The 72,089-nt window shown below is 40.8% G+C and overlaps 4 protein-coding genes and 1 long non-coding RNA gene across 5 annotated transcripts in view; 1 reads left to right on the top strand and 4 right to left on the bottom strand.

Moving 5' to 3' along the window:
• Nucleotides 1-14,968, top strand: part of LOC139444416 (uncharacterized) — a 20,536-nt gene extending 5,568 nt beyond the window's left edge. Inside the window, exons 4-15 of the mRNA XM_071225388.1 lie at nucleotides 2,090-2,206; nucleotides 2,977-3,060; nucleotides 4,160-5,156; nucleotides 5,708-5,821; nucleotides 6,353-6,510; nucleotides 8,064-8,160; nucleotides 9,308-9,388; nucleotides 10,907-11,026; nucleotides 11,906-11,970; nucleotides 12,711-12,801; nucleotides 13,104-13,162; nucleotides 13,821-14,968. Coding sequence (XP_071081489.1) covers nucleotides 2,090-2,206; nucleotides 2,977-3,060; nucleotides 4,160-5,156; nucleotides 5,708-5,821; nucleotides 6,353-6,510; nucleotides 8,064-8,160; nucleotides 9,308-9,388; nucleotides 10,907-11,026; nucleotides 11,906-11,970; nucleotides 12,711-12,801; nucleotides 13,104-13,162; nucleotides 13,821-13,895 — 2,058 coding nt within the window. The 3' untranslated portion in view covers nucleotides 13,896-14,968. The remainder of the gene's footprint in view (nucleotides 1-2,089; nucleotides 2,207-2,976; nucleotides 3,061-4,159; nucleotides 5,157-5,707; nucleotides 5,822-6,352; nucleotides 6,511-8,063; nucleotides 8,161-9,307; nucleotides 9,389-10,906; nucleotides 11,027-11,905; nucleotides 11,971-12,710; nucleotides 12,802-13,103; nucleotides 13,163-13,820) is intronic.
• A 12,384-nt stretch (nucleotides 14,969-27,352) lies between these two features.
• LOC139442452 (uncharacterized) lies at nucleotides 27,353-40,536 on the bottom strand. Its single transcript, XM_071223262.1, has 14 exons — nucleotides 40,270-40,536; nucleotides 39,790-39,867; nucleotides 38,468-38,698; nucleotides 35,874-35,927; nucleotides 35,275-35,508; nucleotides 33,739-33,792; nucleotides 33,099-33,332; nucleotides 32,663-32,716; nucleotides 31,975-32,199; nucleotides 30,688-30,741; nucleotides 30,198-30,434; nucleotides 28,650-28,769; nucleotides 28,430-28,519; nucleotides 27,353-27,445 (listed from the first exon to the last, which is right to left on the bottom strand). Exons 1-13 carry the CDS (start codon nucleotides 40,435-40,437, stop codon nucleotides 28,430-28,432), a joined length of 1,833 nt encoding a protein of 610 aa, XP_071079363.1. The 5' UTR covers nucleotides 40,438-40,536; the 3' UTR covers nucleotides 27,353-27,445.
• Nucleotides 40,537-46,033: 5,497 nt separating this feature from the next.
• On the bottom strand, nucleotides 46,034-53,115 carry LOC139442058 (uncharacterized). Its single transcript, XM_071222842.1, has 12 exons — nucleotides 52,817-53,115; nucleotides 51,185-51,238; nucleotides 50,378-50,608; nucleotides 49,937-49,990; nucleotides 49,410-49,640; nucleotides 49,064-49,117; nucleotides 48,603-48,836; nucleotides 48,343-48,396; nucleotides 47,892-48,125; nucleotides 46,807-46,926; nucleotides 46,587-46,676; nucleotides 46,034-46,160 (listed from the first exon to the last, which is right to left on the bottom strand). Exons 1-11 carry the CDS (start codon nucleotides 53,000-53,002, stop codon nucleotides 46,587-46,589), a joined length of 1,542 nt encoding a protein of 513 aa, XP_071078943.1. The 5' UTR covers nucleotides 53,003-53,115; the 3' UTR covers nucleotides 46,034-46,160.
• Nucleotides 53,116-57,889: 4,774 nt separating this feature from the next.
• Nucleotides 57,890-60,682, bottom strand: LOC139442060 (uncharacterized). The gene is made up of 3 exons (XR_011651689.1): nucleotides 60,553-60,682; nucleotides 60,334-60,423; nucleotides 57,890-57,970 (listed from the first exon to the last, which is right to left on the bottom strand). It is a non-coding gene; the product is annotated as an uncharacterized lncRNA (long non-coding RNA).
• Nucleotides 60,683-66,796: 6,114 nt separating this feature from the next.
• On the bottom strand, nucleotides 66,797-71,048 carry LOC139442059 (cystatin-POGU1-like). The gene is made up of 5 exons (XM_071222843.1): nucleotides 70,720-71,048; nucleotides 68,944-68,997; nucleotides 68,190-68,420; nucleotides 68,040-68,093; nucleotides 66,797-67,008 (listed from the first exon to the last, which is right to left on the bottom strand). The coding sequence occupies exons 1-5, from the start codon at nucleotides 70,903-70,905 to the stop codon at nucleotides 66,904-66,906; spliced, it is 630 nt and encodes a 209-aa protein (XP_071078944.1). The 5' UTR covers nucleotides 70,906-71,048; the 3' UTR covers nucleotides 66,797-66,903.
• Between the last annotated feature and the right edge of the window lie 1,041 nt (nucleotides 71,049-72,089).

The raw sequence follows: 72,089 nt of genomic DNA, 5'->3' as shown, positions 1-72,089 counted from the left end.
GGTGATTTGTCTACAAAGTCTACTGTCAATATTGACACAGTACAGAGTTTGATACTACATGTGGCATGGTATTTTAACTTCTTAAGTGGCCAAACAGGTGATTTGTCTACAAAGTTTACTGTCAATATTGACACAGTACAGAGTTTGATACTACATGTGGCATGGTATTTTAACTTTAAGTGGCCAAACAGGTGATTTATCTACAAAGTTTACTGTCAATATTGACACAGTACACAGTTTGATACTACATGTGGCATGGTATTTTAACTTCTTAAGTGGCCAAACAGGTGATTTGTCTACAAAGTCTACTGTCAATATTGACACAGTACAGAGTTTGATACTACATGTGGCATGGTATTTTAACTTCTTAAGTGGCCAAACAGGTGATTTGTCTACCAGGTCTACTGTCAATATTGACACAGTACAGAGTTTGATACTACATGTGGCATGGTATTTTAACTTCTTAAGTGGCCAAACAGGTGATTTGTCTACAAAGTCTGCTGTCAATATTGACACAGTACAGAGTTTGATACTACATGTGGCATGGTATTTTAACTTCTTAAAGGGCAAGTTCACACGGAAATGAACCATTTTTTCTTGTACTTTTTCCACATTAAAAGTGTTAACATAGAAGTGTCATAGACAAAAATATAAAAACATCATATTTAATTAACATATTTTTTGCACTAAAACGATTCATATTTTTCACATTTACCAAGTGTTCTATTTCCATAACAAAAACACCATGGCTTATGCCCCTTGCAATATGACGTCATTGGTGCCAATTGATAAACATTATGACGTCATCATGCTTTGTTAGAGCCGTTTCACGTGGTGTAGGTACAGTTTTGTGATTCTAGCATCTCAGATGCCAGCCAGAATTGTGTTATGCTGAGACACCACTGCGCCGGAGTGTGTCGTAGACCATGTTGTTTTACCGCAAACTGGTCCTTGATATCTTTTGCGTTGAGAATAGACAGTTGAATTGGCACCAATTACGTCATAATCTAAGGGGGATAACTCAGGCCTATTTCGCTCGTAAAACGAAGGCCTCATAATGGCATATCACTTTCACACTATTGTGAGCTTCCTACTTTCACTGTGAAGAAAAATGAGTGTATATTTTCAAACACAAATACTAACTAATTCTAAAATTGCATTTTGTTTAGAAAAAGAAAGAAAGTGATTTTTGCGTGTACACTTCCCCTTTAAGTGGCCAAACAGGTGATTTGTCTACAAAGTCTACTGTCAGTATTGACACAGTACAGAGTTTGATACTACATGTGGCATGGTATTTTAACTTCTTAAGTGGCCAAACAGGTGATTTGTCTACCAGGTCTACTGTCAATATTGACACAGTACAGAGTTTGATACTACATGTGGCATGGTATTTTTACTTCTTAAGTGGCCAAACAGGTGATTTGTCTACAAAGTCTACTGTCAATATTGACACAGTACACAGTTTGATACTACATGTGGCATGGTATTTTTACTTCTTAAGTGGCCAAACAGGTGATTTGTCTACCAGGTCTACTGTCAATATTGACACAGTACAGAGTTTGATACTACATGTGGCATAGTATTCATCATCAGGCTTCATACCTCAACCTTGTTGGTTGTGTAAACATCAATCTATCATCATTCAATCTTGTGAAAGCATCAATTATTCACTTGTATGTAGCCTTCCAACATCACATTTCTGTACATCACTTGCTTGATAGCGGTGCTAGTATCTACATTGCATTCATTGTAATAAAGAAGTTGTATATCAATAGAACCATCTCCCTTGTTCATGGTATTTTGTTCACATTGTGATTAACTAGTCATATGAAAAGTCAGATCTTCTTTAACTTCCTTGGGTAGTATATTTGTCCTGACGGTTTCAAAATGGTCATGTAGTCATATTGCTGAAAATGGGGCATCACATCACCTGTAAGGTTGCTTCTTCCAAAGACGGATGTAGTTCATTATGACAATTTCTTGTCTCTTTAGTTGACCAAAGGATTAATGATCCAAATATAGTCCTCACCAGGATGTTGTCAGTAGTACAATGAACATTGTTATGTATACCCAAACTGTTTGTTTTCAGGTAGTTGCCGGAACCTTGTACACCTTCTCTGTGAGTATGGTGGACACAATGTGCGGAAACAGTCCGGCCAACAAGGGCAAGGGACTGGAGGACTGTGCTGTGGCTGACAAGCCTGTGGTAGGATATACTCATTGCTCAACAGAACAGTAATACACTGAAACAAAATGAAAACGCTCAATCACCTTTAACTCGAAATCAGAAAAGATGTTTTTTTTTGCTCCAGCCCATCTTCACGCACATCAAATGAGATTTGAACCTGTATGACGACATTATCATGTTTGATTGTCTTATGCCAAATATTTACAAATAAATCGCATATGTGTTTTCAAAGTGTTTTAGTATACAGTCAAGTCCCGTTAATCCGACATTGTTGGTTGCATATGAATATGTCGGATACACGAGTATGTCAGATAAACGAAATTGGGTAGTATAAACGTTCGTGGTCGAAAATTGGTCGAAACTACACGATAGATAACAAAAAGGAAAAGGAAATATTAATAATGTTGTGTTACATTTGTCAGCGGAATATGTTTTCTAATCATGCAACCAATAAAGTTTAACACAAAACTACTGTTACGGACTGTATGACTGATTCAAAATTGACTGATTTTTAAAGCATAGTCTGGAATGGAAGTCATTAATTTGAAACTAGTGCTGCAATGCTTAAGAAAGCATATGAGTATTCAATGCTTGCCACAGGGCCTGGTTGCTGCTATTTTGTAACATAGTAGTCAGCAGTCGCCTGTATAATGGTCCTTCTTTACCAGGAGTTTAGAAAATTAGTGATCCTGTTACCCTTCTTTCAGCTGTTTGAAATTATGTCATGAAAAGGAATGAAAACATTAACAAATTATGTATGGTTTCACACAATGTTTTTTAACATTCAGAAAACTGTGTGCAGCTACAAGGTATTGTACCAAGCCTGGAAGACACCCAATTTCACTTTGGAGTCGGAGAAATGTGGCCAACAGGCAAGTAAAGGAAGTGGCATTGAAGTTTAGATGACCTCCACGTGGGAGCCATTCACTATGTTTACAACCAGTATTAACGTCACTGTGTTTACAACCAGTATTAACGTCGCTGTGTTTACAACCAGTATAAAAATCACTGTGTTTACAACCAGTATTAACGTCACTGTGTTTACAACCAGTATTAACGGCGCTGTGTTTTTACAACCAGTATTAACGTCGCTGTGTTTACAACCAGTATTAGAGTCGCTGTGTTTACAACCAGTATTAGAGTCACTGTGTTTGCAACCAGTATTAACGTCGCTGTGTTTACAACCAGTATTAACGTCGCTGTGTTTACAACCAGTATTAACGTCGCTGTGTTTACGACCAGTATTAACGTCGCTGTGTTAACAACCAGTATTACCATCGCTATGTTTACAACCAGTATTAACGTCACTGTGTTTACAACCAGTATTAACGTCACTGTGTTTACAACTAGTATTAACGTCACTGTGTTTACAACCAGTATTAATGTCACTGTATTTACAACTAGTATTAACGTCACTGTGTTTACAACCAGTATTAATGTCACTGTGTTTACAACCAGTATTAACGTCACTGTGTTTACAACTAGTATTAACGTCGCTCTGTTTACAACTGGTATTAACGTCGCTGTGTTTACAACCAGTATGTGGCAAGCTGTTGTTCATAGTTTACTTTAAGTCTTCTTGTTTTTTTGTCACCTAGAACAGTCTCTCCCCCACAAAAAATAGAAAAAGCAAAATTTTAGAACAGAATGCCTAGAAGTTGTTGAGTTCATGAATTCGCCAAATCCTGCTTTCCTGTCAGTAGTTCAGCAGGATGTAGATGAGATGCTGACCATCCTGACGAGGTGCAGCCTGCCCTCTGGGTCATTATGTAATGTTACGGAGACCAGTCAGAGATGTCGAATGGGAGACTGATTCAGGCTCTTTCATGTTGTTTTGATGCCCTTTTCTTATGAGATTTTGATATCGTTGAGTAATTAATTGACATTTATTTGTTCTCGGGAAGTAGACCTCTTGTCCCTTGTTCAGTGTAACCATTTGGCCACAGTCCCAATGTAGATTTCTATCAACAGAATGATCAACCAGCTCCTCCTGTTTCCAACCAAATTCCAAAGGTTGAAGAGCTCCTGAAACCAATGTTGGCCGGTGTCAAGGTGGGCGACTCTCTACCAGAACTCAAGGATGACCTGGCCAGTAAGCTGAAGGACCTCCTTGGTAAGCACAAGACGCCACGGCTAGAGGAACTTCTTGGACCTGACAAGACACTCCCACTGTTTGGTCTCCCCAACCAGCAGAACAAGGCACAGCTGTTGACCAATAAGATTGAGCCTTTGCTGAAGCGTCAGAAGAAGGATTTTATACCTGATAACCTTCACCCTCTACTGGAACATATTGGGACTGGACTGCTGGGAGCATTTAAACATGTAATTGGAGGAGACAACCACGACTTTCAGAAACACGGGGAGACAAAGCCTCTGATTGGAGGAGGAGACCACGACTTTCAGAAACATGGGGAGACAAAGCCTCTGATTGGAGGAGACGACCATGACTTTCAGAAACATGGGGAGACAAAGCCTCTGATTGGAGGAGACGACCATGACTTTCAGAAACATGGGGAGACAAAGCCTCTGATTGGAGGAGGAGACCACGACTTTCAGAAACATGGGAAGACAAAGCCTCTGATTGGAGGAGACGACCACGACTTTCAGAAACATGGGGAGACAAAGCCTCTGATTGGAGGAGACGACCATGACTTTCAGAAACATGGGGAGACAAAGCCTCTGATTGGAGGAGGAGACCACGACTTTCAGAAACACGGGGAGACAAAGCCTCTGATTGGAGGAGGAGACCACGACTTTCAGAAACATGGGGAGACAAAGCCTCTGATTGGAGGAGGCGACCATGACTTTCAGAAACATGGGGAGACAAAGCCTCTGATTGGAGGAGATGACCACGACTTTCAGAAACATGGACGTGGCAACCTAGGTGGAGATGGTCATGACCTCTGTCATGGAGGACACTTCAAGGACTTCATGATCAAACATGGAAAGTTTTACAAAACTGATGAAGGTAGGGATCAATCTCCTTGGTGAAATATTATAGAATAGTGCATTAGAAGGACGAAATAGTTTCAGGACAGGGATCATGCTCAACCACTGTTTTGTCTGGCTAAAACTTGGTTATTTACAGTGATATAGCTGGAATATTGCTGCACCTGGTGATAACAGAGAAGTAAACTGGCAATTGCGCAGAGCTCTCCTATTTTTCATTCAGTTCTACCATGACTTCCCTGAAAGATGACTATGCTTGTCGTAGGAGGCGACTAATCAGATCGGATGGTCAGACTTGCTGACTTGCCTGATGAATGTCATCGTATCCCAATTGTGTGGATTGATGCTCATGATATCAGTCACTGGATTGTCTGGTTCAGACTTGATTATTTACAGACTGTCGTCATATAGCTGGAATATTGCTGAGTGCGGCGTTTAACAACAAACTAACAAACTATGACTTCTTCTGATGGTAAATAACTCTGGGTATTTGTAGCACTCTGCACCTTATTATTTCCTTTGTCTTCAATTATAAGTTAACTTATTTGATTTTTTTAATTCATATTTCAGAGGAGGCCAAGAGATTTGCCATCTTCTGTGAGAACATGAAAACTGCTCGTCAACTGAACAAGACTGAACAAGGAACAGCAGTATATGGCGCTACCAAATTTGCAGATCTAACACGTGAGAATCAAATCCATCCAAATTCATCGTCCAAAATAGTGTGCCCTGTTGGGACTAAATAAAGGTCCAAAGTACCCAAAGAGCTGACTGGAGAGATTGGGTGTCAGAACCGGTGACTTGACTGATTGTGTTTCCCTCTGTCCAAATAGCTTGGGGGCAGTCTGGTAGCTTGGGGGGCAGTCGGGTAGCCTAGTGGTTGAAGCGTTCGCTCGTCACGCCGAAGACCCGGGTTCGATTACCGACATGGGTACAATGTGTGAAGCCCATTTCTGGTGTCCGCCCCCGTCATATTGCTGGAATATTGTTAAAAGCAGTGTAAAACCATACTCACTCACTCACTCACCAAATATTTTGGATCATTGCTCGTGCTTTCATGTACTGGTTTGTTGTGTCCAGATTTGATATTTTTATTGATGTAGCTGGAATATTGCTGACTACAGCGTCCAACCATATGCACTCAAAGATAGTATTTATTTGTATTAGTTTGCATTATTTATTTTGTATTTTGCATAATTTGTATAATGTTTGCAGAGAAGGAATTCAAACAGAAATACCTCAGCAAGACAACTTGGGACAAGATACCCAACCATGGTGCCTCCACAATGTACAGAGCCAAAATCCCTCATGGAACTACCCCAAAAGCCTTTGACTGGAGAGATCATGGTGCGGTTACACCAGTAAAGAACCAGGTAATGTATTCCTCAACTCTGGTAGGATTTGGTTTGGTTTGTTGTTTAACGCCGCACTCAGCAATATTCCAGCTATATTACGGCGGTCTGTAAATAATCAAGTCTGGAACAGACAATCCAGTGATTGATATCAGGAGCATCGATCCACGCAATTGGGACCGATGACATGTATCATCAGTTAGGCGTAAAATGGAGAGATCAGATCGGACATACCTACAGTAAGTCTTTCAGGATGAAAAACTCCTATGTTTATCAGAAGTGTGTCCGATAAGACAATACCCACCCCCTTCATGCTCCTGTTGTCATTTGCTAAGAGAACTATGCTGAAGGCATTAAATAACGGAACAATTCATATCAAACAAATCACCAGGGAGACGAGTTTCCAGTCAGCAGGTAGGGCATACTTCGGTTTAGCTGTGTAACAGAAATGTAATAAATCTCAGCATGTCCTAGAGAAGACATTAACAGCACTGCTGAACTATCAAATTTGGAATTTAGGCACAAAACACTCACTCACTCACTCCATTTTCAATTGAAACAAGATGATATTGATGATGGCACAGAAGGTAGATGGAGAATAAATGATTATGATTTCTTAAATTGGGAACTTTTCAGACAAGTGAAGGATATTATTTCATCAGAATCTTGTTCTTATTGACAGCCTTGTGTCTCATGTTGGAATAGTTTGATGTTTCACATGTTGGAAATAGATTGATGTTTCACATGTTGGAATAGTTTGATGTTTCACATGTTGGAAATAGATTGATGTTTCACATGTTGGAAATATGTCAATGTTTCACATGTTGGAAATAGATTGATGTTTCACGTGTTGGAAATAAATTGATTTTTCACATGTTGGAAATATGTCAATGTTTCACATGTTGGAAATCGATTGATGTTTCACATGTTGGAAATAGTTTGATGTTTCACATGATGGAAATAGATTAATGTTTCACATTTATGAAATATTTCAATGTTACACCTGTTGGAAATAGTTGTGATATGCCACATGTTGGAAATAGATTAATGTTCCACATGTTTGAAAAAGTTGCAATGTTTCACATGTTGGAAATATGTCTGTTCACATGTTGGAAATAGTTTGATGTTTCACATGTTGAAAATAGTTGCACTGTTTCACAAGTTGAAAAGCATCGGGAAGATCCGGGGTAGAATAGGTCTTCAGCAACCCATGCTTGCTGCAAAAGGCGACTATGCTTGTTGTAAAAGGCGACTAACGGAATCGGGTGGTCAGGCTCGCAGGCTTGGTTGATGCATGTCATCAATCCCAATTATGTGGATCGATGCTTATGACTGCCATCATATAGCTGGAATATTGCTGATTGCGGCATTAAACAACAAAGCAACCAACCACATGTTGAAAATAGTTTGATGTTTCACATGTTGGAAATAGTTGCGATGTTTCACATGTTGTGTTTGATGTTTCACATGTTGTGTTTGATGTTTCACATGTTGTGTTTGATGTTTCACATGTTGTGTTTGATGTTTCACATGTTGTATTTGATGTTTCACATGTTGTCTTGTCTTGTCTTCAGGGACAGTGTGGTTCCTGCTGGGCTTTCTCCACCACTGGTAACATTGAGGGACAATGGCAGATCAAGAATAAACGTCTCATCTCCCTCTCAGAACAAGGTAACAGCCGAGCTTCACACCATTTGTACCCCTGTGGGAAGTCCGAGGCAGAATAGTTCCCTGTACACCCTACTTGTCACAAAGGACAATCACTGAGGATTGGGTGGTAACAATGGGTGTCCTGGCAGATTGTATACCATCATACCCTAATTGTGTGGGTTTTGCTCATGCTGTCAACAACAACTCTCTGCCATCAGTGAGAATTACTGAACCTATGCTACTCAACTTTTGATAGGGATACTCAGAGTGTCCATGCAGGCACTGAATGTGACTGATCGCTGGGAGAGCCTGCAATACAAATAACATTCAATATTGCCTTGACACTGACTCATGTTCAGAATCATTACAGATAATAAGTAAATAATACAGCATTCCCTGAAGCTGCTGTTTAAGGTTTGTAACAGTATGAAATATCTGTCAAAAGTTGAGGAGTATCCTTTCATTTGACTGTTATGTACACACCCCCAAAAGAGTGAGTGAGTGAATTTGGTTTTACGCCGCTTTTAGCAATATTCCAGCAATATCACGGCGGGGGACACCATAAATGGGCTTCACACATTGTACCCATGTCGGGATTCGAACCCGGGTCTTCGGTGTGACAAGCAAACGCTTCAACCACTAGGCTACCCGACCGCCCCACCACCAAAAGAAACGCAAACCATAGAAACATATAGAGAAGTATGTACGTTAAGAATAGATGTTTCCAATGTGTACCACTTAATGACAAAACTCTCAAACAGTCAACTGTTACAACATAGTTGCTATATTTTTATAACGATATGCTGCACATGATTTCCAAACTTTACACGCTAATCCTACACGAGAAAAATGATGCATCTTGAGACATGGATCTATGACGTCACATGTGATGCATGCATGAGCGTCGGTTCACACAACACCCACTATATTTGTTTGTGCATTGAACCAATCAAATATCTCTTAAATATGAGTAAGTCTTCATATATTAACTTTTCTTTTGGCGGTGAGTATATAGATTGGAAAATATCATAGGATTGCAGTTGGAGGTGCTTGATCTCGGACAAGGACAACAGTTCTAGCTGAACCTGCTTCATTGGCGATTCTTTAATTCTTAATGTCAGGTAGAGGTAGTCCATTGCTGTCAACCTGATTGTCTCTTTGTTTACAGAGCTGGTGGACTGTGACAAGCTGGACGAGGGATGTAATGGTGGACTGCCTTCTAATGCCTACATGTCCATCATGAAACTGGGTAGGAAACATGTTGTGGAAGTGATTATAGTTAAAATTCTTGTTTTTGTTAGGCTAAAAAAATAATAGTTTTAGTTCTCAGGCACCGCCCGCATCATTATAGAGTTTGCTGCACGTTTGTTTTCATTTTCATTTTTTAAAAAAATAAAAAAATCCTTAAATATTCCAAATCCAATAGTAGTCAAATACTATATTCCAGTATTTTGCTCATCAAGGAATACATTTTGATGGGAGGCCCTTTCCCAGGTTGATTGTACAAAATTGTTTATTTGGTTACACAACTGTTTATTTGGTTACATACTAGTTTGAACAACAACAAAAAAGACACCGCCCGCCCACACTATATTTTCAAAAACCATCACCTGAGAACCTATTCTTTTATTTTTTTAAGCCTTACTCAGATGTCCTATGAAGAGAAAAGAACGACAATTTGGAATATGTTCAATGCTTTCATTAGCATTAAAATAGAATTTTATATATTTCTTAATATAATATTGTATAAGTTAAAAGTAGTTGCATCATTGCTATTCTTTGTTTTTTCTATGCATAGCTGTAAGTAATATTTTCCTAAGGAGATGGTGGTTTACCATTAGTTTAACCATGGTAACTTGAGTGTCGTGAGTTTCGTGTGTGGTTTATTAAATGTCTTTCTAACAAATGTTGAGACACAGCTTCATCATGTCCACAGTCACAAGACACTAGTTTTATCCTGCTAACCACCTGCTGCACTGTCTGCAGGTTACTTTGTAGTCAAATAACAAGAGTAGGCACATCGACACAGACGCATTGTACCCGTGAAGATCTGGGTTAGAATAGGTCTTCAGCAACCCATCCTTTCCCTAAAACAAGACTATGTCCACACGTTTCCTACCTTCTCTCCCATCCATGAAAATTTGGGTACAGAATTGGTCTTCAGCAACCCATGCTTGCCATAAGATCGGGTAGTCGGGCTCACTGACTTGGTTGATGCATGTCATTGTATCCCAATTGCATAGATCAATGCTCATATAGCTGACATATAGCTGGAATATTGCTGAGTGTGGCGTTAAACAACAAACAAAGACGCAGAACCCCCAAAAGAAAGTGTTATCCCAAATATAATATTTGTAAAATTTGACCACCTTCTAAATGGCATTGTGTATTCATATGTTATGTTATGTTATGTTATGTTATGTTATGTTATGTTATGTTATGTTATGTTATCTTCAGTATGTGTGTTTGATGTTTTTGGGTCATATGATCTCTAGGAATCTCACCTACATGGGAAAAAACATGCAGTTGATACCAACTGTCATAGCTGATGCGTGGAAAACAATCAGAAGAAATTACAACCTGGTGCTATTCACACTGTAACCTTATATTGACACCACACACAGTTATCTCCCATGAATGTGCAAAGCGAAAATAACTATTGTCCTTAAGTATCTTGTCACTTGTGAGAGCAGTATTGGAAAGGACCAAATTGTCTTGAATCTGATACACACATGCGCATAATACACTTTGTATGATTCATATCTAGGTGGCTTGGAGACGGAAGGTGATTACAAATATGACGGGGAGGATGAGAAATGTGCCTTCAACAAATCGGAGGTTGTAGTCAAGATCAATGGTGCTGTCAACATCTCCAGCAATGAAGATGGTAAGTCAATGCTACTACCATAGATAGGCAGATTCAAAGACAGTTCCATTTATGTTCTCTTTGATGTTTTGAATATTTTGCTGTATGTATTGGGAATCTATTTCAGCAAATATATATTGCTTAACGCTGCATCATCTTTTCCACTAGTTGGAAATTCATTGGCCTCCCAATGACCTCCTTATCAGTGGCCATGTCACTTGATCATCAACTGATATCAATGTCCCCTCATACCATGCTTGGCAAGAGAGCAGGCCAAATGAGGAATTGATCGTGAAATTAACTGACAGTAAAAGTAATGCATTGACATTTTGCACATTTTTTTAAAGATTTATTTTGAAAGGGGCATTTGTTAAAACAGGAGCCTCAGCTGTTACTTTCATCAGTCTGCATATCAATATCTAGCTGTATTCCTGGCATGTCTGGTGTGTCTTGCTGTATTCCTGGTATGTCTGGTGAGTCTTGCTGTATTCCTGGCATGTCTGGTGTGTCTTGCTGTATTCCTGGTATGTCTGGTGAGTCTTGCTGTATTCCTGGCATGTCTGGTGTGTCTTGCTGTATTCCTGGTAAGTCTTGCTGTATTCCTGGCATGTCTGGTGAGTCTTGCTGTATTCCTGGTATGTCTGGTGAGTCTTGCTGTATTCCTGGCATATCTGGTGAGTCTTGCTGTATTCCTGGCATGTCTTGTGTGTCTTGCTGTATTCCTGGCATATCTGGTGAGTCTTGCTGTATTCCTGGCATGTCTGGTGAGTCTTGCTGTATTCCTGGCATGTCTTGTGTGTCTTGTTGTATTCCTTGCATATCTGGAATATGGTTTTGTGTATTATCCTGTTGATATATTGTGGAATTTGTCCTGGACATACACACGTTATTTTGTTACAGACATGGCATCCTGGCTGGCCCAGAATGGACCCATCTCCATTGGAATCAATGCAAATGCTATGCAGGTAAAAACAAGAATGTTGAAACCTAGCTGGAAGAAATTAGCAATTTGAGTGTCTCCAATTTTCATACAAAAAATGAAGTTAGATATAGATAGCATTAGTTCATTTTACAACTATATTTTCCACTTTAATGTCAGCGTCATGTACGGGCGTGTCTGAAGCTAACCAAACATAGGAGTAACTGCATGAGGTTATTCTGGAACAAACCACTTCCTATGAATGCGGTTTGTTTACTTGAACAACTATGGAGAACACAATGCCTGCTGTGCATGACCACCTCTGTTGTCAAGTGGATAGAGCATCTGCTCAGAGAGATCAAGGTCGGTTTGATCAGTGGCTGCGTCATACCAAAGATGTACGAAATCTGCAACACAGGAAGCGTTCGTTAAATCTCATACATCATCATCATCATCATCATCATCACCATCATCACCATCATCATCATCACCAAAGATGTTAAAAGATGGTATTTGTTGTTACCCTACATGACGCTCAGCATTAAGGATATACAACAATGGTCGGTTTGGAGCACAAACAGTTAGTCGGTCAGTCACGTACACGCATGCACACGTACATGCACACCCGCACACACAGACACACATGTACATGCACATGCACAAACACATGCACACACAAACAAACACACACACACACACACACACACACACACACACACACACACAGAGTCGACAACTCTCTGTGATAATGACAACTCCTGTAGTGCACGCTAACATATGTTTCAGTTCTACTTTGGAGGAATCTCTCATCCCTGGAGCATCTTCTGCAACCCCAAGTCCCTTGACCATGGTGTCCTTATTGTGGGCTATGGCGTCGGTCAGTAGTCATGTCAATATGGACTATGAACTTGTCGTTATCTAAGAATCAAAGTACCAGTTCCATCATTTCAGATCCTCTTGAATCTGAATACAAGGTGTAAAATGATCAATACATTAAGTTTTGGTGATTGTGATCTTTTGAGATGTTAGAATCTAACCATGCTAATTGCTAATAGCAATGTCAAAAAGACCTTTATTTGTTGTATAATAAGTTTTCTTGGATGAACTAGAATCTGTGAAATTCTGTGTATGGAAGGCTTTGAGACGTGAGCTGATTGTACCGTGTTGTTTGTGTTCCAGAGGGCAGTGAGCCATACTGGATCGTGAAGAACAGCTGGGGCCCTGACTGGGGAGAGAAGGTATTTGTTTGTTTGTTTGTTGTTTTACGCCGTACTCAGCAATATTCCAGCTATATGACGGCGGTCTGTAAATGATCGAGTCTGGACCAGACAATCGAGTGATTGACATCATGAGCATCAATCCACGCAGTTGGGATAAGATGACATGCATCACCCAAGTCAGCAAGCCTGACCACCCTAACTTATGGCAAGCATGGGTTGCTGAAGGGTGGGAGAGAAGGTAGGAAACTTGTGGACAGTTTAGTAGCAGGCCATACTGAACAGTAGGACTCCACGGTATTACCAGTATACTGCAATGTGCTTTTTCATTTTTGGGGGGGGTTCCGGTATATTTGGTAGAAAATCTATTACAAGTTTCAATAACTTAACATCTTCACAGATATTCATTCACAAGTGATGTTTCCCTTTGAAATTACGACAAAAAGGCGAAAAAATGGGAGTGGTTATTCTCTCACGTCGGCGACTGACCATGCTGACTTGGACATTTTAGTCTGTAGAAAATAGGATCTGCATGTACTATCTATGTCAATCGCTGTGACTCCCAATATATCGCAATACATTTCACTACGTTACATTTCACATCACCTTAGGTGAGCTACAGAGCCTCTAGGTTGCTATGATTGTATTGCAGCAAACTGATACTGTTTGTTTGTTCCAGGGCTACTACCGCGTGTACCGAGGTGGCGGCGTGTGCGGACTCAACACCATGTGCACATCTGCTGTAGTCAACTGAAGATGCCTCACCGCTAGCTGCAGATCTGCGATATTCGCACCACAACACACAGAATGAATAGGAAGACATGTTGGAAATAATGTCATTCTGAAAATATGATTCTCACTTTATAAAAAGGGCACATATATAGATCTGAATGTCAAAAGCAGATCTGAACTTCGAAAGCAATTATTTAACCATATTCTGTGTGTTGAGGTGTGAAACTTGTATATATTCTATTGAACTTTTTATAGTATACATGAACCTCGCAAGAGGATGTGATATGTGGTAATGGTGGGAGGTAAATCATACTTTTTGGGTCCTTCAGAAGCGTATACAGGTAAATGAACAAATATGGAATCTGTCCAAATTAAGGCTCCTTTCACCCTATTTAGAATTTGATCTTGCAACATATGTGCAATAGCTATGGTTTCAAAAATAACTTTTTATGATTGATAGTATTTGATTTGATTTTTGGAGATCATTGAGTAATATTTGAGTATGGATATGATCTTTACAGTGAAATGCAGGAATATATATTGCCCATATAATCATTGAGAATGTACATGTTTCAATATTATGTAAATTTGCACTGGTTTATATTTTAATCCCACCTTTACAAGAGTTTGAAGCAACATTTTGGTACTGAAAGAAATTTGCACTGCATCCTTTTTTCCCTTTGCACATTTTTCCTGTCAATCTCAGTCCTTTACAAATATCATATTTAATCAAGAATCTATAATGGTATATATTAGATAAAAGAGTTTAAATCCACATTTGCATGTATTTCAATTCTTGGAGACCCAAATATCCACACTGAATTGTATTTTTGTTATTTAAATCCAGAACAGGTATTTTGATACAGACTTTTAGTTTTGCTTATTGACTGAAACTGTTGTGAAGCTTAGCTATTTATCACTGATATTATTGCTGTGACAAGGGGTGGGACGAGTAGGAGGTTGTTCATGTATTATTTTAACCATTGAAAACATGTTCAGTTATCTTAATTTCATTTATCACAGGTTACAATGGTTGGACTCCTATCTTAACATTAAAATATTGAAACATGCAGATGATGACTTTTGGAAAGGATTTATTTTGGTCATGATCTCCAAGATGAAAACTATCTGTGAAGTATTGAAGTCTCGAAGAGAATTAGTTGTCATGATGAAAACTGATGATAGGATGGACCAAATAAGTCACAAAACTTTTTTGAGACAAATTTATTCAATTAATTTGGTTAGAATTTATTTATCTGTAATGCTGTAAATTGTAAGAGATTGTTCCACTGAGTAAGGTAATCAGGATTGGTCCTTTATTGAAATAAAGCATTCCTTCTTTTTGTGTGTCTTTCAGTTGTTTTTGCACCCTCATGTCCTTAATGTGACAGTAGCATGTCATGTCTCTACCTTGCAATGTATCCCAAGATCATTTACTGCCTCTGTGGTCTAGTGGACTGAGTGTCTGACTGGTCAGTGGTTCCATCCAAAGACATTAAAAGATGGTACTTGTTCTTACCCTAACTGGCGTTCAGCATTAAAGGGTTGAAACAAGGACTGGTCCGTTTGGAGTCAGTATATGGGGTGTCCATGTTAAACTGCAGCATAGTATCTCAGTACAAGCAGCCACACACAGACACACACATGCATGCACATCACAATAATCTTGAACATGACATTAAAGCACATTTCTCCTCACCCTATTGCCAAGATCATTGTGAGGGCAGATTAAATACAAAAGAAGAAAAGAGAAAAGCTTGAGCATGGAAATAGACTTGGTATCTATGTGTCACCAGTACAATCTCACAAACCACACCAAATATTCATACATGGATCACGTAGAGTCATAAGGGTTATGAAATATTGAAAGAGAAATACATGGAGAGAATAAGAAAGTACATAATCCGTTAAGTTCATAAGCCATCAGTTCCTGTTCAGGCAGATAATCACACTGACATTTTATAAATTTTCAACTTTCGTCATCACAGTCATGTGTCCAGATCTTAACAAGTCAAAACTATTGCTCACATCTGAACACGTTTGGTTGCTGTTTCACATTGTAGAATTTACTCACGTCACGTCAGAGCAGTCTACAGCAGATCGCAGGTATAGAAGAAAGGACGCTTCAGTAGGTAGGTAGTTTAGAAAACGTATTGTTGGAGATGGAGTTGGAAACACCGGTCCTGTTAAGGGTGTAACCCTAAACCCAATGGCGTTACACCATATTTACACACGAAACAAGGTTTTGCCTCCGATTCGAAGATGGCAGAAAAGCTCCATTTCCTACTATGAACAAGTCCTGTGATTCATCCTATGGGTGCCTCTGTGGTCTAGTGGTAGAACGTCTGCCCGGAGAGCGGAAGGTTGGGGGTTCCATTCCCTGCGGTGTCATACCAAAAGACGATAAAAGATGGTACTTCTTGTTCCATGCCTGACGCTCAGCATTAAGGCTCTAGTCAGGAATCAGTATACTGTGTGTGAGTGGGGTATTCATGTTAAATTGTGGCATGGTATCTCTGTGGACTAGTGCAATAAAATCGGCATATGTCCGAATAAATACGAGCAGCCACACACACACACACACCACCCAAAAGGACGCTGTTTCCATCTGTCAGGACCAAGCTCGCTGCCACGAATTTGGCCATTTCAAAGCTTCACAAATTTGAGTTGAGTCAGTCAAGAAATTAGCGCCCTCCAGACGAGGAGATACGCAACAGCAAAAGACCACCAGGTCTCGACGTTGGTGGATGTTATACCCAGGTACGGTCACTTCCCTCCAGGATCAAACCTATAGAGGCAGGCTACTTTACAAAACTGGATAAAATCTACCTGAGAACTAGACTAAGATGCAAACTCAACTGTCAGAACGACATTGGTTGCTACTGAATCAAAATAGTGGTGGAAACTATATGAAAGGATAACTGAAAATCAGTGATAGCTTGAGGTGTTCGCGAAAGGGTAACTTCAATCCCTTGACACTCTCTAGATAAACTTGATGTGGGAAACCGTTATAGACCTGACTTGTTGCTGGTAGGTTTGTAATGATTGATAAAGCTTGATGGTTCGATGTCAACAAGTCTGTGACAAGACAAAATATCAACTGTTAACATTGAGTGATAGAGTGCACTTTCGACAGGATACACATACCATATCTTACTTCTTCCTACAAATGTTGAATGTAGAATTTGGTGCAGGTTTGTCATCGGATAATGCAAGGGCACCTTTGCTGTAAGATAGTACAGGAATTTATCAAGTGATCATAATGCATTTACGATGTTTTGCCATACATTGCAATCGTGTTTGTAACTATTACAATTCTGTTGTCATAGTATGAGCGGGGGATGCAAATTCCCACAAAAGATGTAAAGTACACTCTTATAAGTTTGCATGTATTAAATACAATACTTTCCATGTTTAAGCCTGCATTTCAACCAAATACGGTACCAGTCCAACCGATCACGCCGTTTGTGGATGTCATGCGTGGGCTCACTTTCATCTCTCAAAGATGTAACTAACAGAGGGAGGCTACAGTAAAGTCTGTTACAAAATTGAACGAACTCAAACCATAATCTCGAATTGGAAACCCTGCCACCACCTCCCCAGTTCGGTTGTTGGACCTACATTGGTGACTACAACGTCACGATGTCATGCCAGGATTCCCTCTCATACTTCCCACTCCAGAACATCACCTATACACAGATGCTCCTGGCAAAGGTTGCCGCGCTCACATGGACTTTGTCACAGTCCAAGGGGAATGGTGGTACCTGGACAACAAAATGCGAATTCATTGTCTACATTTCACGTATACACAGGATGGGAACTACTGTTTCACCAAAGCACCAAGGGGAAACTAGGTCAAAACATTTCTTGACGGAAGATTTCAGGTTTGTTTGCCTTGGAAGACTCGTTTAGCTTCGGAATGGAAGCATGTCACACACTGGACAAACTAAACATACCAGCAGACTGTCTCTCCCAGATGAGCCATGAATGAGTCATGTGTTAACCACTTTCAACCAGAGACCAAACAACAGTCGAGGCAGCGGAGACATCTAACATCTATTCCATCAGCTGGCAAGGGTGATGGCCTCGGTTGGATTATCTCCCGCAGGCCATAAATGATCAATATTATACTAATCTTCTTAGCCAACTGCATGGCTCCCAGAAAAACAAGTCCTTGTGGAATGGTCCCTCCACCCCAAGGTATTCAAATGAATCAACACGACGTGGGGCAATCCACATCTCGACTTCTTGTATTAACAGCTAAGTACCAGACCTACTAGTCCTACATGTGGACAAGTCTTTGTTTCACTGGAAGAAACTGGAATTTATCAAGTGTACTTCCAGCCTCGCTGGAAGAACCGTACGAGACTATAACATGTGCTACACTACAACTAGTTTAAAAAAGACTACTAGATATGGCCATGGCTAGGGGCCAGGGTGACAGTCACCACCAGAATTTATTTGGACCGCTCGGGCATAGACAATACACTATTGACTCTGAGCAGAAATGTAGTTTGTACAATATGAGCTCTGAAATATTACATCACTACCCTTTAAAAACAAAATGTGACTCCTGCCTGATCAGAAGAGCTCAGATTCATCATCACTCGTGTGAAATTACGTCGTTCTGAAGAAAACCTACCCGACAGTGGCTTTGAACTTATTGACTATACCCCCACATACAGCAGATATTTCCCTGTCAGATATCTACTTATTCCAAAACTTCTATAAAGAATTGACAGTTGAGCATTATGCAACTGATAATGACGTCATTTCTGCTCTGAAGGACTTTTTACACGACCAAAAGAAGCCTTCTACACCAGTCGGATCCTGGAACAAGATCATCATTCGAAAAAGTGACGGGACGGCGGATGGAATTATGTTGAAGAATAATTAGCAACCAACTCCATCAATGCGGTTCAACATAGTTTGGAAAAGAATGTTTCTTTTCAGCCACACGTTGTAAACATGCCGTTGATAAAAAGACATCATGATGCTGTCGCATTTGAATGAAAATATGCAAATCGAATGAGTAGAATAATATTTCCTACAGAGGACATCACAGTTAATCCTGATGGGTCTATTGTGTGAGGACGACTGTCGGGTAATATTGATGGCTCCGTAGGCTTAGAACAATAGCTGGGGTCATCTTCAAAGCTCTCTTGTCACTGATGACGACACCCAGGTCATCATGCTGGCTCTGTTGTCTAAGGACAATAACTCCGGTCATCTTGATAGCTTTGTTGTGTCTGACCACAACATACACAGGTCATCATGACTGTTGTGTCTGGATGCACGTCACTGTTTAAGTGCAATACTTTTCATCGGTATGTTAAAACCCCTTTTCACCTGACCTCACTTTATGTGGCTGAAACATAATTTCACAAAATGTCTAACCTGTTGTAAAAGTGGCCATATGTATTACAATGTTAAAGGACATTTCCACGCATTCCTCTCCTAGTTTCATAGTTTCAGGTAAATAATGATACCAACATATGTGTTCTGAAACCGTGACCATCAATCTGAAACAGTACATGAATGATCAACTCACCAATGGTATGTTCAGTCCATGTTCCATGGCAGTTCTAATGAAAATATGATATCTGTGAGATATTCAGGGTGAAATGGTATCTTTGTTTTGATCTGTTTAATTGTCTTTGGTTGTCTCGCGGGCCCAAACATCTCCGAATCTATCTCACTGGGTTCCCCCATTGAAAATAATAGCTCAAGTTCCGAACCAATTATAAATATGGCTTGCCATTACTCAGAAGTTTCTGTATGTAACATGATAGAAGTCTGTGGACATCTACTGAAGTATCCGTCGACTCTACTTCTGATGATCGAGGAAAGCACACAGTAGTCGTCTTGATGGTTCTGTAGAGACTTGAGAAGTTACTTTTGATGATCGAGGACAGCATATACCTGTCATATTGATGGTTCTGTAGAGACTGAAGACGTTACTTCTGATGATCGAGGACAGCATCCATTGGGATCTTAACATGGCTTCTCGATTACCTTACTTCTGATCGACAACATCCCAATGTCATCTTACTTATGCCCTGCTTTGTATTCTGGTCCACCTTTTAAACAATAGTAATCAAACATAACAATTCTAATAGGTTGTTCATATGTGCACCTAGAAATAATAACAATCACCCCCTGACAAAAATAAAGAACAGTGATCTACCCGTTTATAAAAAATTCTCGAGTATAGTCATGACAATATCTAACTGTGTTGCCCAGGTCACAAAGACATACAAACGTGAAGCATGATACCATCGAGTTTCAGGAAAAGAAATTTGATATTGATGCAAGTAAGAATATATAAAGTGGCATTTATCCGTATGTTTAGTAAGCACATCTAACAATGGCAAGCAGGAGGCGGTCAGGGATATGCTGTTGGCAAGTTATTGGCATGCATGATCAACTTGGCTATGACCCTACTGTCATCAGCAGACTCGTAAGAAAACACCGACAGACACGTGAAGAAAAGGACCGTCCTCGGGCCGTGCCATCGCGAAAGAGAAATGTACAGGAAGACCGGGCTCCAATACGTCTTGTGAGTCGACAACCCTTTGCTACGAGTAAAGCTCTGAGAGAACAATGGCTTCCCACAGCCATCTTTCCACTGGAACTGTCCGAAAATGGCTAAAATCATTTGGGTTGAAGTCACGAAGGGTCATCAGACATTTCTCAGAGGTTTTGACTGGTCTGGTGTATGGCTTTCCGTCATTGGAATCTGAGGACGTGTTCTGATAAAAGCATATTCTTGCTGCACGTCAGAGATCGGCGAATGCGGGTTTGATGACACAGAGACACTGCGTAAACTCCTAGAATCATTGTACCAACATTCCCGTAAGGTGGATGCTCTGTGTGGGGAGCAATGTCTCATGACCGTAACTCAACATGGTAACAGTACGTGGCAATTTCAACGGCAATCGTTACATCCAGGATATCACCAATCCTGTTGTTGTGCCACATTTCAACAATCATGCACTTGACACTCGACCAGTATTTATGGACGACAACGCTAGACCCCATCGTTCTCGTGCTGTGACTGCGTTTATGCAAGGACATGCAATTGACACTTTGCTTTGGCTGTTATGAGTCCAGATTTGGATCCATTGGAACATGTTTGGGACATTCTTGGACATCGACTTAGGCAATGGATCCACGGTACAGAATGTGGCAGCTTTAGAGGCTGCATTACATCGGGAGTGTCAGCAGTTACCTCTTGATCGTTTCACAACACTCACTGTAGGAATGAGGAGATGGGTAGAATCTGTCATCTCACACACATACACTTTGGAATCCACCTGAAATTAAAATACAACATAGAAAATAATGTCTTAAAAATCTAACCTCAAATCCTTATCGGTAATGCAAGGATTAAAATTGCAGAATGTCTTTAGAATCTGCTACTGGAAAGGTGGATAATGATAACAGTGGACCATGTGAATGCATTCTGGCACAAAATATGTTCATCTCACGACTGCACCGCGCCTCCGACTAGGAGTGCTTATCTATGTCAGTTTTAAAACATTTAAAACAATCTTACCTACCTAGGAACGTGGTCCACACGAGTCGGAGTCCAGCTGATATTTAGGATCACTCGACGCCTGGTACCACACCGACACCGTGCACGTCATACGCTGCAGCAAAGAAACAGCAAAGACTTACATCACGAAGTGATATAACAGAACCCCTTTGAACAAACCATACTGAATTATTTCCCCCGAGAACATCGCCCATATTTACCTGTATGTAAGTGGAAGTGGAAGACACAAGGTGGAGGTCAAATGTGTACTTATTTTAATACCAGTCACAACATGTAGATCTTCAACAATGAAGTACCAGGATGTTACTTTAAATAAATAGTGTCGTTACACACATAGAGGCTAAGATATGCAGGGGGTGGGGATATTTTAAAAGAATGATTTATTCTTGTTTGAACATAAATAAACTAATGAAACCTCGGGTTTTACCCAAGAAAATTTAATCTTGGATGTCATGAACATAAATGTGTTGTGATTTTTTTTTAAATTGATCTCCTGTTCCTTTCACAGAAATAAATTCTGCATGTTTTTGAAACAATGACCGAAGCATGTTGCTTCACAGGTGAAGTGATTCACATGTTGCTGGAGGTGAAGCAATACACATGTTACTTCAGGTGTAGTGGTACACATGTTGCTGCAGGTAAAGTAATACACATGTTACTGCAGGTGTAGTGGTACACATGTTACTGCAGGTGTAGTGGTACACATGTTACTGCAGGTGTAGTGGTACACATGTTGCTGCAAGTGAAGCAATACACATGTTACTGCAGGTGTAGTGGTACACATGTTGCTGTAGGTGTAGTGGTACACATGTTACTGCAGGTGTAGTGGTACACATGTTACTGCAGGTGTAGTGGTACACATGTTACTGCAGGTGAAGTGGTTCACATGTTGCTGCAGGTGAAGTAATACACATGTTACTGCAGGTGTAGTGGTACACATGTTACTGCAGGTGTAGTGGTACACATGTTACTGCAGGTGTAGTGGTACACATGTTGCTGCAGGTGAAGCAATATACATGTTACTTCAGGTGTAGTGGTACACATGTTGCTGTAGGTGTAGTGGTACAAATGTTGCTGCAGGTGTAGTGGTACAAACGATGCTGCAGGTGTATTGGTACACATGTTACTGCAGGTGAAGTAGTTCACATGTTACTGCAGGTGAAGCAATACACATGTTACTGCAGGTGTAGTGGTACACATGTTACTGCAGGTGTAGCGGTACTCATGTTACTGCAGGTGTAGTGGTACACATGTTACTGCAGGTGAAGTGGTTCACATGTTACTGCAGGTGTAGTGGTATACATGTTACTGCAGATGTAGTGGTACACATGTTGCTGCAGGTGAAGCAATACACATGTTACTGCAGGTGTAGTGGTACACATGTTGCTGTAGGTGTAGTGGTACACATGTTACTGCAGGTGAAGTGGTACACATGTTGCTGCAGGTGCTGTGGTACACATGTTGCTGTAGGTGTAGTGGTACAAATGTTAGTGCAGGTGTAGTGGTACAAATGATGCTGCAGGTGTAGTGGTACACATGTTACTGCAGGTGAAGCAATACACATGTTACTGCAGGTGTAGTGGTACACATGTTGCTGTAGGTGTAGTGGTACACATGTTGCTGCAGGTGTAGTGGTACACATGTTGCTTCACAGGTGTAGTGGTACACATGTTACTGCAGGTGTAGTGGTACACATGTTGCTTCACAGGTGTAGTGGTACACATGTTGCTGCAGGTGTAGTGGTACACTTGTTGCTGCAGGTGTAGTGGTACACATGTTGCTTCACAGGTGTAGTGGTACACATGTTGCTTCACAGGTGTAGTGGTACACATGTTACTGCAGGTGTAGTGGTACACATGTTGCTGCAGGTGAAGCAGTACACATGTTACTGCAGGTGTAGTGGTACACATGTTGCTGCAGGTGAAGCAGGACACATGTTGCTGCAGGTGTAGTGGTACACATGTTACTGCAGGTGTAGTGGTACACATGTTGCTGCATGTGAAGCAGTACACATGTTACTGCAGGTGTAGTGGTACACATGTTACTGCAGGTGAAGCAGTACACATGTTGCTGCAGGTGTAGCGGTACACATGTTGCTGCAGGTGAAGCAGTACACATGTTGCTTCACATTAACATTGTTGCAATGTGTTTTTCTTTACAAAAAAATCTGGCTCATAGTTTTGAATAAACAATATATGTTTTTTAGCCGTAGCTTAAACAATATCCAGACTCGATACAAAAAATCCAGCATTCCACACCTTCCACCAAAGCGATACAGTTACCGCCAAACACATTGATTTGCATGGAAACCTCAAGGTTATGGCTTAACTGCCATGCATGTTCCAGCTAACGACTTTTCTCTAGACATCCATTACCTTCAGTGGAGAAATGTGATTATAGTGCTGATCACTACGCCAAGCATGTGGCTGATACATATGGGTTGGACTTGACCTCAACTCGATGATTTGAGAACTGCTACGTTGTATGATTTAGAGTTGTTGAAGCCTACACAGTCAGTTGATTCAGGAAACTGGAGTGATTTGCTGACTGCTTATCTCAGTTAAAGAGATAAACTGTCTACTTTGTAATTAAAGGTTCTGAGGAGAGTGTGAATTGTGGTTCCAAGTGAGTGACTTGACACTTAAAGTTCTTAACATTGCTCATGGCTCATGAAACCAATCAACGTATTGTACGGACAAAACAGTGTTTTCGTGCAAGATTCTTTCAGCCAAATAGAACGTAGAACATATGTACGTCATGTATATTGAATCAACCGTTATAAGAGGATACTCCTTTACTGCCTACTGAACCATCACGAAGAACGTGGTCAAAGGTTGCCATTGATATTGTTGGTCCTGTAGGAACAAATTTCTTGTTCACGATGGACTATGTTTCATCTTATCCATGTGCGGTGTTGATCCTAGACATTACCTCCACTGTGATAGAAGGACTGGTGAGGTTATTGTCGGAGCACTGGTTCCCTGATGGTATTGTAACTGACAATGGTAGGCAGTTTGTCAGTGAACAGTTTACAAAGTATCTCCAAATGGCTCATGTCATACATGTTCGTTCATCACCCCATTTTCCAAAAAAAGATTGATCGTTTTCATAGACTTCTGAAGAAATCATTTCGTACATCTGTTTGTGGTGGTAGACACTGGAAGAGATTTCTTCCCATAATACCTCAGATGTATCATGCTACTACTTATCGTGCAAGTGGTGAGACTCCAGCTATATTGTTTCTCCAGGGATATCAAGACCAAATTGCTTGTGCTACATTCCGTTGAGTCTGATCTTTTGTTGGCCAAGAAGTTGAAATATGCAGAGAAATGAAAGCATATGCAGAGAAGAAGCAAGCTGTGACACAACTTACTGTTGATGAAGGTGACTTTTTGTATAAGACCAAGATTACATAGCTTAAATTGCTACATACAGTTGATACTGACCTAGTTCCAAAAGAACTCATGCCTAATAGAGCTTCGCCTACACATGTGACAATGCTTGTGACAGATAATGGATCTTCTGATTCTGTTGCTGGTAGATCAAGAATTGATGAGAGACTTGATTGAGATTGTGTCATTGTTGGACCCGGTGTAAAGTCTGAAAGTATGAAAGTATACCCCCCGTCCCGACCCCGGCGTAGATTCTGTGAATGTATTACACCCATCTGACTATATTTAGAAGTATTAGAATGTAAATGGACAAATAATTAGATGATTTTAATGATGTGATATTTTCCATAGACTCTATTCTTGATACTGTGATACATACCTCCCCAAACACCAAAGGTACTTACAGACACAAGTGCATACTTATAATTGGTTTCAAAATGATTTTATATGCAATAAAAAGTAGTTAGGTCTATTCACAAAGCATATTACAGATGGGTATATATTGCAGCAGTGTGTGTGGTGGTGGGGGGCAGCTTACACCGGGAGTCCAGTGGGTAGTTGGGTAGTGTTCCAGACGCTAATGTGCCTGTAGATGTTCCACCACAATCCCAGAGATTGCCTGATAAGCCAGTTCATTTCAAACGTTATGTGTTGACATGAACGTTCACTGTTGCGAATCTAGAACATGTTCAACATGCAGCATGTGCTGAAGTGACGTTTTGACTTTTGGAACAAATTCATACCATGTCTTGACAGTGTTCATAAACGATAAACTATGCGTCTTGATGTTAGTAAATAGGTCCACATAATTTCTTCCGTATCACCTTTGGAAAAGACTACATTCGTTAGCCTTTGATGCTAAGTTTGTGGGTCTGAATCCAACAGGAGACAAAATATTTTTTAGAAATTGTTATATAATCACGGTAAATGATAAGTAACACAAGTTGTTCCGTCATTGCCAAGTGGTGGTAAATTCAGTTCCTTAAGCTATAGTTTTTCAAGTGACATACCTTTTTGTTAAACCAAAATGCAACACAAGGTTGTTATGCCAGAAGGCTGACTCATCTGGATGTACAGGCATTTCCACTGACTCATTTCTTGTGGAAAGAAAACAGAGGGTGGCGTGATCCTTAACAGTTGTGTAGGATACCTGTGTATCCATTATTATCAGCTAAACTCTCTATTTCATTTAAGCATGAAATGTGTTTATGTTTGCATTATCTGCAAATAACCTGTGTCTTTATTGTTTGTGAAAGGCAAGAAGCTCAAATCTGTTCACAATGGAGAATGTTATAGTTCTTGGTGGGACACGGGGCGGGATCGTATGACTTGTGTATTAAGGAAAGATGGGGAAGCCTAGTGCTTGAAATGTTCAGTTCCAAACAATGTACAATGTGAGACGCTTATTCACGTTGTCCCCAGCTTTGATATTACTATGCCACCCATACAAACACATGCAAAGGCAAGTCAACTGATCATCTGAAAAAACACGGGAACATATGGTACAAGTGAAAATGGGAAACTGCATTGGGCATTATTTTGGTCACTGATGTGTCAAATTTAGAAATATCCTCAATGTGTCTACCAGAGGTGATCAAAGTAGGACACAATTTATTGTACCATGTGAAGAATCATTGCATGGAGATGGGTTAAAAAGAAAAATGTCTCCAACTTTACGAAACAGTTTTTGCTGATGTCAGTATATAAATCTTCCCAAGGACCTCAAAATGAACCATGTTACAGCGGTCCCGCGTGGGCCAGTTTTATTGTCTTGGCCGAGACAGATTCTCTTTTGTCTTTTTTAGTAAATGTTACTAAGTTAGTGATATGTCTCGGGGTCAAAATGACATGGTTCAAGTAAATAAAAGCGACAAAAATATTTTCATAAAGATAAGATTTTTTTAACTAACACCAGAGTCCTTTGTACAATACCGACTATATCATGAGCATGTGTTTATGAATCATCATCAAATAGTGATGATACCAGGTGTTCGCGAAAGGTGTGCTGGCATAACAGACTTGGTGTTACCATAGCAGCAAATATTCTAAAAATAGCTTAGCATGTAAAACGTCCAACACACTTTTGATAGGAATATATAGAAAACAAGGCCTTTGTGGCTGTAGACACAAGGCAAGACTTTATCCAAATCAGCTTGGGCTTAGGAATAAGTATAATGTCAACATATCTGCAAAAGGTCCAAACTTATTTTAGTTTTATCAAGATTTACCTTGATACAAGTTAAGATGTAAAATCATACTAAGGTGTCAATTCTCCTTTGCAAGCCAATGTGCCTGTTGGCAAAGGATGCAACCCCATCAGCAATAAATCATTCTGACTAGCATTTATACAAATTGGTCACAATAATTGTAAGAGACCGAACAATGTACCAACGAATTCTGCACCAATACGGTCAATGAACATTGCTTCTGTTGCAAATGACATTCTGACTGTCTATTCTTAGCATATGTAATACTCAAGGAAAGGTAAACACAGCTAATACAATCAAATATTATCCGAAACAACTATAGAAATAGCAACATTGTATTATGACAAGAATACAGCAGGATCGTTTGAAGAGACAGCGAGCATAGTTATATCTCTGTGGAAAGGTTTCAACCCATCTGAAATGGAATTCAAACAGAGAATCAATAACGTGTCAACGTCAAATCAAGCTGTCTTTTTTAAATTGGCTTTAAAGTATACTGATAATTATATAAGTGGACCTTATGAATGCATTTCTGATACAAATATATTCACCTGACATATGTTTCGCTAGTCCGAGCAGAACTATTTGTGTTTCAGAACATGAAGTAAAAGTGTCAAAACCCTTTCAATATCCATAATATATATGAATTGTCAATGCAAAGGAATAACCACCCTACATTTTCTGCCGAAACAGATTCCACTTGGCGTAAAGGGCAAATAGCTGTTGAAATTGTATGAATGGACCACTGACAATCAGTGAAGACACACGGTGTTTGCTCAAAAGGGTGACCATGTCCTGCCCTACCCGCCATTCATACAATTTGCATAAAGGGCAAATAGCTGTGGAAGTAAGTATCTATTGCCTATACTCCTGCCATGCGACGTCAGCCTATAAACAAACCGGACAATCAAGTGATCGATGAACTAGACAATCCAGTGACACGAGAGTACCATTACTGATTTTGTAGAAACGGTATGTTAAGTTGTATGTTGAATTACGTCTACTGTAAATCTCTGCCAAAAGCGGTGTCGATTGTATGTGAAAGAGTATCGCTATCAAATGACCTGGAGCAAGGCACACTGTTAGAGAACAACGGCGAGCTACAAAGAATACTTGGTAAAGTCAGAATTACGAGTCGGTTATTCTTTATATTACATGTAGTCTTTTTCTTAGAAAAATTTAAAAACATGTGGGATTCCTGATCTGAACGACAATGAAACATGGATGATGTCATCTTCAACCATATGTATTCATATGACATCATGTTGAGATGGACTCATGTGAAACCCAATGAAGATAAGCCAATCAGAATGAAGCACACATTATGATGCCCAGGGGGTATTACTCAAATTATGTACACCTATGTCCGTATCCCTATGGGTAAAATAATATAGCATACCTAGGACAGCTGACCACACGAGTCGGATACCAGCTGATATTTAGGATCACTCCACGCCTGGTACCACACCGACACCGTGCACGTCATACGCTGCAGCAAAGAAACAAAGACTCACCAACCTAAATAACAAAGACTTAATAAAACAAAACAAGCCATCACGAGAAATCTTATTTTCCCCGACACCTTGTTTCTGAAGCACATGGCCCTTATCTCTGTTTACCTGGGGCATGCTGTTGCTGGCGGGACAGTCGGTGATTCCTTTGCCGGTGTTGTCGCCGTTGTTCATGCAAATGGATGTCACAAGGTGAAGGTCAAACGAGTACTTGATGCCAGCCACAACCTGTAGACAGTCAAATTGATCCTCAACAACAGAATAACACGACCTTACGTCAAATACCACCCCTAGAGGATTCGATACTGGTAAGGGGCGGGACGTTAAGGGGTGGTGGCTGGGGGAGAGGGGTGGGGGGTGGGGTGGGGATTGGGGGGGGGGAGCCGGGTTCAGGGGGGAGTGTCAGAATGTTGAGATATTTGTTTGGTTCTGAAAAGAGAGCTAAGATTTGTTAAGGTGCACTTCAAATTCAACCTATGAAAAGAATGTTTAAGTTTTCTCACTGTTCACTAAACCATGATAACTATACAAATGTAAGTGCATTTGAAACAGAACCATGAAAATAGCATTATATAAAATAGTAAATAAATGACCATTATTTACAACACCACGTGTAGCAAAACCCAGACAATTTGACATGTTTGTACTCTCATCTACTGGAGGAGGAATGTACTTGTCAATTTCTGAAAGGATGTGGATGATGGACAATAAGTAGCATAACCTTTAAAGAAAAAAAGAAAGGTTACCAAACTGAATGTCGGCTTAAATTACACCCGATGGTATTTTTGAATGACATTGCCTCCCCTTTGGCCCACAAAATGCGACTATGGCATTTCTGCAAACCATTTCAGAGGCAATAAAGAAATGAATTGGCGTTACATACCAATATGTAGATGACATAATACTTTCGTAAACGTTTCTGGAACATTTGAGTCACCTGAAGGCAGTGTTCCAAAAGATAAATGAAGCAGGACTCACTCTTAAACCAAGCAAATGTAAATTTGCGACAAAACATGTACCTTCTCTGGGCATATCTTCAGCAAAGATGGCCTTCAAAGCCTTCAAAATTAGATTCAGTCACACAGTTATGTGTCATTTCTTAGATTTGTCCTCGTATTATCACAATTTTAGCAAACCTTTCTGGCATCGCCGCCCCTCTGTACAACCTTCTGTAAAAAGATGTGTCTTTTGAATGGTCCAACAATTGCCAACAGGAATTCGAAAAGCTAAAACAAGCCCTTACAACAGCCCCCATCCTTGCATAGCCCAACCGTAACTTGGAATGCTGTTGTTAATTCATGTCTTTTGACCATACAAGTATCTGCCTGTTCTGTTTTTAGGAACAATGCTGATTAGTAACGTTTCTTTTGCTCGTCACCCCCACCCCTAGAAATCAAATGGTCTGCCCCGAAATGGGAAATAAAGGCTACAAAGGGTTATATCATTAGTGCAATCCTAAGGCATTCTTTGTATGCCAACATGAACACATACGAATGGCCCGTTTACAGTTCTTTTTATTGTTCACATCTAGAGTGTTCGGTAGTAAGCGTAGGGTATAAAACGTTGCATCATTGGTTCAATCTTCAGGGATTCCTTGTATTCCTTTTGATGAAAGAACTGACTGAGGATGATCACGTTTAATGTTATGGGGTATACCTGTTGTGTGATGTTGTCGACTTTCTCCGCCACCATCCGGAACATGTTGTTCATCTTTGCATTCAAAGCGTCTTCTGCAAACGACACAGCTTGCTGCACTGGAGCCGTAAGATTGGCGCGCTCCACACCTCCCAGAAAAAGACCTCTTTTGTTTACTGCTTTGCATGAGTGTTGTGTCACATGACCCATAGAATTCATCGATACTTGCCGCCAAAGAGTGATATCACACACCTGGGTCTGTTACGACATACATACAAGATGCAGCAGTCTATACAGAGTAAACATCAACAATATTTAAATGAAAGAAATTTATATATTTTACATGAAATAGATTTAATTCACTAATTGATTAATAACAGTTTCATGTCTGTGAAGCGTTGCTTCATCAAGATACTGAGGTGTAGAGAATGTGCTTCACTGTCTGACAAAACAATCTGATTACGATGTGCCTAAGGTAGTAGGGGTAACTGATAGGTGAAACTACACTTACGCTGCTTCCCTGGCGGACCCGGATCTTAAAGAAGTAGTTCGTCCCGGCAACAACCTTTAATTCCAGAGATTCAGTGTGAGCGTTGAAAACGACAATTCCACATTCTTTAGCAAATAAATTACCGACCAAAAGTAAGGGAATGATCCTGAAGGTGTAATGACGAGACATGTCTGTAAAATAATATTTAGGAAGTGAAGATCAATATCTGTTGTGTCCACCGTGTTGGGCGATACAAGCACGATGCCTTGATGGCATACTGTTGAATAACTTGCATATGATTACCCTTGGTATTGCCCACCATTCCGCCTGAAAAGCTAACTGAAGCTGAGCCACGTTAGCTGGGTCTCTGGCGTACACACTCCACCCGAGAACATCCCACGGATGCTCAATTGGGGACATGTCATAGGACTTAGCGGGGTCCAGTCCAATGTACGAATACATGTACCTTCTCATCAGAGATAATCGGTGATGACCTGGGCACGATGTGGTCTGGCATTGTCATCTTGGCCAGTCAAACGTTCATTCACAATAACCGAATCCGTTTGCCTGCCATGTGTGATACCATCCCACACCATGATACTACTGCCCCTATGCCAATCGTGGTCAAGAATCACTGACATATTGCTCGCCGCTACATCATCAACAACATTGATCTTTGAATCGTAGCAAAACCTTGATTCATCCGTAAACATGACGTAAGCTCACATTAGCGTACTGCCCGTCCCTGGTGTTGCCTAGTCTACTGCAATCTTTGCTGCCTATGATAAGCTGGTAGGGTTAACACCCTTCACAGGACACCTTGCTTCCAGCCGACTGCATATAGCTGGTTTTTAACGATATATGTTGAAATTTGCCCTCCTCTTTTGTACGACATTATGTACTGATAACAGGAGCAGATTCTTATCTATTGCGTAGTGCTGTTGATGTAATGAGATGATCTCGTCTAGGTGTCGTTTGACGATACTTGTCCCACATGCGAGTAATTACACTTTTTGATCTGCCAAACATTGAGGCAACTGGGATACTGATGTCATTCCTCTATCGTACCCACAATTCGCCATTTTGTCTGTTCATTGTCTGTGATTGTGAGTTCCCACTTTGGCTTCAATGTGCACATGCAAGACGTGCTGTTTATGCATGATGTGAAATGTCATTGTCATTAGATGCTACCAACCAAACCAACCAGCCAGCCAGCCAACCAACCAACAAACCAGCCAACCAACTAAGCAATAGAGAGCTATATCTAATATTCCATGGTGCTTTTTGCTACGACAGAATGAGACGTACCTGGGTTTTAGCAGAAATAAGTTCAACATATGTTCTATGTGTGGAGTCAAGCGCGTTCGCTGTTTCGACGGCATAATGTGCCAAATACTGAACGAATCGGTCGTGGATGTCCGCGTCAGTAGCAGCTCCTAGTTGACGTTTGGTTTGTCCGGAACAGTGGTGATCTGTAACCTGCTTCGTGTTGGTCCAGGATTGGTACCAAACCCTCACTTCACACAGCTGGGTCTGAGGGTGTACAGCACAAACACTAACTTAGTGAGGAAGTGAGTATGGTTTAATGAGGGTTTAAAAATATCACAACAGGGGGTACTCATTCGAACTATAGTCTTAAGCATTCGGAGTAAACTCTTGAAACAACAGTCCCAACAGCCCCAACGGCTTAAAGACCGTGTACCGTACTTGAACTGTACTATGCGAATCAATATTCACGTCAAAGGCGTTTAAGTATATGACTGGTCAAAGCAAGTTGATATATGGCACAGGAACGAAGAATTGTGCCTTCAAGATAAACTTTGTTGACAACATATCTTTGTATCTTTGTTTAGTTTGAGGAAGAACTTAAGAGCAATAAAAAAACTCGTTTATAAAGCGTTATGGGTTATCTTATTATGAGAAATGAAATGCTCTTTTCACATTTTCAATCTCATAGTGTACATGTTACAACCCCTGAAAACAAATCTTAGCTCACCTTATCTCCATTCTGAAGACTCAGGGTAAGAATGTAGTTAATACCGGCGACGATCTGAAAAAAAGACATTTTTAAAACACGAAGACTTGGGTTGCATATGAATCAAAACGGACAACGTTAGTCTAGAACATGAAGTCTAATATCCCCCCCCCCTCTTTCCCTTCTCCCCACAGTGGATAAAAGGGTATAATATGATGATTGTAGGTCTACAGAGCCAGGCTTTAAACTTTTAGAGGCATAGAACATTTCATACCATCACTGAGAAAATAATTGACTGCAGAAGACAACGCCATTAGGTACAATGGTGAAATGGACTGTCGTTACAAATATGCTATGTTCATTTAGATAAAGGTATTTGGACACTTGATATCCATTAACTGTTCTTCTGCAATTATGCATTATAAACAATAAAACACATTAACAGAAACATCCGTACTTGTTTTCCGGCATTTACGACTTTGACTAGAGAGTTCTGTTCTCCTTGAAGTCCGTTGATCTCCGTGACAGCGAAGTTGGCCACTTCCTGAATCTCTGCACTGTTGACGTCCACAGCAGTCACGCCCCCGAGAAGACCCACTGCACGCTTTGTCACCTGGGCACAGCTGTGCTGTGTCATCTCCACTTTGTTGAGCCAGGGCTGAGACCAGACCTCTACGTCACAGATCTGGGTCTGAGATCAGACAGTTGGTTTAATGATCAGGTAACAGGTATAGAATAGAGGTTTAGTTGTACAGGTGCAGCATTACAGGTGTACCTCTGAGAATGTTTCTAACTTCTGTCCAGATCTTCACGTTATAGATCAGGATCTGGAGGCAGACAGGGCTTAATGATAAAGCAACATGGCATCATGGTATGAATGAAGCAGTACTGTACACATGTTGCTCAAGGTGAAAAAATATGTGCTTCAGGTGTAACTGTACAGATGTTGCTTCACAAGTGTAACTGTACACATGTAGCATTATACATACAGAGGTACACAGTTAGTGCTACAGAGGCATGTTTGTTGAATTGCCTTACAATATAAACTATATCACCCTGAAGACATCTTTCAAAACAAATTATAAACCAGGACTCACCTTGTCACCTTCCTTGATACGTATGGCCAGGATGTAGTTCATTCCAGAAACAACCTGAAATGTTTGAAGAACTCTGTGAAGAGAGACACACACGCAACCTCATTGCGAACCATGTATACGTTCACTGCGTGTCGTGTGTGTTTCATAGTTTCAGTGACTAATGAAACAAGTACTGACAAGACATTTCTGACAAATGAGATCAGATAGACAAACAACCCTCTGACAATCAAAAAGCACTACCATTGTTAGCTGTTGCTACATTTTTATCACGATATTGAAGCACAAAAACTGGTGATGTGTTCATCCCAAATAATGGAGCTCAGAGTTCATACAGCGATTTCAGGGGCCTATGTCTGGGTTCTTCTAGATGAAACCCGTAATTCAAAGGTTCAATAGCGAGTAAACCATCCACGTGTCCAAATGACGGCCCCAACACTGTGTCTCATCAGGCGCTGCAGCTGCAAGGATGTTCAAGGATGTCCCACATGTGCCCCAGCGGATTCAGATCTGGCGAGCAAAGGCAGAGTCAGCACATCGTTGTTCTGGAGGTGGCTCTCACTGCACGAGAACGATGAGTTCTGACGTAATCTTCCATGAACGGAGGTCTTGTGGCGAGTGGCTGGTTATTGAAATGACGGACAGCAACTGGTTCCAGGACATATCAGATGTACTGATTACATCTGAGGCTGCCTTGAAAAGTGACCGGGTCCAGCTTGCAGTCTTGTGAGATACATTCCAAAGCATTGCCGAGCCTCGCCCATAAGGGACACATGAGCAGATATTCCTTGGTGTATGGGTCACATACCTGTGCCTCCAAAGCTTCAGTCAAATGGAATCTTTGATAGTATTCTGCTAGTAGGGGCGTTTGATGAATTTCCTGGACGCCATTCCTGCTGCTCTCAGGTGGTTCCCAAGGTTCTGGTGGACAGAAGTCGATTGGATAGCCATTATCCATTCAGGATGGGACTCGTTGCAAATGGCTGTCGTCGTACTAATTTAATCAGTGTCCTGTCAACACGCTTTGACGTCACGGGAGGTCGTACAGACCATGGGAGGTCTTTCACAGCATCGGTTTGACCATGGTTTCGAACAAGTCGCCTGATGACTGTGTAATGGTAGCTCATGAGAGCTCTGAAGGACAAACTCGTGGAAGGCATTCCGACTGTTTTTCATCTTTGCATCCCTGATATCCTCCTTTGTGCCATGTTCACAGGGAATGAATAAACATTACAAGTCGGATTTAAATACCCAAATGTGATGCCTGATTAAGTATCTCATGGGGTCCTCTTTTCATGTGTCTATACCATTTTCCCTGACACAAGCATGCATTTGTTAAGGGTCACATAGTGTATGCAGTCAATCGAATTTTGTAGAATTATGTAATATTCACACAGTAAAAGCATGTTTGTTCCTCCAACCAATATTGTTTATCTGACTGTAGCATGAATTATGTTAGAAACACACAGTTAATTATGTTTCACCTGTACATGGTAACGTTGATTACTACGATGTTAACACACAAAATGCTGGCCTTACCTGAGCCTTGGCTGAGATTATTTGCTCCATGCTGTTGTTGGCACCCTGCAGTCCGTTGATCTCTCCCAGGGCAAAGCTGGCCGCGTTCAGAACTTCAAGACTGTTGACATCCACGTTGTACAGACCCCCGGGTATACCTATGTCACGCCTTTTGGCGCTGGTGCAGCTATGGTGGATCATATTGGTCATGTGGCTCCAAGGCTGGTCCCAGATAGTCACATCACAGATTTGAGTCTGAAACACACACACACACAGTAATCAATTACACGATCAAGACGCATATATACGTGTGGTTAGATGTATTTACTGAAAATTCTGATCCATGACACGACATATGTATAAGCTGGAAACGGTGGTTCATTACACGACCTAGAGGTATTAGCCAGATACGGTGATTCATTACACGACCAGGTCACGTGGCTGGACAAAGCTGATGGCATTGCTGAGTAAACTTCAAATGTCTCAATCCTAGGCAAACAAACTTCAGCTGGAGTAGTATGAAGGTTTTATGAAATATATTTACTTTTAAAAAAGCAACAAAACCCTTCCCATAATGACAAAAAATCTCTGTTGAAAACACGTTTTTATACGAGACATACCCGGGTTCCATCACTCAGGCGGATCTTCAGGATGTAGTTGATGCCAGCAACCACCTGACATGATATCAAATTGTTGCATTGAGGCCAGAGAAAACTCAGATCTTCTCTTGATAATGACATATGATCAATATCGGACAGAACACCCACACAGAGAAACCAGGAAACGACAACAAACATCAAAACTTAAAAAAGATAGACGACGTAGTCATAACACACAAAATGCACATTTATAAATACTGTTTTGTCATAACTGTATATTCATAAACGGTGACTGAGGTCAGTAATCAACTCTAGAAATTCTCCTATTGGTCAATTCCAAAGAAATAGACATTATCAGGTTTCAGTGTTCATGGTTAGTGTTTATTCGGGTATTTACTATCCCAAAACACACAACCGTGATCACGTTTTTATCAAATAATGTCATTCCTATATCTCATTACGTAACAAGGTCAGTCAGTCTGAAAGTGACAACTTGTCAATTCAGTTCCAACTGAAACACTATCTTGACGACAGTGACGTAACTACCACATAGCAAAAAAAAAATATTTTCAATTTGCGTTTCGCTGCAATCCATCGGTCCGCCCACTGGAGTAGTTTCCCATTACGAAAGGGAAGCTACTTTAGTCTGTAAGACGCCAAGTTTTTTTACGTTTCGTAACGGGATTACAGATTTCAGATTTCCCACACAGTCGCAAAATGAAACAAGGTATATTTCGGACATATACTGAACTGCAAAAGAAACGTCACCCCAAGTAACATTGCTGAAAAGTTGTCTTTAAATATCTGGGTAATTTTTGTCAAACTTTCTAAAATTTAACATTACCTTGTCCGGAAAAATGAAATTTGATGACAAAAAAACAAAGCGGATGACAATAAAACGGATCGCCCAAACGCATCACGGCAATGGCCATGGTAACCCGATGCACGTGAGTTCCGTGCAAATTGAAATGCACATGCGTTCCCCTATTTCTTGCCCTATAAAAATCCACCCAGATCGGATAACATTCATTCGTTATTGAATTGCTACCACATGCCAAGATTGACAAGAAATCATCGACACCAAGCCCTTGGACAATTGCAAGCTGGACAAACCGCCTGGCAAGTAGCCAATGCATTTCAAGTCCACGTAAGGACCATATACAGGCCCCAGCAACGGCACCAGACCACCAACACTACAGATAGTGGAAGATCAAGGGTCACAACTCGACGTCAGGATCGTCAGATTGTGCGACAGCATCTTCAAGATCGCTTTGTTACTGCTGCGGAAACTGCTCGACAGACCATGGGGATACACCAGAGACACATTAGTGCGTACACCGTGCGTCGACGATTGACGAGCAGACACCTCCACTGTCACAGGCCACACTGAGGACCCATTCTGACACCACATCATCGCCGGGACCGTCTTCAGTGGGCAACACAGCACCAACATTGGCGCCACCAGCAGTGGAGAAGAGTCCTCTTCTCAGACGAGAGCCGTTACAGTGTCTCAACAGCAATGGCAGAGAGAGAGTCTGTCGACACCGTGGGGAACGTTATTCAGATGCTTGTGTTGTTGAGAGAGACTCGTGGGGTGGTCCGAGCATCATGGTGTGGGGTGGAATTGGTCTAGCACAGAGGGTCGGCCCTGTGGTCTTCCAGAACATCGGTCCAGGGAGAGGCAATGGTGTCACAGCAGCTCGGTACATTGATCAAGTCTTGAGACCACACGCTATACCTCATTTGGCACGTCGCCCCAACCACGAATTTCAGCATGATAACGCCCGTGACCAAACTGCGAGAGCAACAAGAGACTTCCTCCAGCAGAACGGCATCAGAACCATGCAGTGACCTGCCCTCAGTCCCGATTTAAATCCCACTGAGCACCTGTAGGACGAGATTCAAAGACGGCTGAATGACGTCCGACCAAGGCCGACAACTGCAGCTGAACTGCATCAGGCGTTCCTCAGAGTGTGGGCTCATGTGCCTATGACCTTCATTAACCGCTTCATCCATTCCATGTATCGACGTTGAACGGCCGTCATCAATGCACATGGCGGACACACGAGAACTGACTTGTGATGCCATTTTCTCAGAGACTAATGTTGTGTTTCACTTTAAGAATATTTGACACTTTAATATCAACCTTGATGATCAGTTTTGCCAAGTTTCATCTTTTTAGTATGTCTCAAAGTATGTTTACAGTGTTTGGACAAATAAGGTTTCTCATATATCTATCCATGGTGACGTTTCTTTTGTGCTTCAGTATATTTCATCGTAATGCAATTGTGTTTAATTCGAGGTCTACAAGTACAGAAATGTAACAGATACCTCGACTGTATTGATATTTTCCGTGTCACAGACTATTATTTATGTAATGATAACAATTATTATTGTAATTTGTCCAGGTACCCGACCATTAGTTCTGAATCGATCGCCGATTGACAAGGGTGATGCCATATTTGTTTGTAAACACTGAAAGTAGTACCCACCTGACATCTCACATTTGCATCTTTATCCGAAAATGACCCTTTATCCGACTTTAGCCTACCGAGAAACCTACCCATTATATAATATATGCAAGATATGATATTTTTATCCTCCTACTTACATACCTGGGTGTTGGCAGAGATGACTTGGTCCAGACTGTTGTGAGTCCCCTGTAGGCCGTTCAGTGTAAACACAGCATAGATCGCCAGCCTCTGGATTTCTGGATCGGTGACATTGACGGGGGTTGGAGCACCAACAAGCCCGGCCCTCTTGCTGCTTGTAGTACATCCTTGCGTGGTTAATCGCTTGCCGTGTAGAATTGAATCAGAATAAAGGGTGACATCGCAGATCTGAGTCTGAAACACATCACTGCAATCATGTTATAAAGGCGTTGAAATATGAATATCAAAAGGCTGTTCTCAGGATATGGTGTGTAATTTCAGGCACACTTGTTATCCTGCTTCTTTTGATATCCACCTTACTACCGCACTGCAGTTTCATGTTCATTCTTGATTTGATGAGCTGCCATGAGCAAAGTCCTGTAACATGTCACGGGAGAGGTTGGGTACTCTAAAGACCCTGGCTCGAACCCACACATGGTTACAATGTGTTAAAAGGGTTATCTCCCATTAGTTAGACAGCCAGTTGTCAGACACTGAAGTAGGGGATTAATTAGGGCAGTACCCACAACAATGGTACAGTCCTACTCAGTGAGGGATTAATTAGGAATGTCTCAAGGTTCATTGTTTGATCGTTCTATGCCTTGGTCAGAAGACTCCAGTTCAGTTTTTAGATGCTGTGGGCGACCTCCTGAAACTTGCCTAAAGACCTTAGTCTGACAACAGGATGAACCGAGTATGACGTTGTGTACATATCATGACTCAATTTAATATATGTGTATATACATCTGATGTAACAGCCAAATCTGAGATGAACGTTTATAAAATAAGTACATCTGACTTAACACGTCTTTTTGTTTTGTTATATTTTGATGTTTAGCTATGGGTCATTCCATTATAAATCAAGGTAACAGCATTGCACTTTGTTGTGCACGCAACCAGAAAAGTTGTTATTTTGAGGTGTCTAACAACTGGCTGTCTAACTAATGGGAGGACACCGTTAAAAGCGAGTATGACGCTACTCAGTCACTCATCAAATACTGCTGCCCCTAAACGCCCGCATCCCCGTCGAGACCAACAAGGACAGAAGCAACATCTGTAGTAATGTTGTCGCCAGATGTTGATGGACTGGGTCAACGTGCCCTGCGCATCCGACAGCAGACGTAGTGAGTGAGAGTGACAGAGGCACATTAGCATGTTAGCAGCTATATATATGTCAAGGAATGGCTCGTACGCAATGTTACACAGGTCTATACCGTATATCTGATATCCTGTGACATATGGCCTGAATATTTCCGTGAAGGTGTAAAACTCTGAAGAGAACTCACCGTCTGTCCGTTCTGCACCTTGAGGGTCAGGAAGTAGTTGAAGCCAGCAATGCCGAAGGCACCGGCGCCAGGGACAACCTGTGAGGGAGGACAGTAATTGAGTCCAATGATGAAATAAATGGTATGAATCACGTGCATTATCGATAGCAAATGATAAATTGCAAGTGTTGTTTAACGCAGCTGTTTATCCAGGAATATGCGAGTTGTTGTAAGTACTTGATTTTGGACCAGGCAAACCAGTGTTACCATGACAACAACCCAGGCAACCTGGACAACTGATCCACTTAATTTGGCTTTGCGCCAATCTTAACATACTGGGGACTTACCTGTCCCCGGAATCTTTGTTTACGATCTGTTTTGAAACAAACCCAAATATACACGTTCAAGGTGTGAAATTTAGACGGACAATGCCTTTGGCGGATCAGGTGAGGTACACTCACTATTTACTACGGAAGTAGGGACAGGCATATAGACACCTACCTGAGTTTTAGCATTCAGAACAGACACGAGGCTTGCGTTCAGCTGGGTAACGGCGAAGCTTGACATCTGCTGAATGTCGCCTCTGGTCACGTCAGCATTCTTGGGGCTGCTTAAGAGTTGCGACGTGGCTAGTGGTAACACCACCAGGACCAGAGCTAGTATGTTCATTTCTTTGTGTAAGTAAAGTGGAACTATAATCCCTACTGAAATGACTGCTCTTTATATATGTGAAAACCGGCCTACGTTCAGCTGTTGTGTCCCAAGGTTGCCTGTGTGGGCTTGTTGATCTCTGTTTTGTCACATGACTCGCGGCGTCCGAGGTCAGCGATAATGTTTCCTGTTGCATAATATATAGTTACACTTTCTACATGCCTGTTTAAATATCATCAGAGCTCAAGTCTAAAAAAACACCACGAATCACATTTTGAATAAAGGTACGTAAGCTTATTGCAGTTATATATACTTAAAGGTAAGGCTGCAAAAAAAATATAAAAAATCCGTACCACTGCACGCTAACTCTTACAGTCCACTTTCGAATTAAAGGTTCTGAGGAGAGAGTGAATTGTGGTTCCAAGTGAGTGACTTGACACCTAATATGTATGCTGACGTAGAACATATGTACATCATGTATATTGAATCAACCGTTATAAGAGGATGTTCCTTTACTGCCTACTGAACCATCACCAAGAACGTGGTCAAAGGTTGCCATTGATATGGTTGGTCCTGTAGGAACAAATTTCTTGTTCACGATGGACTATGTTTCATCTTATCCATGTGCGGTGTTGATCCTAGACATTACCTCCACTGTGATAGAAGGACTGGTGAGGTTATTGTCGGAGCACTGTTTCCCTGATGGTATTGTAACTGACAATGGTAGGCAGTTTGTCAGTGAACAGTTTACAAAGTATATCCGAAAGACTGGGGTCATACATATTCGTTCATCACCTCATTTTCCCAAAAGAAGATTGATCGTTTTCATAGACTTCTGAAGAAATCATTTCGTACATCTGGTAGTGGTGGAAGACACTGGAAGAGATTTCTTCCCATAATACTTCAGATGTATCATGCTACTACTTATCGTGCAAGTGGTGAGACTCCAGCTGTAATATTTCTCAACATGGTATTTCAAGAAAGAATTGCCTGTGCTACATTTCGTTGAGCCTGATCTTTTGATGACCAAGAAGTTGAAATATGCAGAGAAAACGATAGCATATGCAGATAGGAAGCATGCTGCGACACAACATATACTCAACAACAAAAGTTCCCGTGACACAAATATTTTAGTGTATTTTTCAAACAAGTAAAGTTTACTTTTCAATATTGTAGTACATGTATGGAATCAAGTCACAAAAAACGCAACTGCTTCAGAAAAGCATGCATTCCATGCAAAAGTTGACTTTTATGCAAGCCCCATGCATTTCACTACCCAAGAATGGGTATAGATACATGTGCGTTAACGGGATTCCATATGCATTGTTTAGCGTCGTGCTGACAACAACCACTCAGAAAAACAACAAAATTACGCAATTATTCAACATTACGAAATGCCACGCCTGTCCGAAAATGAGCGTCTGCGAGCCATTGGTATGCTTGTAGCAGGATCGAGTCAACGTGATGTTACAAGACAATTTAACTTCCACAGAAACACCATTTTGTGTTTATGGCAACGTTGGCAACAGACGAATGCAGTCAGAGACCATCCTCGGAGTGGCAGGCCACGCGTAACCAATAATTGACACGACAACTGGATTAGAACAAAACACCCACGAAATCGATTCCAGCCAGCAACAGTGACTGCAAGAAGCATCCCTGGCATTCGACAAATATCTTCACAAACCGTACGTCGTCGCCTCAGATGTGCAGGGATTGTCGCCAGAAGACCCGCCAGACATCCCATTTTGACAGGAAACCACCGCCAAGCACGTCTACAGTGGTGCAGACAGCGTCTACGCTGGACGGCCATGAGGTGGGGACAAGTTCTATTCACTGACGAGTCTCGTTTTCACCTCAGCCACAGCGATGGACGGATTCGAGTGTACCGACGTCGAGGTGAACGTTACGTCAATCATTGTGTCATGAAAGAAGATCGGTTCGGGGGCGGACTTCAGAAAATGCGTGATTGGTATGGGGTGGGGTGGGATTACAGCAAGACAGAGGACCCGTTTGATGGTGGTAGAGGGAAATCTCAATTAACAGCGCTACCGCGACGCGACGAGATCATCGGCCCTGTTGTTCTACCGTTTTTGCGTCGCCCGGCCTCATATTGCTCGACTTGTTCAGGATTCTCTTCACCAAAACAACGCGAAAGTCATCCCCTGGTCGGCTGTCTCCCCTGATCTCTCACCAATCGAGCACATGTGGGATGAGATGGATCGGCGCCTTCGACGTCAACCACGTGTTCCACAGACACTCCAGGAACTTAAGTCAAAAATGCTCCAGCAGATATGGACAGATATCCCACAGAACTTTGTGCGATGCCTGGTCCAATCTATGAGACGAAGAGGTATTGCTTGCATCGCAACCAGATGTGGACACACATGCTATTGATTCGTAAATTTTCTGAAGTCAGTATGGCAAATTAAACCATTTGAACACTTACAGGAGTCTTTTATCTGTTGCAAACCGAAATTGTTTCAGATTTGGTAAAAAACATAACTTTGCACTTTGCATTGTCACAGGAACTTTTGTTGTTCAGTATATATATCAATTCATGTTTAATGAAGGGATGCTTCCTCTTCATAAAGCCTAAACCCATCGTATTGCTTGTATTCATTAAGTTTAGATAGGGGAGATAGAGTTCCAGAGGTGTTAGTGGGGGTCACTCACATCAGCTGTAAACACTGGTGGACAGAACAAGATAAAAAAAAAGCCAGAATCTCATTTGTGAGCCCTCGGAATTTGTACAGACCTTAGAGCTGAGGCAATCTAGACTTGCTAAATCATCTAGACTTGAGTTGGACTCTGGGAGACAAGGTTCAGGACAAGTTGTCGTGAAGTTTACAGAGAAAACAATAGATGAAATGCTGGACTTCCTCATTGATAAATAACATTTATGTGGAATTTAGGGATAAGACATCAAGGCAAGAAATATGCTTCTCCATGATCACCAGTTGTGCTCCTCTTCTTGTGGATATCTTTCTTTATGCATATGAATCGTAATTTCTGCTCAGAATTTAGCTTAAGCTTAACTTAAGCTTCAGGTATATCGATGATCTGATACCCTTTAATAAATAGTCAAACAGCCAATGTCCTTCCACTAATTTACTCACTTTGAACTAGAAACAAAAGAGACAACCACCTCATCTGTTTCATATTCAGATATTTGCATAAAGATTCAATCGGGCATGCTCTTTCAACAAAGATTTCGAAGAGCCTCATACGACTCTTGCTCTGAAGCTGTTGCATCAAGGTTACAACATTCGAGGCCTCAGTAAAGTAAAGCTTTCAAAAGGTTTTATTGTAGACATGTGGATGACATTTCCAAATTTGACGCATCAGTGACAAAATTGATGTCCGATGCAATTGTCTATTTTGACCTATACCATATGTTCCCGTGTGATTCATAAACACATGCTCATGATAAAGTTGGAATCATACAATCGACTCGGCTTTATTGTAATATGGTATTGTATTTTATTGTTGAACAATGATTATAACTGTGTTACATTCTGTTGAGATTCGGTCGACGTTCATGACATTGTGTTTGGACAGTGATCAGTCGTCTGGAAGTTACTATCTTTAGATGCCAGTGTGGCGTGTAAACGTCCGGTAGGGCGTGGAATCATGCAGAAAATTCTCAAATATTCTAGTGCCGCTTGACTGGTAAGGGCATTGTGTAGAATTTTCAGTAGTTAGTGAGACTGTATATAAGGGGACAGCATGTTTACGTCTCTCTCACGAATTTTATGACACGGAACCAGCTTTCATGTGAGGATCACTCATCTCGCTCACTCACGAGCCTTGCCCATCTCGGAAGCCTGACCACTGTCATACTGGGTGAATATATCTTATTATCACTGACCTTTGCTATCACCACTGTATTTCTGTATTTGATACTTACCACTGCCATCATATTACATATTGCCATTGAATATTGTACCATCACTCTATTGTATACTGCCATTGTAATTGTTGTGCAGTAATTTGTATTGATTTGTAAACTTAGTTAATTTTGAAATAGTTTTGTTGATTGTATTCCACATATTGGCTGTTTGTTGGTTTCTCATTAAGTTCCTTTACGTACAGATGTCTGGGTGAATTTCAATTTATCAAATCGACATTCGATTCGTATTTCGAAAGCAACATAATTGAGCCCCTGTTTACGTTGGAAAATTGAGCTCCTAAACATTTAAAAAGATGCTGATCTCAAACCAGAATCCGCCCGTCCAGTGGCATAATGTTTCATAATCCATGTTCCAGACTGTGACATCTAGTCACTTTCACCTTATACTAAGTCTCATCAAATTTCGATAAAAAAAAACACACTCAAGTTAAAGGTTTTTGACATTTACTCAACATGCAGGTACCTTGACCTTCAATAAAGCAAGCTATTGCATTGTCATTTCATGAGTGAATGACCTTCAGACTGACCTTGGCATTTGATAGTCATTACATATAAGCAGAAGAATCTCTGCACTTATACATAGCAGACGTAATTCAAACTTAACGTGTCGCCTTTATTTGTTGGAACAAAATCAGAAAATGCACTATCGCGTAACTGGATGTCAGGAGCACTGCTTACCTTTTTGCGGAAACCTGTTGTCATCACTGATTGTCATATAATTTTCACACTTTATTTCACCTTCAATGTCACCCGATCATATGTCAGAAGAAATCCCTATGTGTGTATAGGAGATATATCGGGTACGAAGTCTCTAACATCAGCCACAAGTGTGCTGTTGGGAAAACCTATTGTGGTTTTGGCTGTGGCTGTGGCTCTTGCTTAAGAATTATTTGTCCACATGGTAACTCAAATCGAATCAAATCGCATTGCATTATATTACAGGTCACCGGATCAGCTTGCTTACAAACTGCCTCCTCGAGTTCATAAATAGAATACAACTAAAAGTTTGACAAAAAGCCATTCACTTGTACCACATGTTTCTGTGTTTATTTCAGGTAAACATTTGACTTTCCTTTGCACGTATTTGAGACGGGTGTCACCGGTGGGAAAGAATACGAAGTAATCCTGCCTGTTTGCATATTGACATTACCATCTCGTCCTATCGAGTGTAGATTTATAATCAGATTATTTGTCACAATACAGACATACGGACTGGCAGATTTTATTCAGTATAAGGTCAACTGCCTAAAATACACACAGTATAGTTATTGTCATTGTATAAATTACAGTATTGAAACATAATATGAGCTTGTGTCATATGTTGCCAATGATTTGCTTCTGTTTTTGTTTACATGATAAATAAACACTAAGTCTCTATTCGTTGAGATTATTATTGTAGGAAAATGAATACAGATTTGTTTTAACAATGTACATAATATACCTTCTTCTTAATTTTCTATAAATATGACATGTGAAGAATACATGGATATCATATTAATGGAGATTTGAATCGTTTATGAAACCTTTGGTGATGATCTTTCAGATGCATAACTGTATAACATGTGCTATCTGACGTATTTCCGTTTGTAAACATATATAAATTAATTAACACTGCTTCTCATGCAAATGATGTCCAGGATGCATATTCTTAACATATGAAATACCACTTAAAGTTAACACAGCTAGTACAATCAAATAGTATTTAGTGCAAAATGTTTATTTGTAAACAAAAACATGAACTATAAAAAATAACAACACTATATATTGACAAGAAAACAGCAAATCACTTGAAGAAGAGAGCACAGTCCGTGGATAGGTTTGAACCCATCTGAAAAGATATTCAGTCACACAATAAATATAATGTCAGAAGAACTATATCCGTATCAGAAAGAGAGCTTATCTAGGAAAGATTATCACTAATGACCTGGAGCAAGGCACACTTTTAGAGAATAACCGAGAGTTATGAGGAATTATTGGTAAGTTTGAGTTGCGAGCAGGTCATTCTAAATATTACATGTAGTTTCTTTGTTTCTGAGAAAATGCAGCTGCATGAGGGCTTCCTGTGGAGACATCAGCTCAGTTGGCCTGACGTCGTTTATGACGTCATGAACCACCGGCATCTTTGCAAACAATGAAAACAAAGGAACAATTGGAAAACAAACCAATCAGAATTAAGTAAATAATGCTCAGTGAGATTAACTGAAAATAATATTCTCTATCTCTGTGTCCCTATGGGTAAAACAATATAGCATACCTAGGACAGTTGTCCACATGAGTCGGATACCAGCTGATATTTAGGATCACTCCATGCCTGGTACCACACCGACACCGTGCACGTCATACGCTGCAGCAAAGAAACAAAGACTCACCAACCTAAATAACAAAGACTTAGTAAAACAAAACAAGCCATAATGAGAAATCTTATTTTCCCCGACACCTTGTTTCTGAAGAACATGGCCCTTATCTCTGTTTACCTGGGGCATGCTGTTGCTGGCGGGACAGTCGCTGATTCCTTTGCCGGTGCTGTCGTCGTTGTTCATGCAAGAGGATGTCACAAGGTGAAGGTCAAACGAGTACTTGATGCCAGCCACAACCTGTAGACAGTCAAATTGATCTTCAACAACAGAATAACATGACCTTACGTCAAATACAACACCTAGAGGTTTCGATAGTGTAGGCTACCAAAGGTTATATCTTTGGAGCAATCATTAGGCGTTCCTTGTATTCCAACATGAACACACACGAATAGCCCGGTTTCAAGTAAACGGCCTTAAAGAGTGATAATTTGATGTTAAGGCTTATGGGGACAATTTATTTGCCTAATAGTTCATATAATCAAGCTGAGGGGTAGATCATTTCATTTCACGGTTGGTGATATAAAAATGTTGGGAAAAGATAGATTTGTATGACCCACGTCGCACTTAAACTTTACCAGCCACCAACCACGTTAGACAGCAAACAAATACACTGTGCCACCACTCCCATCTGATGTTTTAATTATCAATAATGACGTCTGTGTTAACAAAACTAAAGAGAGTGTATAAATACGTTAATTGTTATGACTTCTTATATTATGCTGCGTGTCCAGATGTGCAGATACCAACAGTGTATATTCCTAATGGAAGACGACCTGTGAAGATCCAGGTTAGAATAGGTCTTCAACAACCCATGCTTGTCGCAAGAGGCGACTAACTGGATCGCATGGTCAGGTTCCATCAATACCAATCAGAGATCACACCACAATTTGAGAACAAGTTATTTCGTTGAATTGGTTGATGCATGTCATCATGTCACAAATGCGTGAATTGATGCTCATGATACCATTCACTGCATTGTCAGTTCCAGACTCGATGATTTAGAGACCGCCGTCATATAGTTTGACTATTGCTGAGTATGGTGTTTAACAACAAATAAACAAAACATAATGGAAGTCACAGCTTCGGTAGTAATAATAGGGTCTCAAACGTTGCATCATTGGTTTAATTCTTAGGGATTCCTCGTATTCCTTTTGATGAAAGAACTGACTGACGATGATCTCGTTCAGTGTTGTGGGGTATACCTGTTGTGTGACGTGGTCCACTTTCTCAGTCACCATCCGGAACATGTTGTTCATCTTTCCGTTCAAAGCGTCTTCAACAAACGACACAGCTTGTTGCACTGGAGCCGTGAGATTGGCGGGCTCCACACCTCCCAGAAAAAGACCTCTCTTGCTGACAGCGGAGCATTTGTGCTCTGTCACCTTCTTTGTGTTAGTCCAGGATTGGTACCATACCCTCACTTCACACATCTGGGTCTGGGGGTATACAGCACAACCATTAACAGAGTGAGTGAGTGTGCTTTACTGTCAGTTTACAAATATCACAGCTTCAGTTTGAGAGAGAACTTAAGAGCAATAACAAAACCCGTGTATAAAGCGGTGTTCTTCTTATGAAAAATGGCATACTCATTTTACATCCTCAATCTCATAGTGCCCAACTAGTTACAACTCCTGAAAACAAATCTTAGCTCACCTTATCTCCATTCTGAAGACTCAGGGTAAGAATGTAGTTAATACCGGAGACGATCTGAAAGAAAGACATTTTTTAGACGTCGTGCGTCTGAAACCATTTCTTTGACACATACATGAATGGGTATAATGTGATGATTGTAGGTCTACACGCAAAAAAGCGTTCCAAAGAACGTATTTGAACAATGTATTTCCATTATCTGTTCTTCAACACTTTCCTATGCATTATTGAATAATGACACACATTAACAGAAACGTCCGTACTTGTTTTCTGGCGTTAACAACTTTGACTAGAGAGTTCTGTTCTCCTTGAAGTCCGTTGATCTCCGTGACAGCGAAGTTGGCCACTTCCTGAATCTCTGCACTGTTGACGTCCACAGCAGTCACGCCCCCGAGAAGACCCACTGCACGCTTTGTCACCTGGGTACAGCTGTGCTGTGTCATCTCCACTTTGTTGAGCCAGGGCTGAGACCAGACCTTCACGCTACAGATTTGGGTCTGAGGGCAGACAGGAGACATAATGATCAGGTAACAGGTGTAGAATAGAGGCATAGTTGTACAGGTGTAGCGTTACAGGTGTACCGCTGAGAATGTTTCTTACTACTGTCCAGATCTTCACGCTACAGATCTAGATCTAGATCTAGAAGGGGGCATATTAGTCAGGTAACATTTAGATTTAAAATGTATCTGACATCTATCAAAACAAATAACATAACAGAACTCACCTTGTCCCCTTCCTTAATACGTATGGCCAGGACGTAGCTCACTCCAGCAACAACCTGAGACGTTTGAAGAAACGTTTGAAGAATTATAAAGGACATGCATTGTTCACTGTGTGTACTACCTGTATAATTATGTACTGCTTCAGAAATAGCTTATGTAAAGCTCAGGCAACCTCTCACAATATTTGTCACAGAAATATCATGATTGCATGCTGCTTCTTGTATAGGCCTGACACAATACCATTTTCCTTGATACAAATAAGCTTTGGTTATGGGACATGTATACAGCCATACGATCTTGTAGAATTATGAATAATATGTACATGTGTCAAGTCAATGCTGGCCTTACTTGAGTTTTGGCTGAGATAATTTGTTCCATGCTGTTCTGGGCACCCTGCAGTCCGTTGATCTTGCCGAGAGCAAAGTTGGCTATGTTCAGTACTTCAAGGCTGTTGACGTCCACGTTGGTCAGACCCCCGGGCATCCCGTCCCGTTTGATGGCAGTAGTGCAGCTATGGTGGGTCAGCTTGGTCATGTGGGTCCAGGGCTGGTCCCAGATGGTCAAGTCACAGATCTGGGTCTGTAACAAAGTCATCGATTACATGACCGTGACGAATGGTCAGATGTATTGACTGGACACAGTGATCCATTACACGACTAGGGCGAGTAGTTAAATGTATTGGGTGGAATTAGCTCAGCTTCAGTTCTCGCTATTCATATCACATTGCCGAGTAAACTCCAAATATATAAGTCCTCGGCAAACACGGTTGAGCTAGAGTAGCTTGACGGGTTTGTGAAACCCTCTCCATTGTCTAATAGATACTATTCGTCATAAGAAATCTGTGCTAAAAACACATTATTCCATATGAGACATACCTGGGTTCCATCAATCAGGCGGATCTTCAGAATGTAGTTGGTGCCAGCAACCACCTGAAATAAGATAAGATTGTTGTGTTGACGCCAGAGAAAACTCAGATCTTCTCTTAATAATGAAATGTAAACAATATCTGAAACAGTGAAATCAATAAACGAAAACAAACATTAAAATTTGAAAAGATGTTATAATCGATACTGCAGTTGGAAAACACATATTTATAAATTATGTTATACCATACTATCTACTTTGTAAACGGCGACCTATAACATGAGACACCAATATTAGACACCAATATTAGGTGAGTTATCGAAGAAGAATTTGTCGCATGACAAATTATACGGCGACCTTAGCCCTAGACCTATACCAGGAGACACCAATATTAGTTGAGTTATGGAAGAAGAATTTGTCAAATGAAAAATTATATCCGCCTTCTTACATACCTGGGTCTTGGCAGAGATGACTTGTCCCAGACTGTTTTGGGCCCCCTGTAGGCCGTTCAGTGTAGTCACAGCAAAGGTCGCGATCCTCTGGATATCTACACGGTTGACATCGACGGAGGTTGGAGCACCAACAAGCACGGCCCGCTTGCTGCGTGTAGTACATGCATGATGGGTAACACGCTTGTCGTTCAGCCATGCACGTGACCAGATGGTGACAGTGCAGATCTGGGTCTAGAACACATCACCGCAATTATGCCATAAGGATTTGAAAAAAAGAAAATTAAATCAAACACAATCGTGGTGATTCAAGTACAGAATCGGTCCCCATTACAAGTGAGCCGCTTTAATCATGGCAACACCATCTGAAATGGAGTCCCTGGTTCGAATCCACACATGGTAACATTGTGTTAAGTGCATTCTGGGTGCCCCTCCATATGGATGGGATATTGTTAAAAGCGGCGTCATCAGCGTTTGATCCTACTCGTCTGCAACACTTCGCGGGACCCTAAAACACCCATCTGCGTCCCATGGAATCGTCTGGACCAACAAGGACAGAAGCAACAACAGTTGGGATGATGTCTCCAGATGTTGATGGGCAGCAGACGCAGTGAATGAGAATGAGAGACCAATGATAACTATCAACTATTCATGAGCGGGATGTCCACAATTCACGGGTCTTAACATACGGGTATATAACGGATAGCTCCTGAGCGTTGAAATCTTAAGAGCTGATTCATCTAATAATGAGGACATGTAAGCTTAGTGAGTGCTGGCATATCAGTGAGTTAAAATCTGAAGAGAACTCACCTGCTGTCCGTTCTGTATCTCGAGGGTCAGTAAGTAGTTGACGCCAGAGACAACCTGTGAAGGAGAAGAAAAACCTCAGCAGCTGAAACACAACTCTCGTGTTCCAAACACGGATATGGCGAAGTATAGGCCAATCATAATATTGAGTTCAAATTATCAACATTGGAAAACATAGTACAGAACTATAAATCACACGCATTATAGTAAGCTGTGTTTGAACGAGGCAAACCAGTAAGCGATAGCATGAGCAAAGATCCGCTATCGGGGCCTGATGGCACGCGGTCAGAGCTTGACCAACCCCTCCTGTTGGCTCTCAAACCAAGCTTGGGATGCAGGAAACCTAATCTCCCCCAGAGTCCTCACCAGGTTCCCAACTAATAAAAATAAGGCTGTAATAAGTATGACAATAATAAAAAGACCAACCCCTGGATTTACATGAAATGCGTTAGTTCTCAGAATAAGATTACGTTTAGTTGAGTCAAATATACAATTTAATTTATTTATATATGATGACATCCTTATATATCTTTTTTATTCACGTTACCTAAATTCAATCCAAAAATAGTTATTGTCCATTTTTTATAAGCATAAAATCTATTTTTTCGCAAAAACAAATGCTGGACTACCACCTTGATAACATCAATGTACACTTTGGAGGTAGAACATTTGAGCACCATTTCTGCTCCCCTACTAGATGATCTGGTTCTGTATGCATATGAATCGGAGTTTCTCGTCGGATTGGTAAAGTAAAAAAAAGGTAATTTATCAAAGAGGTTTAACTTTAGCTTCAGGTATATCGATGATCTGATGTTGTTCAATAACAATCATTTAGCCAATTACCTCCCACTGTTTTACCCACCTGAGCTACAAATAAAGGAGACCAGTGAGACCGCCTCGTCTGTTTCATATTTCGATCTATGCATAAAGATTCAGAGTGACAAAACATTTTCCGAAAGACTGTATGACTTTCCCTTCATATCGAGCAATATTCCTGCAGCTCAAGCCCGTGGTGTCTACAATCACATGTTTTGAGGTTCAATCGAGAATGCTCTCAAAATTACAAAGAGCGCCATGCAACTCTTGCTTAGAAGCTGTTTGATGAAGTTTGCAACATTCAGGGTCTCAGTTAAGCTTTCAAAATATTTTATGGTAGACATGTGGAGGACATTTCCAAATTTGACGCATCAGTGACAAGAATGATGTTTGATACAATTCCCTATTTTGACTTGTACCGTATGTTCCCGTGTTTTTAAAGGTTAACAATTTACTTGCCTTTGCATGTGTTTGTGACGGTTGCCACGGGTGGGGCATGTCACGCTCCCCTTTTCGCGAACACCTGGTATCATCACTATTTGATAGTGATTCATTAACGGATACTTATGATACAGTCGGAATCACACAATCATCTCTGCTTTTTGGCAGGCATGTCTTATTAATATGGAAAATAGATTGTCGCTTATATCTACACCACTCTTAGCAATATTCTAACAATATCACGGCGGAGGACACTAGAAATGAGCTTCCGACATTGTACTCATTTCAGGACTCGAACCCGAACCTTCGCCTTAACCACTAGGCTACCCCGCCGTCCCTATTTAATGCAGAGGTAAAAACAGACATATAGACACCTACTTGAGTTTTAGCATCCACGACAGACACCAGAGTGTTCTGTGACCCGAGGAGCGTGTTCAGCTGGGTTAGGGCGAAGCTTGCCATCTGCTGAATGTCGTCCCTGTTCACGTCGACAGCCACGGGGCCGCCTATGAGTTGAGACGTGGCTAGTGGTAACACCACAAGGACCAGTGCTAGTATGTTCATTCTTTGTGTAAGTAAAGTGGAACTATGTACCCTACGGATATTGACTCCTATATATATGTGAAAACCGTCCCACGTTCAGCTGTTGTGTCCCAAGGCTGGTTGTGTGTGCGTGGTGATTGTCGTCTACTGTGTCAGGTGACTCACGGCATCCGAGGTCAGCGATAACTTTTTCTGTTGCTTAATATGTAGTATTACTTTCTACATGCCTGATGAAATGCCAACTGAGCCTAAATCTTAAAACAACACGAATCACTTACATGAATTTCATTGAATCATTTTACGTTGATATTTGAATGATAGGTAAGTAAAGGTAGATATTCATGTAATCAATTGAAGGTTTCGTTTTTAGTTTTAAGGGCATATGGTAGGACAATCGTGAAAGTCTTAGTATCTGTAGATATGTTTCCTGGGGATCAGTTACCTGCCGGTACTGGTCTTATCTCTGACGTAGATTAACCGTGTTTTTGTATGGACTTGTGATGTGGTCGTTATTTCGCAACTCCAATACATAAATAAAACATATTCTGATTACAGTTTTAAGTGTATCGGTCATTTAGTGCTGATAGCGCGGAAACTGTACTCTGAGTTCGGACCTTTTCCTCTTGTTCTGTGTATTTGCATGATGAGATGCAGGAGGCATAACATCAAAACTGTCCTGGTTAACTTGAAGATAATATATTCTAAGAATTCACACACTACAAATAAAAACATGTTCAAAACAAAAATATGTTGGAGTATGTAATTTCAGTGTTGATTGTTTTGTTATTGGGGGTTTGGGAAGATTTTAGGTAAAGTTCCTAATTGAGAGGAGTCATTTTGCTGGCCCCCTGATCTTCCACATGAAACACGTTATTTAGATGGTTGTCCTTGTTTGAAGAGACAAGTGATTCGAGAATCAGTGGAGAGCTGTAGGCAGCGTCGGCGTATGTCTATGGCGCCATTCCATGTATATTCATGTGCTTCAGGCCTGGGATTATTATCGATTTTGCCTTAGTAAATGCTTGAAAACATAAATTATGGTACGATTCCGACTTTGCCATAAGCTTATGTGTAGGGGTACTGCAGTGCGGCGTCAGGCAATAAATACATATAGTTTTCTGCAAATTGTGTGGATGGCGGCTGCTACCGGTAGGGCAGGACATGCTTTCTATTTTTGCGACCACCTGGTGTCATCACTGATTTTCAGTGGTTTATTACGCCGAATAGAATCTGTTTCAAGACTGGTTATTCTTTCGTATTGACGTTTTATATGCACTTGAACTGGGACGATGTTTCTGCTGGTGGACTGAAGTCCCCGAGTTTCATCACATGATCTGTAGCATGTGATGGAACTGGGTCACTGACATAAAAAATGTTACTTCAAAACTGTCTCCCAAAGGTTATTCTCTTGCATTGAAAGTCTATATATATTATGATCATGAAAGGGTTTTGTCACTTTTATTTGACTCTCATTTGACCTTCGTCAGAAGAAATCTCTATGTGTGTATCAAATAGTTACGATACCACGTGTTTGCAAAAAGGTGAGTTTATCCTACTCCACCCTATGCACCATCACAAACACATGCAAAGGCAAGTCCATTTTTCAGCTGACCCGTGGAGATCCAGGTTAGAGTTGTTCTTCAGCAACCCATGCTTGTCATAATAGGCGACTAATGGGATCAGGTGGTTCAGGCTCGGAGACTTGGATGACGCATGTCATCGTATTCCAATTACGTGGATCGATGCTCATGATATCAATCACTGGACTGCCTGATCCAGACTCGATTATTTACAGACCGCCGCCATATTACTTAAGCTGCAGGTATAACGATGATGTCATATCATTCTATAACAATCAAATAGTCAATAACCGTCCACTGATTTACCCACCTGAACTATAAATAAAGGAGACCAGTGAGACTGTGAAACTGTATGGCAAGAGGGATGACTTCAACCTTCCAATAGTGATCTTTCCATTCATGTCGAGCAGTGTTACAGCAGCTCCAGCCTTTGATGTCTGCATTTAAAGTACAATCGAGCATGCTCTTTCTAACAAGATCTCAAAGAGCGTCATACGACTCTTGCTGAGAAATTGTTTGATCAAGGTTACAACATTCACGGCCTCAAAAAAACTTTCAGAAAGTTTGATGGTAGACATGTGGAGGACATTTCCAAATTTGACGCATCAGTGACAAAAATGATGTCTGATGCAATTCTCTATTTTGACTTGTGCCACCAGTTGGACAGGATAGCTCACCTTTTTGCGTACACCTGGTATGATTACCATTTGATAGTGATTCCTAAACATGATATAGTCGGAATCGTACAATCGACTCTGCTTAATGCAGAGATAGTGGATATGGTTTTGTCACTTTATTTATTGTAATATGGAAGTGTATTGTATTGTTGAGATTCAGGAGACGCTCATTCCATTGTGTTTGGACAGTGATCAGTGGTCAGGAAGGTACTATATTTAGACGCTAGTGTGGCGTGTAAACTTCCGTTAGGCCGTGGACCATTCTAGTGCCGCTTGACAGGTGAGGGCACTGTGTACAAATTTCCAGTAGTTAGTGAGGCTGTTAATAAGGGGACAAGAGCGTGTTTACGTCTCTCTCACGAATTTCATCACATCGGAACCAGCTTTCATGTGAGGATCACTCATCATCCCCGATTCCATGTCTAGCCCATCTCGAAAACCTGACCACTGTCACCGCTGGGTGAATATATGTTATTATCACTGACTGTTGCTATCACCAATGTATTTTTGTATTTGATACTAACCACTGCCATCATATTACATACTGTCAATGAATATTATACTACCACTCTTTTAACTTCTGTCATTGAAATTTCTGTGTCGTAATTTGTATTGATTTGTAAACTTAGTTTATTTTGTGACATAATTGTTGAATGATTGTATACCACTTGTTGTTTGTTGGTTGGTTTCTCACTAAGTTCTAACCCAGATTTCTGGGTTATTTTCAATTTGGGAATCGACACATAACTTAATTTGAAAAAAATTAATTGAGCCAATGTTTACGTTGGAAACTTAACTGAGCTCCTGAACATTAAAAAAAGCTAATCTCAAACCAGAATCCACCCGTCCAGTGGCATAGCGTTTTCATAATATTTACAGGTTTCAGACTGTGCCATCCAGTCACCTTCACCTTATAAGTCTCGTCAAAGTTCGATCAAAAATACTCAAGTTAAAGGTTTTGGACATCTACTGAACATGGAGTTACCTTGACCTTCAATAAAGCAATCTATTGCATTGTCATTTCATGAGTGAATGACCTTCAGACTGATCTTGGCATTTGATACAGTCATTACATAAGATGTGCGTTTTCACGCCTTGTTTATTCCGAGTGACTTTCAGCTCGGACTTGTGAAATCAAATCAAGGCTATTTGGCCTAGAAGTTTAACTTAAGCATTAGGAATAGCGTTGTCCATGGTCAAATGGCCAAATTTTCCCCCAGCCGTTGGTGTCACATTTCACAGCCTTTGAGGAACAACTGAGCATGGTCTTCTACAAAATATTCAAAGCGCGCCATACGGCTCTTCCTCAAAAGTTGTTTGATCAGTGTCACAACATTCAAGACCTAACAAAAGCCTTCAAAACGTTTTATCATAGATATGTTGAGAGCATTTCCAAATTTGACGCATCAATGACAAAAGTGTTTCTATGTTTTATTTCAGGTGAACCTTTGACTTGCCTTGCATGTGTTTGTGATGGGTACTTATAAGCAGAAGAATCTCTGCACTTATACATAGCAGACGTAATTCAAACTTAACGTATCGCCTTTATTTGGTCGGAACAAAATCAGAAAATGCACTTTTGCGTAACTGGATGGAAGGAGCACTGCTTACCTTTTTGCGAAAACCTGTTGTCGTCACTGAATGTCATATAATTTTCACACTTTATTTCACCTTCAATGTCACCCAAACATATGTAAGAAGAAATCCCTATGTGTGTACAGGGGGTATATGGGGTACGAAGTCTCTAATATCAGCCATAAGCGTGCTGTTGGGGAAACCTATTGTGGATGTGGCTGTTGCTGAAGAATTATTTGTCCACATGGGAACTCAAATCGAATCAAATCGCATTGCATCATATTAAAGGTCACCGGATCAGTGTGCTTACAAACTGCCTCCTCGAGTTCATAAATAAAATACAACTAAAAGTTTGACAGAAAGCCATTCACTTGTACCACATGTTTCTGCGTTTATTTCAGGTAAACATTTGACTTTCCTTTGCATGTATTTGTGATGGGTGTAACCGATTGGAAAGGATACGATGTAACCCTGCCTGTTTGCATATTGACATTACCATCTCGTCCTATCGGGTGTACATTTATAATCAGATTATTGGTCACAATGCAGAAATACAGACTGGCAGATTTTATTCAGTATAAGGTCAACTGCCCCAAATACACACAGTATAGTTATTGTCATTGTATAAATTACAGTATTGAAACATAATATGAGCTTGTGTCATATTTTGTCAATGATTTGCTTCTGTTTTTGTTTACATGATAAATAAACACTAAGTCTCTATTCGTTGAGATTATTATTGTAGGAAAATGGATACAGATTTGTTTAATAAATCTACATTATATACCTTCTTCTTATTGTTATACAAGTGTGACATTTGAGATTAATAGAGATTTGAATCGTTTATGAAACCTTTGGTGTTGATCTTTCAGATGCATAACTGCATAACATGTACTATCTGACGTATCTCCGTTTGTAAACATATATAAATTAATTAACACTGCTTCTCATGCAAATGATATCCTGAATGCATATTCGTAACACATGAAATACTAGTTAAAGTTAACACAGCTGGTACAATCAAATAGTATTTAGTGCAAAATGTTTATTTGTTAACAAAAACATGAACTATGAAAAATAACAACACTATATATTGACAAGAAAACAGCAAATCATTTGAAGTAGAGTGCACAGTCCGTGGACAGGTTTGAACCCATCTGAAAAGATATTCAAACACACAATAAATAAAATGTCAGCTTCAAATCATTTTCGGTAGTGAAGAGGAAACAAGTGTTTCTTTTTAAAATTTGCTTAAAACGTTCTGATAATTATAAATGTGGAATGCATTCCTGACACAAAACACCTTCATCTGACAGATGTTCTTTGTCCGACCAGAAGATTTATACACAAAGAAAAAGTAAAGCACACCCTGATATATTTCATTATTGTTTGGTTTCAATATTTGTAACAGTCATGATAGATATAACTACGGGAAGAATTATGTTGAAGATGAATTATGGAGAAGATGCACCATGCATGACGAAAGCTCACGTGCCATGCATGGTATGCCGAGTGCAGCATGCTACCCTCGAGTATCTCTAAAAGCAGTATATCTAAACGTTAAAATTGCTTTCTTAAGCTCGGTTTTAAACAGTTATTCCATGACATTGTGTGACCATGGCTCGAAGGCGATTATCAAACGCCACAAGACAGTCGAGAAACATGCTCAGACCTCCTTCTTTGTCGCATACGCCGAGAACCCTTTTTAACAAGTACTCGTCTGAAACAGCTGTGGTTGCCCAATCGTCGTTTCAGCACCAGAAACGTCAGGAACCGAGTGAAAGCAGCAGGACTGAGGACTAGACGAGTCATAAAGCGTCCCTTGTTCAGAGATCACTACACAGCTACTCGTTTAGCATGGTGTATTGCGCGACAAATCTGGAATCTGAGAGCTTGGAGACGGATCCATTGGTCAGACGAAAGTCGCTTTCTGCTCCACGTCACAGATGGAACATCCAGAGTTTGGAGGCACCGGAACGCGGCCTACACCCCCAGGAACATAAAACCGACTGTTGCATATGGAGGGGGCTCGGTAATGGTTTGGGGGTATATCTCTCATGATTGCAGGTTGGATTTGGTCACTATAAGGGGCAACTTAACTGGGGATCAGTACATCCGGGACGTTTTGAGGCAAGTCGTTCCTCATTTTGACAACCATGTTTTTCTTAACATGTTTGGGATATTCTGGGGCGGCACATACCGGCACGAGATCCTCTTGTACAAGATTTACGCCAATTGGAAGCAGCATTGCATCAGGAGTGGTTGTTGTTGACCCATCAACAGATCCAACGTCTGACTGGAGACATGAGACGTAGGGTGGAATGCTTCATCCGGGCACGTGGCTGTTATATATCCGCTACTGATCTGTTTCACGTGTCATGTCAAGCATCTTTCCGAGGCAAGAGAGTTTACTGACTATGAAAGTCCAGTTTCCACCCTTGCCGAATTAGGCTGCTATTTTGGAGTTAGATTTTGGCTGGACTAACGAGTCTATGCGTAGACCAACAAAATCGCGCACCGAAATCGAAATCCGGTTCGTAGAGTGTCATGCAGATTTCGGTCGACTGCAGGATTTACAAAGCATGTGCACCGCTAACTTGTTGTCAACAGATATTTTCTAAATCTTTTCATGTTTTTAATCAAGGTGCTCACGTGATTTGATGCGCTTCGCGATGTAAGACTCGTTTTATCACAATATAGATCTTGATTATCGATCAGATAGTCTTGACTGGGCGCCACCGTTTTCTTTGAAACAAATGCAAGTGATACGAGAGTTTGAATCTGATTGGTCGATAGGAGAGCCTTAGAAAGGACATAACTCGATCGAGCCCAGGAATTCCAGCCTAGTTCGGCAAGGGTGGAAACTGGACTTTTAAAGTCAGTTAACTCTCTTGCCTCGGGAAGATGCATGTCAAGCAGAGACTTTAAGGAACATTTTCACATGAAACATCAAACGTAGCTCGTTTACTTAATTCTGCAGCTACCTACCTTTTTAGGTATTGTCTCAGGTCAAAAACAGTACATGATGTTTTTGTCAGTAAATTTCAATCACAACTCTCAAATATTTTCTTTATTTGTTGTCAAATGTTTGTTCTATACAATGACATTGGTATCGTCCAGCTCCTGTGGTCAGTCATCCCATGCCAAGATTTTTGCCATTTGTCATGGTTCATAAATATGTGAGTGCTTAACATTTTTCTTTTTGTATATATGTGTAACAGAAGGAGTGCTTATCTAGGAAAGGTTATCACTAATGACCTGGAGCAAGGCACGCGTTTAGAGAATAACTGTGAGTTACGAGGAAGAATTGGTAAGTTTGAGTTGCGAGCAGGTTATTCTAAATATTACATGTAGTTTGTTTTTGACGTCATGAACCACCGGCATCTTTACAAACAATGAAAACAAAGGAACAATTGGGAAAAACAAACCAATCAGAATTAAGCAAATAATGTTCAGTGAGATTAACTGAAAATACTATCCTCTATCTCTGTGTCCCTATGGGTAAAACAATATAGCAAACCTAGGCCAGTTGTCCACATGAGTCGGATACCAGCTGATATTTAGGATCACTCCATGCCTGGTACCACACCGACACCGTGCACGTCATATGCTGCAGCAAAGAAACAAAGACTCACCAACCTAAATAACAAAGACTTAATAAAACAAAACAAACCATCACGAGAAATCTTATTTTCCCCGACACCTTGTTCTGAAGAACATGGCCCTTATCTCTGTTTACCTGGGGCATGCTGTTGCTGGCGGGACAATCGGTGATTCCTTTGCCGGTGCTGTCGCCGTTGTTCATGCAAGAGGATGTCACAAGGTGAAGGTCAAACGAGTACTTGATGCCAGCCACAACCTGTAGACAGTCAAATTAATCTTCAACAACAGAATAACATGACCTTACATCAAATACAACACCTAGAGGATTCGATAGTGTGGGCTACCAAAGGTTATATCTTTGGAGCAATCATTAGGCGTTCCTTGTATTCCAACATGAACACACACAAATAGCCCGGTTTCATGTAAACGGCCTTAAAGAGTGATAATTTGATGTTAAGGCTTAAGAGGACCATATATTTGCCTAATATTTCATATAATCATGCTGAGGGGTAGATCATTTCATTTCACGGTCTATGACGTCTATGTTAACAAAACTAAAGAGAGTGTATAAATACGTTAATTTTTTATATGACTTCTTATATTGTACTGCGTGTCCAGAAGTGCGGATACCAACAGTGTATATTCCTAATGGAAGACGACCTGTGAAGATCCAGGTTAGAATAGGTCTTCAACAACCCATGCTTGTCGTAAGAGGCGACCATGCTTGTCGTACGAGGCTACTAACTGGATCGCATGGTCAGGTTCCATCCATACCAATCAGAGATCACACCACAATTTTAGAACAAGTTATTTCGTTGAATTGGTTGATACATGTCATCATGTCCCAAATGCGTGAATTGATGCTCGTGCTATCAATCACTGGATTGTCTGTTCCAGACTCGATGATTTAGAGACCGCCGTCATATAGTTTGACTATTGCTGAGTATGGTGTTTAACAACAATCAAACAAAACAGAATTTTTAGAAACTTAAAGACGTCGTGCGTTTGAATCCATTTCTTTGACACATACATTAATGGGTATAATGTGATGATTGTAGATCTACACGCAGAAAAACGTTCCAAACATAGTATTTGAAAAATGTATTTCCATTAACTGTTCTTCAATACTATCCTATGCATTATTGAATAATGACACACATTAACAGAAACGTCCTTACTTGTTTTCTGGCGTTAACGACTTTGACCAGAGAGCTCTGTTCTCCTTGAAGTCCGTTGATCTCCGAGACAGCGAAGTTGGCCACTTCCTGAATCTCTGTACAGTTGACGTCCACAGCAGTGGCCCCCCCCCCCCCCCCCCCCCCCCAACAACAACAACAACATAAAGTATATCACCCTCAAACCACCCTCAAACCACCCTCAAAATGTATCTGATATCTTTCAGAAAATGTCATAAAACAGGACTCACCTTAATACGTATGGATGTAGTTCACTCCAGCAACAACCTGAAACGTTTGAGGGTGTAGAGAGACACACAAGTTTCCCCCTTGTTCGCTGTGTGTACTGAGTTTATAATTATGTACTGCTTAAGAAATAACTTATGTAAAAGGCAACCTCTTACAATATTTGTCGCAGAAATATCATGATTGCATGCTGCTTCTGGTATAGGCCTGATACATTACCATTTTCCTTGACACAAGTAAGCTTTGGTTATGGGACATGTATACAGCCAAACGATCTTGTAGAATTATGAGTAATATCAACATATGTCAAGTCAATGCTGGCCTTACTTGAGTTTTGGCTGAGATTATTTGTTCCATGCTGTTCTGGGAACCTTGCAGTCCGTTGATCTCGCCCAAGGCAAAGTTGGCCATGTTCAGTACTTCAAGTTGTGAGGTCACCAAGACCAATACGTACCTGTTTACTATTAGGTACTCCGACTCTTCCACCTTCAATTCGAGCAGGATATGGTAGTATCAAGATTGATATGTACATGCGACAAATAGGCTGCGTGTCATCGCTGTGGTGGCAATTGTGCAGACAGTTCTGAGTGTGTTAAAGATCCCTCATGTGTGAATTGTGGCGGTAACCATGTTTCCTCGTCAAAAGAATGTCCAATATGTAAACGTGAGTCAAAGGTTGTAAAAGTCAAACATGACCGGAACATCTCTTTTCAGGATGCTAAGAAGATTGTTTTAGATGAAGAACAGTGTGTTCGAAATTCTTACTCTGCAGCTGTTTAACGACCAAATTCACGGCCTGTTCCCTGGCCTGTTTCACACACTACTGTCGGATGTCAGACACATGGACCACAACGGAATCACCTGAAATACTTTTACTTTCTGCTAATTCAGCAACTGTTTTAGAAACTGCCAGTTCTCATACACCTACCCCCAAACCAGCTAAGAAATCAAATGCAAATGTTGACTACTCAAACAACAAAGGCAAATCAGACGGTCTCCCTAAGGGTCATAGAGATCCTGTTACTATGTTTAATAGGTTTGGTGTGTTCGAGGACATGGATGTGTCTTCTCCACAAAACACACGAGCCATTCCCCTAGGAAAAAACGCTGTGACCGGTCTCCTGTCATTGCACCTTAATGCATAGAAACACAATTATACAATGGAACTGTCGAGGGCTTAGGGCGAATTTTGATGAGGTTAAACTTCTATCTAAAGAATTTAATCCCGTCTTCAAGAAACATATTTAAGAGCATGTGATAATCTTGACTTCCGTCAATATCATATGTTTCATCCACATCCGAAGGTTACAAATGGTAAAAGAACGGGTGGTGCCAGTTTACTCGTTCGGCAAGGAACATTACACGGTGCTGTACCACTAAATACCAACCTACAGGCGGTTGCAGTACGATTAACTCTGCATATCACTATTACTTTATGTTCTCTGTATTTACCCCCATCCACTGCACTTCAGATAAAAGATTTAGATACTCTTATCACCTAACTTCCTAAGCCATTTTTGCTTATGGACGATCGTAATGCTCACAACCCATTATGGGGTTCGGGTGATCAAAATCATAAAGGGAAAATACTTGAAAAGTTGCTCCAGAAGCATGATCTCTGTCTATTTAATGATGGTAGCATCACGTATTTACATCCAGCGACTGGTACTTACTCAGCTCTTGATTTAGCCTTTGCTGAATAGTCTCTTTGGGATGAGTTCTCATGGTCAGTACATGATGACCTATGTGGGAGTGATCATTTCCCAACCATACTCAAAACTATCGTTCGTTGTCAGGACCCACCCATTACTAAATGGAAACTTAACAGGGGAGATTGGCAAACCTTTAGTACCATGTACAGTGATGAATTGACCTTTGAAAATTTCATTGATGATTCTGATCAGATCAGGTCAGTTTCGGATAAATTAATTAACATTTCCACAGAAACCATCCCCAAGACCTCGACAAATCCAAATGTAAAAACACCATGGTATAATGATGATTGTAGAAAAGCTAGGAAAAATAGGAAAAAGCCTGAAAGAGTGTTTAATAAACACCCCACGGCCAATAATTTAAACTGCTTACGAATGTCAAGAGCAAAGGCTCGTAGAACAATTAAACAAAATAAACGTACAAGCTGGAAAATGTTTGTTTCGAAAATAAATTCTCGTACCCCTCTTATTAAAGTATGGAATATGATAAGAAAGACCAAAGGAAATGTCTCAGAAAAATATTCAGCATATACAATCTAATCATGATGTATTGACATCAAAACAGGATATTGCTAATAAGTTGGCAGAAACGTTCAGCCAAAATTCCTTATCTGCCAACTATGACCCACAATTTCCAAAATCTGAATTTTCGGTCTGATAGTTCAGAGGATTACAACGAATCCTTTTCCTTGACTGAGTTACAAGAGGCTTTGAACAAGCCTCATGATACAGCTTCCGGTCCAGATGACGTACATTATCAATTTTTGAAACATCTTAGTGAGCCTTCTCTTTTAACCCTTTTATCCATATTTAAAAGTGTATGGGAAAATGGTAACTTCTCACCTTCCTGGCATGAGGCTACTATAATATCTGTGCCTAAACCAGGTAAGGATCACACAGATTCTTCTAATTACAGACCTATAGCTCTGACTAGTTGTCTCTGTAAAACCATGGAACGGATGATCAACCGGCGTTACGTTTAGTTTCTTGAATCAAATAATCTGATTACTCTGACATTCAGTGTGGTTTTAGACACCAGTGGCGCACCATCGATCATCTTGTCCGATTGGAATCATTTGTAAGGAATGCCTTTGTAAACAAGCAGCATGCGTCGATCCTTTTTTATCTTGAGAAGGCTTACGATACCACATGGAAGTATGGTATATTAAAAGATCTCCTCGACATGGGTATACGTCGTCGTATGCCTGACTTCATCATTCGCTTTTTAGAAGGTAGAAAATTTAAAGTTAGAGTATGCTCCCCATTGTCTGAGATATATGATCAGGAAATGGGGGTCCCTCAGGGCAGTATTTTATCAGTGACACTTTTTAGCAAAAAAATCAACAATCTTGCTAAAGTTTTAAATGAAAATATTAGTGGTTCGTTGTTTATTGACGACTTTAATGTTTCATGCCGTGGTGCAAATATGAAAACCATTGAGAGACATTTAAAACTTTGTCTCAAGAAAATACAATAATGTGCCTTAGAAAATGGTTTTAAATTTTCCAAAACTAAAACCTGCTGTGTTCTTTTTTGCAACAAACGGAAACTGCATAAAGATCCAGAATTAACTTTAAATAATATTCCAATAAAAGTGGTCAAAGAAACCAAGTTTTGTGGCATTACCTTTGATCAAAAGTTATCATATATACCTCACATTAAAAATCTTAAAGCTAGATGTTTGAAAGCGCTTGACATTTTAAAGGTAGTGTCAAATACTAGATAGGGTTGTGATAAAGAAACACTATTACATCTCTATAGAACTTTGATAAGGTCTAAACTTGATTACGGCTGCTTCATTTATGGTTCAGCTCGTAAATCATACATTCGAGTACTTGACACTATTCACCATCAGGGACTTCGGTTGTGTCTTGGAGCATTTAGGACATCGCCAATTGACAGTCTATATGTGGAAGCCAATGAACCCAGTCTTAGCCTAAGAGGAACTGGCATTACTATATATTATATATATAACCTCCGCTCCAATCCTTCTAATCCAGCATTTAACAATATCTTCCATGCTCCATATCAGTATTTATATATCAGAAATCCAAACACAATCCCACCACTTGGACATTCGCATGCAATCCCATATCAAGGATGCCCATATATATCTCGCTGCCATTGTCGAATACAAAATGTCAGAAATGCCTCATTGGCAATCGATTCAACCTGATGTTAATTTAGAATTACCGAACCTGAAGAAGAAGTCTGACACTAATCAATTATGAAGAACCGATATTCCTCTTATACCAGTATTTACACTGATGGTTCAAAAGATGGTGAAAAGGTGTCTGCTGCAGCTGTTGCTAACAAGTATACAGTGTCTATACGTATAACTGACGAAAGCTCGATATTTACGGCAGAAGCTCAGGCTATATTATTAGCTTTGCAATATACTGAACAGTCTTCTAAAAGCAGTTTTCTCATATTATCTGATAGTTTGTCCCAGGCAATCAAAAATCGAAAAGTGGATCAACCATTTTTAGTTGAAATTTTAAGGTGTCATCTCAATTTATCCGTGGCTGGAAAAGATATAATTTTTTGTTGGCTGGCCAGTCATGTTGGCATCAGTGGCAACTGTAAAGCAGATTATATCGTCATGGTGAAGTTGTTTTACAGCGGTGCCGCCATTGGCCACAGTTATTATACACATTCATTTTTATTGAAGGGTGAAGATTACGGAAGCGAAGTAGGGCCATGGTGAAAATATTTTTTGTCTCAGTATCTCCTACGTAGGACTTAGTATCTCCTACGTAGGACTTAGTATCTCCTACGTAGGACTTAGTATGGACTAGAATTACTATCTCCTACAAAGGAGATAGGAAGTCCTACGAAGGAGATACTAAGCCCTACGTATAAGATATTAAGTCGAACGTAGGAGATACTAAGTCGTACGTAGTAGATAAGTGATTCTTGGCCATACTAAGTCCTACGTAGGAGATACAAAGACAAAACAATTCACCGTGGCCGTACTACGCTTCCATAGAAGATCCACCTTTTTGTATATCTTGCCATAGCCCTCTTACTATGAAGCACATTCTGATGGAATGTGTTGATTTTGCACTTGTCAGACAACGTTTTTATGATAATGTTCATACCTTATCTGAACTTTTTACCACAGTTTCTAATCACTTGATTTTAGCGTATTTAAAGGAAATCAAATTCTCTATGATAAAATACGGATTTTTACCTGAACAGTCAATCTTTTACCTCTGAATGTGATACATGACTGAGATTTTAGTGATTTTCAACATCACTTTTATTGAATTGGTTGATATATGATTACAACAAAAGACATTTCTCGCCGCGAATACCTGCAAAATTGCTGATGCGGCGTTAAGCAATATTCATTCACTCACTCCCGTTCCACTTGGTGGCGCTGGTGCAGCTATTGCGGGTCAACTCGGTCATTTGGGTCCAAGGCTGGTCCCAGATGGTCACGTCACAGATCTGGGTCTGAAACACAGTCATCCATTACACGACCAGGACGAGTGGTTAGATGTAGTGACTGGACACAGTGATCCATTACACGACCAGGACGAGTGGTTAGATGTATTGACTGGGCACGGTGATCCATTACACGACCAGGACGAGTGGTTAGATGTATTGACTGGACACAGTCATCCATTACACGACCAGGACGAGTGGTTAGATGTATTGACTGGACACGGTGATCCATTACACGACCAGGACGAGTAGTAAGATGTATTGACTGGACACGGTGATCCATTACACGACCAGGACGAGTAGTAAGATGTATTGACTGGACACAGTGATCCATTACACGACCAGGACGAGTAGTTAGATGTATTGACTGGACACGGTGATCCATTACACGACCAGGACGAGTAGTAAGATGTATTGACTGGACACAGTGATCCATTACACGACCAGGACGAGTAGTTAGATGTATTGACTGGACACGGTGATCCATTACACGACCAGGACGAGTAGTAAGATGTATTGACTGGACACAGTGATCCATTACACGACCAGGACGAGTAGTTAGATGTATTGACTGGACACAGTCATCCATTACACGACCAGGACGAGTAGTTAGATGTATTGACTGGACACGGTGATCCATTACACGACCAGGACGAGTAGTTAGATGTATTGACTGGACACAGTGATCCATTACACGACCAGGACGAGTAGTAAGATGTATTGACTGGACACGGTGATCCATTACACGACCAGGACGAGTAGTTAGATGTATTGACTGGACACGGTGATCCATTACACGACCAGGACGAGTGGTTAGATGTATTGACTGGACACAGTGATCCATTACACGACCAGGACGAGTGGTTAGATGTATTGGTTGGAATTAGCTCAGCTTCAGTTTTCGCCATTCATGGCACATTGCCGAGAAAACTCCAAATATATTAGGTTTGTGAAACCCTCTTCTTTGTCTAACAAATACTCATAAGACTATTAGACATAAGAAATCCCTGCTAATCCACATTATTCCATATGAGACATACCTGGGTTCCATCGATCAGGCGGATCTTCAGAATGTAGTTGGTGCCAGCAACCACCTGAAATATGATAAGATTGTTGTTTTGACGCCAGAGTAAACTCTCTTAATAATGAAATATAAACAAATGACAAATTATATCGGCCTTCTAACACACCTGGGTCTTGGCAGAGATGACTTGGTCCAGACTGTTTTGGGCCCCCTGTAGGCCGTTCAGTGTAGTCACAGCAAAGGTCGCCATCCTCTGGATATCTGCACGGTTGACATCGACGGGGGTTGGAGCACCAACAAGCACGGCCCGCTTGCTGCGTGTAGTACATGCATGATGGGTAACGCGCTTGTCGTTCAGCCATGCACGTGACCAGATGGTGACAGTGCAGATCTGGGTCTAGAACACATGACCGCAATTGTGTCATAAGGATTTAAAAAAAGAAAATTAAATCAAACACAATCGCCATATGGATGGGATATTGTTCAAAGCGGCGTAATCGGCTTTGACCCTACTCGTCTGCAACACTTCGCGGGACCCTAAAACACCCCTATCTGCGTCCCATGGAATCGTCTGGACCAACAAGGACAGAAGCAACAACAGTTGGGATGGTGTCTCCAGATGTTGATGGGCAGCAGACGTAGTGAATGAGAGAGCAATAATAACTATCAACTATTCATGTACATCGACGAATGCTTGTTTTTTACCAGTGGGATGTCCACACAGAGAAGTGTGTGTGTGTGAGTGTGTGTGTGTGTGTGTGTGGGGGGGGGGGGGGGGGGGTCACGGGTCTTTACATACCGGAATACAACGGATAGTCCGTGAGCGATGAAATCTTAAGAGCTGAGTCACCCAATAATGAGGACATGTAAGCTTAGTGAGTGCAGGCATATCAATGTGTAAAAATCTGAAGAGAACTCACCTGCTGTCCGTTCTGTATCTCGAGGGTCAGTAAGTAGTTGACGCCAGAGACTACCTGTGAAGAAGAAGAAGAAAAAAAACCTCAGCAGCTGAAACACAACTCTCGTGTTCCGAACTCGGATATGGCGAAGTAAAGGCCAATTATAATATTACTTCAAATTATCAACATTGGAAAACATAGTACAGAATCACACGCATTATAGGAAGCGGTGCAATTCCCCCCGGTGTCGTTGATAAACAGTGAATGTTGTTTAACGTCGCAATTAGCAGTTTCCCAGCAATGTTATGACGATTGTAATTAATCGTGTTTGAACCAGGCAAACCAGTAAGCGATAGCATGAGCAACGATCCGCTATCGGGGCCTGATGGCACGCGGTCAGAGCTTGACCAAACCCTCCTGTTGGCTCTTAAACCAAGCTTGGGATGCAGGAGACCTAATCTCCCCCAGCGTCCTCACCAGGCTCCCAACAAATAAAAATAAGGCTGTAATAAGTATGACAATAATAAAAAGACCAACCCCTGGATTTACATGAAATGCGTTAGTTCTCAGAATAGATTATGTTTAGTTGAGTCAAATATACAATTTAATTTATTTTTATATGATGACACCCTAATATATCTTTTTTTTATTCACGGTGCCTAAATTCAATCCCCAAATAGTTTATTGTCCACTTTTTTATAAGCATAAAATCTATTTTTTCCCCAAAAACAAATCCTTTGATAACATCAATGTACGCTTTGGAGGTAAAACATTTGAACACCATTTCTGCTCCCCTACTTGCTGATCTGGTTCTGTATGCATATAAATCAGAGTTTCTCGTCGGATTGGTAAAGTTAAAAAAAAGGAAATTTACAAAAGAGGTTTAACTTTAGCTTCAGGTATATCGATGATCTGATGTTGTTCGATAACAATCAAATAGCAGACTCGGTGACTTGTAGGTCATCGTATCATACTATCAACCACAGGACTGTCTGACCAAGACTCGGTGACTAGTAGGTCATCGCACCATACTATCACCCACAGGACTGTCTGGCCAAGACTCGGTGACTAGTAGGTCATCGTACCATGCTATCAACCACAGGACTGTCTGGCCTAGACTCGGTGAATAGTAGGTCATCGTACCATACTATCAACCACAGGACTGTCTGGCCAAGACTCGTTGACTTGTAGTTCATCGTATCATACTATCAACCACAGGACTGTCTGGCCTAGACTCGGTGACTTGTAGGACATCGTACCATACTATAGAAGCTGTTTGATTCAGGTTGCAACATTCAGTTTCTCAGTTAAGCTTTCAAAATATTTTATGGTAGACACACATGAAGTACATTTCCAAATTTGACGCATCAGTGACAAGAATGATGTCTGATGCAATTCCCTATTTTGACTTGTCCCGTGTTTTGGTTTTTTAAGGTGAACAATTTACTTGCCTTTGCATGTGTTTGTGACGGTTGCCACCGGTGGGGCATGTCACGCTCCCCTTTTCGCGAACACCTGGTATCATCACTATTTGATAGTGATTCATAAACAGATACTTATGATACACTCGGAATCATACAATCAACTCTGCTTTTTGGCAGGCATGTCTTATAAATATGGAAAATAGATTGTCGCTTATATCTACACCGCTCTTAGCAATATTCTAACAATATCACGGCGGAGGACACTAGAAATGAGCCATTTCAGGACTCGAACCCGAGCCTTCACTTTATCCACTAGGCTACCCCGCCGTCCCTATTTAATGCAGAGGTAAAAAAAAGGCATTTTGACACCTACTTGAGTTTTAGCATCCACGACAGACACCAGAGTATTCTGTGACCCGAGGAGCGTGTTCAGCTGGGTTAGGGCGAAGCTTGCCATCTGCTGAATGTCGTCCCTGTTCACGTCGACAGCCATGGGTCCCCCCATGAGTTGAGACGTGGCTAGTGGTAACACCACAAGGACCAGAGCTAGCATGTTCATTCTTTGTGTAAGTAAAGTGGAACTATAAGCCCTACGGATATTGACTCCTATATATATGTAAAAACCGTCCCACGTTCAGCTATTGCGTCCCAAGGTTGGTTGTGTGTGTGTGCGTGGTGATTGTCGTCTACTGTGTCAGGTGACTCACGGCCACCGAGGTCAGCGACTACGTTTCCTGTTGCTTAATATGTATATAATACTTTCTACATGGCAGATGAAATGTCAACACAGCACATATCTTAATAACACCACGTATAATTGATCATTGCGAGAATTTCATAACACCATTAAACGTTTATATATGGTGACAAAAAACAGTAAAACATTTGATAGCTTCATTGTTCATTTAAATGTCTTTTTTATCTTATTATAATCAAGTCTTCTTTTCAAATGCCTTTGAATTAAATCAGGATAAAGGTGAGGTGAAATGGGGTTTAACGTCGCGTCCAAAATTATTGCACTTATAAAGCGACGTGCATGCACGTGTATCTGTGTGTGTGGCTGCTTGTACTAGTCCGGACTGATGCCGATTTACAGTGCTAGTTCACTGAGATACCAAGCTGCAGTTTAACATGAATACCCCACTCAGACACAGTAAACTGACTCCGAGCCGACCAGTCCTTGTTTTAGCCCCTTATGCCGAGCGCCAGACAGGGTAACAACAAGTACTACCTCCTTCGTCGGGCAGTTAATGGAAGACCTCGAGCTTCTTCAAATGATAATGCCCTGAAAAATAGTGTTACCGTTATTATAGCTAAAATGGATGGAATTTTATCAAATAAAAAGAAACAACAACCTCGGTTTTGAAACACTTACTGCAATCAACACGAATGTCACTGACCACATTTTACAAATATGGAAACGTCATAAAACAAATGCTGGACTACCACCTTGATGACGTCACTATAATACGTGACGTCATTTTCTCTACCCTATGACGTCACCTAACAACGGGCTTGATAATGGCCCGTCGTCAAGCAATATGAGGGTATTATCAAGTTACAGTGGTCCGCTCATTTCTGATAACGTGCGGGCGGTTTAATGATAATTCTATCCATTTTAGCTATAATATCTTTTAACGTATTTTGGAATGACGCGGCCGGGGATCGAACCCCGGATCTTCCGCTCTCCGGGCGGACGCTCTACCACTGGATCACGGAGGCGGCCTATAACAGGAGGAGTGA

This window comes from Haliotis cracherodii, unplaced genomic scaffold (assembly GCF_022045235.1).
Source record: "Haliotis cracherodii isolate W230 unplaced genomic scaffold, xgHalCrac1.p SCAF_5, whole genome shotgun sequence".
Classification (NCBI taxonomy): Eukaryota; Metazoa; Mollusca; class Gastropoda; order Lepetellida; family Haliotidae; genus Haliotis; species Haliotis cracherodii.
This window is presented reverse-complemented; position numbering and strand designations above follow the sequence as displayed.

Excerpts from the sequence above, each read along its gene's own strand:
- LOC139442452 (XM_071223262.1), bottom strand. The coding sequence starts at position 40,437 with ATGAACATACTAGCTCTGGTCCTGGTGGTGTTACCACTAGCCACGTCG. Across the intron at positions 35,509-35,873 it reads GCCTGAGTGATGGAACCCGG|ACTCAAATCTGTGATGTGAC; the intron begins GTATGTCTCGTA and ends TGTGTGTTTCAG. Across the intron at positions 28,520-28,649 it reads CCAGCAACAGCATGCCCCAG|CGTATGACGTGCACGGTGTC; the intron begins GTAAACAGAGAT and ends TCTTTGCTGCAG.
- LOC139442058 (XM_071222842.1), bottom strand. The coding sequence starts at position 53,002 with ATGAACATACTAGCACTGGTCCTTGTGGTGTTACCACTAGCCACGTCT. Across the intron at positions 50,609-51,184 it reads AGATACAGAACGGACAGCAG|ACCCAGATCTGCACTGTCAC; the intron begins GTGAGTTCTCTT and ends GATGTGTTCTAG. Across the intron at positions 46,927-47,891 it reads TGGACCACGTCACACAACAG|GTTGTGGCTGGCATCAAGTA; the intron begins GTATACCCCACA and ends GACTGTCTACAG.
- LOC139442059 (XM_071222843.1), bottom strand. The coding sequence starts at position 70,905 with ATGAACATGCTAGCTCTGGTCCTTGTGGTGTTACCACTAGCCACGTCT. Across the intron at positions 68,998-70,719 it reads TCGTGGATGCTAAAACTCAA|GTAGTCTCTGGCGTCAACTA; the intron begins GTAGGTGTCAAA and ends TCTTCTTCACAG. Across the intron at positions 68,421-68,943 it reads AGATACAGAACGGACAGCAG|ACCCAGATCTGCACTGTCAC; the intron begins GTGAGTTCTCTT and ends CATGTGTTCTAG.